Source organism: Macrobrachium nipponense, chromosome 2, assembly GCF_015104395.2.
Source record: "Macrobrachium nipponense isolate FS-2020 chromosome 2, ASM1510439v2, whole genome shotgun sequence".
Classification (NCBI taxonomy): Eukaryota; Metazoa; Arthropoda; class Malacostraca; order Decapoda; family Palaemonidae; genus Macrobrachium; species Macrobrachium nipponense.
The window spans coordinates 88,709,311-88,781,399 of NC_087201.1; the positions used below are offsets into that span (position 1 = coordinate 88,709,311).

Consider the following 72,089-nt stretch of genomic DNA (forward strand, 5'->3'; position numbering starts at 1 on the left):
AGGGCCATGTCCTACCTGGCAGGCAGAGGCATCACCCCTCTTAATCTTATGTAAATGGGTATAACCTACCTAACCTAACTTATCCAGTCCTAACATAACTATACTCTGTTTTTTTCCATCTGTCCATCCGCCTTGGGGGTCGCACATGGTAACACTGCGTCCCGGGCTTTAAATAGTTACGCTATGTGTAAGTTTTAGGTAAATAAAAGGATATCTGGGTGTACATCTGCAACTGAAAAGTGTTTTAATAATTTACTGTATGCAAATAACACTGTTAATATTCGAAATAGGATATTATTTAAAGCCCAGGATGCAGTGTTACTATGCATAAACACCACAGGTGGATGGACAGATGGAAAAAAACAGAGTACTATAGTATTAAACATGTACTTCATAACTTGAAGCAACTAAAAATAATACTACTGAAGGACAGTAGGGAGGATGTTAAAGTGATTTGTTTTCAGTTGTAGTTGTTTATGTGGATTGGATCATTTAATGTTTCATGTGTTGGTAGTTCTAGGCAATAACTCCGCACGGACTGCAAGGAACGTTCCCTAGGGATTGGGGTGTCCAATGTATTTTGTCGTGTTTAGTACTAGCCCCTGAGGGTTAATTTCAGTCTATTCCCAAAAAATAACGGTAAATTCTTATCGAGGTGTAGCGTGAAGGGCAACATAATGCTCATGGTATATGGATGTTTTGAATGAGTACTGTAATATCTGGGCTGTCCTAGAATCTTAGGCTCTGATAGCATGCACAGGTGTATAGTTGGTAATGTTTTCCACCAGTTGAATCTTCAAAAGTTTTTGCGGTAGAGTCCCCAGACACTTTGTGACTTCCTATTGTTTGCTTGGAGATATGTTTGCTGTGAAAATGGCAGTCATCAATGTAATAAAACTGAAGACGTAAGCTTTGTAAACTTACCAATGAAGTTTCATTTGTTTCAATTCATAATTATGGATATAAGCCGAGATTGTTTTAATGGTTGACATATAACGTCGATGGACATAAAATCCATTGCTATTATTTTTAAAGTTACTTTTTAGCTTATGCAGTATGAATTTAAAATATTTACTTTTATCTGGTTTGGACAAATGTGAAATGCATTTCCTATGCAATTACTTGACTGTGAATGTGGCAATGAGTAAGAAGATGGAGTTCAACCTGCAATAGAGTATACTTAGGAAAGCCAGGCCCAGAATACCCCAATTCAAATGGCAAAAAGTGTCATCAATCATAGGGCGAAATTTAAGGATTAATCCTAATCTAACGTAACCTAAATCATGGTATAATATCCCACCTGACTTGGAAGGGAACTTACCTCAAACTTTCATCCCTGGAGTACCCCAGGCTACTTTAACTAAGGCTTACATACCTTAATTATTTTTAATCGTTTTCTTCACCATCCTCAAAGGTAATGAAGAGTCCCTAGACCTCTCACTAATTTAACCTGACCAAAACGTAAGGTTCCCACAATGGTTCTGCTTTTATTGTTAGACATTTGGGGGTATTCTAATCGGTCGGCCAAATATTTGTCTTGAAAATAATTGGCAAATTCATCTGAATTATATAAACCTTGAGAAACCCATGGATTAAAATCACTTCAAGTAATTACTATCCTGCATGCACAGACTTTTACATTGAGGACATACTAATAGCATAGACACAGACACCATGTAACAGATTCTTATGGAATGGAGATTAGCTATGGATAAAGGAGTCTAAAATTCTGTTAAAATTAAGACTAAATTTTGGATGAAAATTAAAAATCAAACTGATGGATAGTAAATTTGTCTGAGAAAAGTTATGGCCCAGTAAGAGACCACATTTTCATTTGTCACACTTTGTCACAGTAGTAAATTGGGTTAAAGGTAATGCAGCATTAGAGTAGTCGGCATTAGCTAGACATCCTAGATTCTATGAAAAAAGTAATGGCTGAAGCAGAAGAACAAGCAATGTATTTAAACATTTCTAAGGAATAATCTGTAGACATACAGAATTTCTAAGGAATAATATATCGATACGGAAGGTATTTCATTGTTACTATACTTAGAACTGCAATTTATGCCAAAGCTAAGCAGAAGCTAAATCAGGGACATACATTTGAATTCGGACCTATATCTCAAATGAATAACTATTCTTCGTCATCAGTCATCACTTTCCTCTGCTTCACCTTCAGTGTCACTTGCCTCCTCATTAATTTCTCTAATTTGATCACTAAGACAGTCGGGACATGGGACCTGTGAACCAATTCAGCATGTAGTACTTTCCCTTTTCCTAAGCCCATCCATTACCTTGTGGCTCAAGCTGATTAGTTGTTTTCATCTGATGACTTCCACTTGTTGGGAATGAAGTTTGCACGAAGGACATGCTGCTTGAGGGTTGCTTGGCATGGAGGAAGCATAGATGGTTCCATATTCCTTTTATATTTTTTCAAAGGAGTGTTAGTCTTTGGACTGGGACTCCACATTGAAGATGTTGAAGCGAGTGATGTTAAAGTCTTTAACTTTGTTTTGTTTATACAAAACACCAACTCTTCCAGCACAAGGTATGTGTATTCAGCCATTATTGAAGAGCCAAGTTCTCCAAATGCTCTTCTGAATCTTGGTGAATTCTCCATAATATGCAATGGACATATTTTCCCTTGGCCCTTAAATGAAGGATAGTCATCGCAGCCAGTGAAGGCATGCATACCTGGTAATGTTTCATTTTCTCAGCTGAGTGAAAGTGGACCACAGTACCATGGATACATCATGTAGCATGAGCATTAATGATGCTATTCGGAATGCATATGTACTTGGGTCATCCAATGTAATCAAAGAATTAGGATGCAGCTAAATGGTGTCATTAACAAAAGCTTTAAAATGTGCTTGATTTGGAATGCAATGCAAAGATACCAACAGAGCTAGCCTGAGGCAAATGTTATGGATTCTAGCCAGGATGAATGGCCAGTCCACACAGAAGCTAATTCCTGGTATCACAGGTTTCCTCTCCAAGACTGGGAAGACACCGGACAGCTTGACATCCATTGATTACTACCCAGTCATTGCAAGTCCCATCACAGAATACAGAACTGTACAGGAATGCCTATGATATGCTGAAAGTGCAACAAAGATTCACCATCACCATATTCGACATGGGAGTTCCCACACTATGAATGAAGTTTGAACGAGACATGCTGCTTGAGGGTTGCTTGAGACGAAGCATATCTTGTTCCATTCCTTTGATATTTTTCTAAGGAGTGTTAGTCTTTGGAATGGTACTTCACATTGAAGATATTGAAGCGAGCAATGCTAACGTCTTTAACATTGTTTTGTCCATACAAAACACAAACTTCCAGCACAAGATATGTGTATTCAGCCATTGTTGAAGAGCCAAGTTCTCCAAATGCTCTTCTGAATCTCTGAGAATTAAGTGAAGGAGAGTAGTCGCAGCCAGTGAAGGCAAGCATACCTGGTAATGCTTCACAAAGTTCTTTCCCCAGTATGTCTGCCAACTATTGTTGTTGGAATTTCCTACACCCATATATATTGTGAGGGAATTATTCAAACTGGCATGATACAGCAGAATAACCAACACATCAGTGTCATTTGCTCTTTCAATGATGATGTGGTTGGGGTTGAGGATGTGAATGTGTCACATGCTGCATCATCCTTGTATCAGCCTCAGTGTGGGAACTTGCAAGTGGCTTATGTATACTCTTTCTGTATCATATGTCCATCCTCAACAGAATACAGGAAGCACTTGTCATCAACAGCATAAAGTAGTTTCTTATTGTCCAGTACATCATAGTATGATCATCACACACTGATTAGCTAGGAAGCATTGAAGTTCCTTGGCTTAGTCTGCTTGCCACCGGTGATGTTGAAACCAGTCAATGAACCCAAATCACTGAAGCCTCTGGCACTTGTCTTGCTCTAGCCCCTTAATACTTGTTCCTGTGTATGTCACTGACAAGATGAACGTCTGTTGCAGATGTTCTACACACATTAGTCAATATACATGTGGATCTTTGAATTTAACAGGCTGGTTGTTCAAACATCTGATAACAACATGACATCAATCACGAAGATATCTACAGATTTAGGTGCTGTACTTTCAACCTTTCCTTCCAGTTTTTTCAGAAGTGTAGACTTTGCAGCAGAACTCATTGAACCATGGACATTCCCAAGGCACAAATGGACAGGAGTGGAGGGGTATTTGAAGACAGTTGGTAACGTAGTATAAGTTGTAACAGCAAGAAAAAGTAGTCGCCAAAACAAGTCAGTCTCGTGTCCCTCTCACTTCTAGTATTTTCTTTCTTTCTGTTTCACTATCTTTGTTTTTACAGCATCATGGGAGAAGTTTTTTGACTACTTTCCTAGGGACTGATGACTCAAACCTGAGCTTGAGGTCAAGCAATGTCTTGAACTCAGTGTAAATCTTTTTGCCAATCCTCTGCACTTGCAAAAGCTCACTTGTAACTTCCTCAGGTGCAGCTTTTCCCACTTCCAATTGGATACAAAACAGAATTCTCAACAGGATCTGCAAATGGATTCATAGTTCGGTACATAATACCGAGGATATTTTTCACATCTGATGTATCTAAATTGACTCTTGATGGTTTCAGTTCTTGAGCTGGTTCAAGTTGAACTAGAATCCTGCTTTCACTATCAAGCTTCCAACAACAGCACTTTTTGTAGCTCTAAGGACATTCCACCTCTTCCGTGCATCAAAATTCTGTCATGCTATCCCTGTCAGCCTTGATCCAACATCTGCATTTATGGTCTGTTCCAATGTGAGATTGGCATCACTTCGACCAAATGCTTTTGATGTCGGTCTGATGCTGAAAGACCCATTTTGCAACTGATTTTTCAAATCAGGGTGAGTTTCCTAATGTTTAACAGCTTCATTACTTACAAGGTCATCATCTGGCATAGTTGTGGTGATCAGTTGCAAAAAACAGGGGAATCATCTCGTTCAGGGATTAAGTGAACAAATCCAAATTACTGATCCTCACAGCTCTTGTGAACATTTGGTAGAGTTCCACCAACTTGCAATACTACACCCAAAACTGAGCTATAGCTCAATGTTTACCATTCAGTGTATCATTTGTAAATTTCTCATAAGCTGAGAGAAAGCTTATGTACTCTTCATTACTCTCAGTTTCATTCATCAGGCCAGGTGAAGGGTTGTTGTGAAGAAGCTGAAGAAGTTTCATCACTGGAACAATGGATATGTCAGCTTCAAGGAGAAACTTCTCCAGATGCTTTATTCTGAAAGCAACTGCAAGTAAGGGATGAAGACACTTTGCTCGATTATAAAATGTTCCTTTCAAAAGACCATTTAGCAAGCCTAATGCAAGTACTCTGCTTTCCACGAGAATGTGGTCACCACCTGAACCAGACAGAATGTATCCTAAGCACTTGAAGTATACTAACTTACTGTGAAAGTCTCCAAACCATACAAATAGTCTGTCATACATTGGTGATTTACAGGACTGAATGTGTAATGCCGGCTTTGCAATTGCTAAGTCATAGGTCACAGGTATGTAGGAATCATGGCCTTCATCAGCAACTCTAATTGCAGTATCCACTGTGTGCTGCACAACATCAAGCCTTGTTGGTGGCTTTCCATCTGGCTCCATGTATGTCAGTGTTTGACTTGGCAAGTCATTTTTAGTAACCAAAGAATCCCACCCATGCCACATTCTAGTGTTTTCACCAAAGGCAAAAGATATCATCCGTGCATTGTACCTTCTTTCATACTGCTTAAGGCAAGATGGCACCACAGTCTCAGTAACGTGAAACTGAAACTGGTTGATTTAGGTTTGAATCCGATGTATGGTGGAAAATCAGAATCTTGAACATCTCGAGTTCTAAGGTTCAGTCCAGCTTTGGAAGTTGATGGTGTCCCACTTTGTTTAACAGCTGATGATTTTGTCACTTTTTGTCTCTACTGGAGATTGATAATAAAGATCTGTGTCCACAGAGTTGCATGCAGATTTGGTTACAGATACATCTTCATCCTCAGCTGTGTAACATATTCTGTATTGTCAGATGGCTTTCTGTCTGTCACTGTCTCAGTTGTTTCTGTGGAAACATTTTGATAAATTATACTGACTATGTTGTGAAGAGAGTTGCTTCCATCCAAAGTTTCTGTCAATTCATCATCATTGTCGAAAGCTAGTCTGGTTGATAAATTTGCTATCGTGAGTAGTCCATCAGGTGCAGCAGAATTCCTATTTGCAATATTTAAGGCCAATTCAGTTTCTATTTCTTCTGCTGTTGTAAAGCTTATGCAGTGTCCTAATCTGTGAAGTATGTTGAGTACTTTCTTACTGCCAGTCATGGATTTCACACCCAGGCCAAAGAAACGTGTTTTTGAGGTTGAACTGGCCCCCTGGTCACTGTCATCTGAAAGGGATTGTATCTGGCACTCCTGTTTCTCACCTGCTATTGCTGAATCCCCTTTTAGTACTATTCTCAAAAAATTAAGTAGAATGCTGGCCGATATATATTGTCATAAGATAATATGTCTGCGGCAATGAGGTTATGTGGTGATTTCAGTTCATGGCTGACACTATTTCATTTCTGATGTAATGAGCAATTCTGGAAATATTCTCCATCTCACTGGATTGTGCTGGTTTTCAGAATATATCCTGCCTTTCTGCTGCTGATAACAGAGACTAGTGTGTCCTTAATGTAATCTTGAAGTTTTTCCATCAGGCTCCATGCTGGGTATGAAGAGTCTGATCCAGTAGATTCACTGAAAATGTTCATGTACTTCTTGTATAGTACAGTTGGGACACAGGTTTCCCTGGTACACCGTCTTGCGAGACTTCGAAAAATTACATGGTAACAGTGTTTACTGCGGGAGATGGGGGGGAGAACCCCTTCTCTGTTAACAAGAGTTCCACCAATAAGTTCTGGAGTTCGTTTGGTGGGCGGAGTTATTAGGTATGGTTGGAGAAACACACCACACCACAACATACACACACACACCACACACACACACACGGAGTAAAAAAAAAATCTGAGCAGTTTATATCGTTGTAATGAAGATTGTTGTCTCACTTGTAACATAAGTTTGTTTATTAAGGTTCCAATTATCTTTCGGTCAAGACATTATCTTACATCCGTGTCTATTATTATATATCGGTCATATTCATTACACAATACTTAAAATTGATCAACATTTTAAAGTTATTTTGGTATTGCCGAAAATCACGAACATCATAACAGGATATTTTAACCTTATCACGTAAGCCAAGTTTACAGCATCGGTTGCAGTGCGTTTCCTACCAATTCTACAATAGGAAGCTCTAAAGAGAAGCGCAGCAGCAAATGATTGAATATACCCAAAAATTCAATTTATTTGTTGAGTCTCCGACACTTAGCTCCTCTCTCTCTCTCTCTCTCTCTTATACTAGCTAACTTATATATATATCTCTCAGCTATACTAGTTAACTTAGTGACAAGAAAAACCCCTGCGCTCAGTATGCAGTTCTAATATGTCATTAGTGTATTCGAGAGAGGATCAGTGACCCAATAATATCGAAGATTGCCCTTCCTGACCATACCCATAAGCATAACCAAAGCAAAGAAATTTCTCATCTCTGATACTTTAATGTCATAAACTCTTGTTCCCTTGAGTGTTCGCTTGCTATATTACCCCATTTCATTACATGAAATTAACGATTGGATCTCTCTACAGTTAGTTCCATTATAGAATCATTAAAAATAGAATAAATAAACTTTATTCCTGATATACTATCATCAAAATCGAAGGTGTGCGGCAAAAAAATATCGCCACCAATCCTTTGCCACACAGGATTAACTGGTTTGACGTTTCTGACAACCTCCTAGGCCACCCTTACCTCCCCTCCCCCGCGCAGTTCATACAAATGGAAGACGAACAGTGCAAACGGCCAGCAAGACCTCTAATAAGGAACTAAGTAGTACAGAACCAATACCGATACAATAAGCTATGAAGGCGCACAAAATTAAAAACTTAAAAAAACGTCACATGACGTAAACAACATGTGTGGGACGACTTCTGCAACACGTCATATGACGTGGTTGACCTTTTAAGGGTTAACTGTTGTTTTTTTTTTTTCTAAAATCATGTATGCACTGATATATTATAGACTATATATTTCGTTGACCTCAGGTGATAGGTGAAGTCATTTGGGCTTTCCTTATAGTGGCTGACATAAAGAGAGTATCATCTATTGAATTGACAATTACCTTTTAAAATGTCCCACAGAGCATATGACCTCTGTACTCAGAAACGACAACGATGGCCAAAAAATATGCCACATTTTACTCTTGTTCATATAACTTAGGTTTTAACCAAAGATACATTGAAAATATCAGTGGGATATAAAGCATTACATTTCAAATAATGGAAATTATTTTAAGACTCCAAGAAGCTAATAAGCGAAAATAAGTGGCGAATTATATCTGTATCGGCCACACCACAGTGAACAAAGTATATAGGTAAGGCAATTTGCCAATATTTTTACCGACCTCACTGTATGAAAACAGTGCTCAGAGAGTCATTCAGTTCTATAATTCAATGCTGTTAACAAGAAACGGTGATTAGGAAGACATCAAAAACATGTGGGGCCAGAGTAAGTATGAAAGTTTACTGCAATACTCTCAATATTGTATGGAGGCATTATGCCATTTTTTTATTTTTTACAGATACTTCGAATATTATATGAAGAATATCATGGTTATAATAAAACTTGTTGTGAATTATATTTATTAAAACATATAATCAATAACTAGTGAGAACAAAATGAGAACATGTTATGTCCTATTATAAAAAATACAACATTTATATTATACAATCTAATACCTTGACCATCCACCCTCTCTGTCACTTCCCTCAATCTGTCGGGCATCGAATGAACAAGGTTGAAAATTTGCTGCGGTCTCCGTCTACAAATTTCCCACAGAGTTGATGTGAGCCATGAGTTGCTGTGTTGTTCTCTCATGTTCCATTTTCCATGTGTTCACCATCTGCGCCCACACGTGTTCAATCACATTCATATTTGCTCCTTTGCTCAGCCATTCATGAAGAAGCAGGTTATCCTGTCTGGCAAACCACTCTTGAATAACGTGAGCAGTGTGAACAGGATGGGCCCTGGTGAAGGGAAAATTCCTTTCTCGTAAACGAAGGCAAAAAAGGAGGTTTGCAGCAGCTCAACATACTTAGCTGCTGTAAATCGTCCCTCGACACAGAACACATCACCCATACCATGCAGACACACCCAGCCCCATACGTTGCAGGTGACATGGCCGGATCGAACCACCTCAACAATGTTACGGGGTTCATATCTGAATGAGAGAAAAAAATAGGGGTGTATAATATAAATCATATATATATATTATATATATATATATATATATATATATATATATATATATATATATATATATATACCTTTGGAGAATTTAAATTCTCAGTGATGAACAACACTGAAAGAATTCTATCGTGTAATTATTTATTTAATATATTATATTTGAGGAAAAAGAGCAAATGATGCCACTGTCCCTTACCTAATATTTATCTCAGAAATAGAACTCATATTTATGTTTACTCCTTTTATATATTTTGACAGTCCACTTCCGTGGAAGAAAATCTGAATATTAATAATTAATATAAAGAAGAATGCAATTGATAATTGATGCAAATAATGATTTTGCTTATCATACCGGGTTCTATTTGTTTGCCAACAATGCAGCTTCCCATGCGATGTGGACGAGAAGCACTTCTCGTCAGTAAAGATGACCCTGCCCCAAAAGTCCAAACCCTTATCAGCATGACGTTGGGCAAAATCAAGCCTTCCCGCCTTATGTCGCTCCGTCAAGAGCTCCTTCGTCGCTGGAGTCCCGTGATGAATCACAGCAGCGTGGAGTCTGCTTCGTACTGTCATCGATGACACCTAATCCAAGGTCTTCATGAATGGCCTCGGCGTTGGTTAGGGTTGCTCCCGAGCCGCCCTGATAATGGCGTCATCCTCAGCTGGGGTGGTTTTTCATGGACCCCCTGGCCTAGCTAAGCGAACATATCTTAAATGTTTAACTTATAATTTATATAACATCGCAATCAATTATAGATTCTTCGAATTTTGTACTCGATGGATTGATCATAGTTTAGTAAACATGGCCGTATATTTTTGGTTTCAAAAGCATATCAAATAGAACGAGGTTACATATATCCATAATATTCTCAATTTGGTTGGTGGTTATTAAAACTGTAAATCATTGCTGAGCCATCACTGAAATGACATTTAATAAATAAACTATAGATATCATAAGACACACAATGACTGTGATGGGGTGGGCAAAAATAAAATGCTCTTATAGGCTTAATTTTATCGAGACAACTCAATCGACTATCTAACTTTGTTGGTCGGCAAGGGCCAACCACCCACCGGTGTGGAATTATGGAGGTGCACCTGAAATATTACTGTGGTGTTGGAATGGTTGTGGATATCTGTTGTCTAACCCAAATTATAATAGCGAGACGAAATACATTTAATTAAGAAAGAAACTTTCATATTAAATAAGCAAGATTAAATAACCATGAATAATGTAACATATCCACCAATCATTCAGCATAAACAACTTACGCAAGTCGTTCAAGTTCCCACTCTCCTCCCACCTTCTTATCCACAACTGTACCGTGGTGGGGGACACACCAACATCACGTGCAATGGCTCGTATCGAGAAGCCATTGTCGCGTAAAGTGACAATTCGTCCTCGCAGCGCCAGATTTGTGTCCCTTTGATTCATGGTGAGTGGTTATGAAGCCTGACCCATTTAAAAATCCTGCTGACGACCTCAACTCCGTTGGGATTCAGACTCTGTTTCGAGTCGAGTAAAACAATACCATGCTTCATATATCATTATATCGTTCCTTGATTGCAAGATTAGCCAATAGGGATCATAATCACCATGGTATGAAATAAAGATACTACTGTTAAATATAATATGCTCATGTAATTATTGTTCGTTAATAATTACATTGAGAACTGAATACTCGTTGAGCACTGCTTAGTAAAATGAGCTCAGTAAAAATGTTCGCGAATTCTCAAACCTATTTATCTGTAACTAAGATTCGTTTAAGTATGAGATTTTGCTATAGTGTATTACACCAGTACTGTAATTTATAAGTGTGTCATGAATCACAAATAATAAAGAATAGACACTTGTCCTGTACGAAGAGGCAAAAGGCTCGATTACCCAGAAATGGATATGAACACAACAGTATAAAAAAAAAAAAAAAAAACTTCGCCTGCCCTCTCCCTCCACCCCTACTTCCACCCCCTTCCTCTTCCTTCCCTCACCTCTCCTCCCCCTCCCTTCTCTCTCTCACTCTCTCTCTCTCTCTCTGAATGTTACTTCAGTTTAATTATATTTTGTACGATTTTATTTTATCTATCCATCTATCTAATCTAAAAATAATAATTTACAATGTTGTTTATATCTAACGATTCACTCAGTTGTTACCTGCCAGCAAGGCTGGCATTACAGTACGGTACGGCACGGTTGATATTTAGCCTGTGTGTACGGTACGGAATAACGCAATGACAATTTTACCAGAGTACGGTACGGTATAGTTCAGGTACGGAAAAAATGTGCAAATTCCGTACTGTACTACCTTACCTTAGGCATGGATATATTACTGTTTTGGTCCTACGTTGAAAAAACAAGGGAACAATATTAAGCAGTAGTAGTAGCTATTACTATTTTTATCTTAAGGTCAATTTTTTTTTCTTTCTTTAGTGACTATTGACTTAGGTTATGAGTAAATGATTATAATTATTAGAGTGAGAGATATCTGCATGTATGGTGGAGTAGTAGAACGATAGACACTGTGATTGATGGTAAAGCTACTCTTATACTTGTGTTTGGTTACCGCCTTCGCAATCTTCATTTGGACTCAGGGCATCAGCCATATGCTTGTATTACGAAGTCGAAGAAGAAGATGGCCGCCTAGGAATATAACTGTCGGCATGGTAGCAGAAATCCGTTTGTCACGCAACTTTTCAACTTTTTTTTTTTTTTTTTTAGCAAAGAGAGAGCCGCCAATTGCCTACAGATAGGTTTGAATAGGTAACTGGTTATAGTTGCTGTGTGTTACAAATAAAAATTTAGCATTTTTACCGGACATTCATTAGTTAAAAGCCTTGATTATACCGAAAAATTATAGCAAAATCTCGTACTGATACCAGTCTTCATTACAGTGTTATTGACCAAAAACGTGACTGCACTGTCTGTGAAACTCACAGTAATAGGTTTACCAATTACAAATAAACATTACCTTTTATTCAGGCTTGGAGTAATTGTCATTTATCTGAAATGTTTTTAATAACGTGTTTTGAAGTTAACTGTAATTGCGTTTGTTTTTTTTATTTATACTTAATGGTAATTGTAATTGTAATTGTAATTGTAACTGAAAAGTTCAAATAATGAAGTACTTTATTTGAAATTGTTATCCTAGAGCAGCCCTCTTACTTTTCGAGAACTCATCTTAACCAAATGCAATAGAGATGTTTTGAGTCGCCACCCAATTTATTTATTATATTATTAAGGGAGAATCTTAACAAGCCAGCTACCAATTCTAAAAAAAATTTTATTCCATTTATTTCCTTTTTTTGTGCAAAAAGTTTTGTGAAAAATTTTTCCCATATTTGAGTTTTGTATTTTAGTATTATTTTCTTATAATCAGCATAATAATTTTCAACACAATAAACATACTAACAATTTACCTAGGCAAATCATAGGATGTTAACGATAATTTCTGCAGGTCTAAAATATTTTAGATATGTTTGTTTTGTATTTGTACTAAAGGTATTATAAGTTACAACTTACAATTGTTGCAGAAATTGACTGTAAAAGGACACCAAACTCAAGTATAAAGTCTTTGCAACTATCTGCATTTTTTTAAAGGAAATAGGTGTGCGAAATGTAATTGAGTAATAAATTTTATATATGTATCTGTAGCTGTGATTACAATTTTGAAATATTAAAATTATGAAATTATACTAATGATTGTATTTGATATTGTTCCCCATCTTGTAATTGAAGTTGTAATTGTAATTCGATAACAGGTCAGGTAATTATGATTCTAATTGTAATTGACATAAAGCAAACGTAATTACCCCTAACCTGCTTATATTACATAAGATTTGCGACAGTAGCTACTTCATACGAAATGGATGAGCATAAAAATAATGGGAACAAAATTAAAAAACAAATTATGTATACATGGGAGAAAACTGATTAGCAATTCAGTGATCTATGGGGTTCATGTCTGCACCCTTATTTGGCCAGTCAACCAATTCAAATCCTCTCGACCTTGAACCATTCCTGGACTACTCTGGCCCTATAGATGGGACAGCCGTCATGAATGAAAATGACAGGACTAGGTGGAAAGGGGATAATTCCGCTGGTGAAGTGAAGGGAGGAAGAAATCCTGAAGAATTTTAACCTATTTTTCATTGGTGAAACCCTTCAGTCTTGGGGATATCACATATACCATGTAAGGAAATCCAGGCCCACACGTTTACAGTTACAAGCCACTCCTGGCCACTTCGTAAATGTTTCCTCGGTGGTATCTGAAGGAAAACAATCTGAATTTTTTTACAACTTACTCGTTGCTTTCCATAACAGGGAAAATAATGTTATTTCGTTTCTTGGGAAATGTAATGCTAAGCTGATTAGTGGAATTCACGTTAAGAGAGGAACAGCACCACCTTTAGTAAACAGCGTTTCAAACAAATAATTAACAATTTATCATTATGAAGACATACATTATTTTAAACGTTATCAATGACAGTAATGACCTGAGATGTTGCAATGCCAGTAACAGCCAATCAATCAATCAGTCCCAGTAATCGTGTGATTTAATATATCACTTTGTTCAGTGATAACGATATCACTGCTACAGCACCCCTATTACACGCTAACAAGTTTGTCACCCAATCATGGCTCGACTGAGGTGTTGCATAAATTTTGATAGGTTATCTGTCCTCTGCTAGTAGTATTCGTTATAGTCTCCAAATGAACAGCAACATATAGTTCTCCGGGCGCAGATCGTCGCTCTACGAGAAAGTGGGCTTTCAATACGTGCTGTTGCACAGCGTCTTGGCGTCTCCCCTACAACTTAGACTGGGAAATTGACCGACTTTGGATAGCATTTATTTATTTCATTTATTTATTATTTTTTTAAACTATAAACCTTATAAACCCGTGAAATTATGAAACCTAAATTACAGTTGCCTTGGTCCTGTTGAACTCTAATAGTGATTCTTTCTCTTTACTTCCCAGAATACCAAATAGCGTTCCCATAAGTAAACAGGCTACAATTAATCTTGATTATCTAGGTATTTGCATGTTAATTACGTATTTCAGTTCGAAGACCTCCACCACGAATGACCACCCATTAGGATAACGACGACATTCGACAAGCAGCAGAAGATCCTTTTACCAATACTATTGCTATTCGTGAACGTCTGGCATTTTCGGCTATGACGGTGCGAAGACGTCTGCATGAGGCAGGAATACCTCATAGAATTCCTGCCAAGAAGGATTTTCTCGCCGAACGGCAACGTGCTGATAGGCTTGCCTTTCTTCAACAGTTTGTGGGGGAGGATATGGAATTTTGGTCTCGAGTCGTATGCAGTGACGAAAGGTCTTTTACTTGCAGAAGTCACGGCAGAATACATAACTGAAGACCGAGTAATATAAGGTGATTTCCTATAATTAATAATAACAGTCAGACTATAATAATTATAAGCAAGGGTAATATTATAATCAAAAGATAATAATTCTGTCAATAACCATGTATTTTCCACTAATTGAATTATTATATTGCCACGAGAAGTGTGAAAATAAAAATTCTTCATTGAAAACCCCCCATTAGTTCTACTATTGCCAGCTTTCAGGCATTAAGCAAATGCATTATTAATGTTATGAATAATCACGTAGGCAAACTTATCATATAGAGTACAGCCTGTTTACTGAATTAAAGAATATCGTATCATAACGGACCGTTGCAAATCAAACTTAATGCTATTATAAGTATTAATCCTTGTAGATGAATAAACATTCTTAACTTAATGCAAGGGTTGTTACTTAGCATTTTATTTCCCCAAACGATATAGCATTATTTTTCCCTATTACGAAAAGCAAAGCGTAAATTGTTAAAAATTAAATTTTTTCCCTTCAGATACTACAGAAGAAATATTTACGAGGTGACCAGGTGACCAGAAATGGGCATGTCACAGTGAACGTGGGGGGCTGGATCTTCTTACATTGTATGGATGATATCACCAGGACTGAGTGGAGGTTCACTGGTGAAAAATACATTGAAATTTTTCTGGAATTCTAACTTCTTTTACTTCAACAGCGGAATTATTCCTCCCCACCTGCTCCTGTCATTTTCATTCACAACCGCTGCTCCATCCATACGGCCAGAATAGTCCAGGAATGGTTTCAAGGTCGAGAGGATCTGGAGTTGCTTGACTGGCCAAGTAAGGATACAGACATGAACCTCACTGAGAATATTTAGGCTAATTTGGTAAAATGTTGGGAGCCTGTGAGGGAGAGGAGACCAGATCAACTTATGGACCACTGGGAACAGATCGTCAGAAACCATGAATCTTCTATGCCTAACAGATTGCAAGAGGTGATCTAAAAGGAAGGTGGCTGGACTTCTCACTAATATTAAAAATAAATGTAAAAATTGAGTGTGTATATTTGGATTACCCAATGGCTTCCGCTGAACTTCCATGTCGTATGATGTAAAAAAAAAAAAAAATTGTAAACACACCTGTGCACATCGTTTAACTCCAGGTTAAATTATTATAATTTATTTATTAGAAGGGTGAATTTGATATCTTAAAGGAGTTTCAAAATCTAAAGCGAATTTCGCCATCCTGATTTTTTCTTTAAAAATTACTTAAAAAGAGAACCCTAGGACAGTATCATCAAACTACATTTCTCCAAATAGCTCTTTCCACAATGGACAGGTAAATGACTGAAGGGGCTGTTTAACAATAGAGACGTCTGTCTCTTATCCTCACACGAATGATGATAAGAGCGAAAGGAATTTCTGTCCGTAGGACGTTAAAACATGTATCACAATTAATATATTAGAAAATATAAGCCAAGTAGATATGTTTATCCATATCATGTAATAATTATTGTAATGAACGGTGTGTAGCGAATAACCTCTTCAGTATATTCAAGAGGGAATACAAACCCAACCATGAATACTTGAAACCTCTGAATATCAACAATTGTTTATCATTGGCAAACGAATTAAGTTTACCATATGGGAATGGTTAAAAGTTTGCACCGAGTTTGGGAGTACTTCTTCACTTTCTATTACACGTTGTGGAATTTTCTGTCCCTAGTAGATTCATTTTGATTCCTCAGTAACGTCTAGTCTCTCTCTCTCTCTCTCTCTCTCTCTCTCTCTCTCTCTCTCTCTCTCTCTCTCTCTCTCTCTCTCTCCTTTTCATTCTATATGTATTTCAAGAGAGTGAGTTTAACCCAATCCTTCTTCTTGTAAATGTTTTTGTATTCAGAAAATCTACAGTACTGTAATAATCTTAGGAAAAACACGCAGGCATTAAAGATAAACAAGAAAATATTTAAAGTGGAGCTTTTCGTTAGCCATACACACTATCCACGAGCATATCTAGTACTTCGTCCACTCATCGGAGTCGCAACAGGCCCACCTTACCCCTAGTCCCCCATCCATTTCAGTTGTAGCAAAGCTGAGGGCATCGGTACAGCAAAAGCAAGAAGCTTGTCAGTTTGAATTACATTTCAGAATTCCAAAACCTGTAAGACTGCTTAACAACAAGAACTTAATCCCCGACACCACTCCCCCCGCCCCCGAAAAAATATATATGCATATATTAGTTTAGTCAAGATTAGAGGGTGTTAATGACATATCAAAACAGCATACTTAGCGCAGTGGTATTTCTAGATGACATGTCACTTTAAATTAGCTAATATGGGAGAGAGAGAGAGAGAGAGGAGCTAAGGTGTCGGACATTTTCAACACATTTACCGAGTGTTTGGGTATGATCAATGAAGTGTTGCTGCGCTTCTCTTTAGAGCTTCCTATAGTAGAATTTGTAGGAAACGCACTGCAACCGATACTATAAACTTGGCTTACGTGATAAGTTTAAATATCCTGTTATGATGTTCGTGATTCTCTCCAATACCAATAACTAAAATTTTGATCAATTTTAAGTATTGTGTAATGAATATCACCGATAAATAATAACAGACATGGTGGTAAGATAACGCCTTAGACGAAAGTTAAATGGAATCTTAATAAACAAACTTATATTAAAAGTGAGACAGTAATCTTAGTTACAGCGATATAACCTGCTCAGATTTCTTTCCTTTTTCTTTTACTTGTTGCGTGTTTGTGTGGTTGTGTTTGTTGGTGTGGTGTGTGTGTGTGTGTGTGTGTTGTGTGTGTCTTTCTCCAACCTTACCTAATGACTCCTCCCACTGAAAGAATTCCAGAGCTTATTGGTGGAACTCTTGCTAAGAGAGGAAGAGTCCTCCCCCCAATCCCCCTCAGTAAACACTGTTACCATATAATTTTTCGAAGTTGCTCAAGAAGGTGTACCAGGGAAACCTGTGTCCAACTGTACCTTTACAAGAATCTTTTCTCTACCTGCAATGAACATAATGTATGATTTTGCAGAAAGTTTCATGGTGTACCTGTCTGATCTTTCCATAATCTGTGGACTCTCTCCTCCTCCTGTCTTTTGGCTTTCTTTATGTATGCATTTTTGCATGAGCTGTGATCCTTCACTTCCTTAGCCACGAAGTCCACACCAGCTATCAGCACTTCCATCTCTTAGTCTTCCAACACACATGCAGTTTCTGTGATGTTATTTTCTGCACGGAGAGTCTCACAACTGGCAAGATATTCATATGAGGAACCTGAAAGTTTTGAATGTCTTTTTCCCAACCTTCTTGCAAAATATACTACATTCCTTCTTGAAAATTCCTGAAGTAGACTCTGCTGATGCTAGGCTGTCAGTGCTAGATCTGAGGAGCAAAGCACCATGCCCACTGGTACTGCTACATGGTTCACCAGGTAGATCTGGCAGGTTTCTATATGCTGTAAAATTCTTGTAGCACTGTTTTTCATAGAGAAATTAACTGGAAAATGTTTCTGCTAGTCTATTACAGACAGCCAATTATTTTGACCGCTTCTGTGAACTTCGCCCATTTTTTGCACTTACCACCTGGCTCCAATGGTCCTTGTCAAATTTAATCAGCCCTCCTTCTGTGGCACTATTTCTCCCAGACAGCTCTTCTGAGGAATTTTCTCCATGCTTGTGGATTCTAGGATTACTTCATTCTTCCCTCTGAAATAAGGGGAAAAATCTTCAATTTCAGTGTCATAATAGTAATGATTATTCATAGCATACATAATAAAAAAATTAATTCAGGAGTTTGACTTTTTTTATTAGGCCTACATGAAAAAAAAAAAAAAACATAAGCTAAATAAAAATTTAATTTTGAAGCTCTGTGGAGTCTCACCGAGTGTTAATCATGTCACAATGTAACAAGCATTTTTCTTGATAAGAGTAGAAAACAGGTTTATACAGAAAAAACGGTGAGGCTGGTGCAAGTAAGGAGTTGACTTGAAATGTATGGATGGATGGATTATGGAATTTAGGGCATAGCCCAAGCACTGGGACCTATAAGATCATTCAGCACTGAAATGAAAGTATGGCTAGATGGAAAAATGAGAAATGAAATGAAAATGATAAACTGATGACAATCCTGCACTTGAACAGGACTGTACATCAGCAAAGGCCATTTTACTCTCCCCCCAGCATTCCGATCATCCAAAATTTCAGTTTAGAAACACTCCTCAAACCTTACTAACTCAGACAGCCAATAAATGGACCTGGCTCTTGCTCTATTTATCTGGACATTTAAAAGCTGTCTCCAAAATAGTTGGTGGTAATTACCACAGTTTTTTTCTTTTTCTTTTTATTTGCCACAAAGTAAATTTTCTTGCTGGCCCTTGGAGTCAGGCTACAACGTCTCGAGAAGACGAGCGAGTGTTCTCAACAAAGGGCAACCAGACAGATTTCTTCGTCCTTTTAAGAAAATAGCACAGACTAAAAGTACATCCACACGGTCAAACAATGCCCAACGGACAAACACACTGTTACCAATTAACAATGGGAAGCGGAATGGATCGCTTATGACGAGGTGTACCGGACACTGCCCATGTTCGTAGTATCGGAACTAAAGACACTCTGAGAGACGATTTGTATACGATGGTATGGTAGGAAGATAATTACATCTGTCTGTGTGTTCAAAGTTACATGCAAATAAACTCAGAGTCATTTGAATTAAAGCTGCGCAAGAAATAACAGTCATATGGTCTTTAGCCCAGGTTTATAAACAATATTCATGAATATGGTTTCGTTTTTAGCCGACTGGCCACCCCTCAAGTTGAGTGATGTCCGAGCTGCCAAACTCCAAGTAGTGTCTTTTCAGATACAGATGACACGAACTAACATTAATCTCATGTCTATGTGCTCAATAGTAGGCCTGTCCTTGACATTATGCATGTCATTCTTATTACTTTCACAGTGAGCATGTCATTTTTATTACCTTTACATTATGCATGTCATTCTTATTACCTTCACAGTATACATGTCATTTTCATTACCTTTATGTTATGCATGTCATTTTTATTACCTTTACATTATGCATGTTATATTTATTACCTTCACATTATGAATGTATTTTTACCACCTGTCACAAACAAGCGTTGCTTACCTTTAAGTAGAGATCCTTAAGTACATCATAAGTGGTTTGGCACATATCAGGAGTGATTGCAGACAGAAAATGTTTTGATATTCTTGTCCTGCCTGAATTGAAGGGAACTGTAGGAGCACCTGGTGGAAAGGTAGATCAACGCTCCCTCTAGACGTGCTTCAGGTGAAATGCTCTCTCTCTTACAGGTGTCCTGCTTCTTTATTAAAGGTTTTACCTTCTCCAACAAGTCTTAGAAGGTATTTGGGTCCATCCGCATGTAGTTTGTGAAGTCTAGATTCATAACCAATCAGCAATTCATGTTAAATGGTTGCATGGCTTCCCCTTTCACTTTGTTTTCTGCAACTAGTCCTTTCACCATTCTCTTCTTGTCCTCACATTGTACAGCAATTATCATGCTGTTTAGTGCAATCGTCTTGGTTTTGTTTTTTATTTTTTGTGCACCATAGTAGTGATACCACACTAGACGCTAGCAACAACCACCCTGTCGCCCAGGTCCACACACCGATTTGAATACCTGTGGCCAGCAGACATCACCCTTGAACATTTCTGACAGTCTTTGATTTGTGAGCAGAGTAAAAACAGTGGTATATAACCTCATCTGGTATCACTGATTATTACCAGATCTGCTTCCATCTTTTCAACGCTTATGATGTCACCCTTCTTCGCCGATGATATGGTAACAATGTTTGTCCGTCGCACATTGTTCGACCGTGTGGGCGCACCCAAGGTGGGTTAATCAGAATAGTCTGGAGCATATATTTGCTTGTATTAGGCAGATGAGAAGACCACATGATCATCCCAATGCGGTAAATTTCAAGCACGGACTGAAAACATATTTGTAAGGGAAAGTAGCCCTGGTCAGTGAATAAGGTAATGGTATTAAATGCATGAAAATCAAGACTGACTGCCTAACAAATTATTGTGTAAGAGTTCGTCTACACGGGAAAACTGCAGACAAAGAGCGAGAAATTGCTTTAGAAGAATGATTTTACCATATATATGAATAATTATCACATCACTGTTATTCATAAATTATTAGATTATGCTGGGGTCACACATTCACGTATCACGACGGCGTATGCCCACGTATGTGGATCGTGGGCATCATCGCGGTGAAATGACCTTGAACAGCTGGTAAACAGGACATGGGCTAACGGACGTAAAGTCAGCACCGTAAATTGCGCCGCAAATGTATGCGCAAAGAAAGCAAGGTCGAACGTCTACCTGGAACTTCCGCCAATAGTGTAATGTTCTATGTACGTCACCTTCACGTCGTGACCACGCCCACTGTTGTGGGGCTGTAGGGTACAAAATGGCCGGCCTGTAAACAGAGCAGACTGTAAAGTGGTGGAACATGTATGAGAGAATGTAAAAATATTGCATTATGAAAATCCAGGTTGTAAACTCACTTTGGTAGAATTCTGCATGTACTGTAAAATATTGTATATTTTCAACAAATAACAATAATTTAAGTCAGACATTATATATACATACCATTAGCAGTCCCAACACCTTGGGCTTCTTCTGACGGACGATGTGTGGCTTGAGAAGTAGAATATGTTCAATATCCACTTCTCCCTGTCCGTCAGTCGTCCTCCGTGTCGCTGTCATCACTCTGTATCTCATCCAACTCAAGACTCCTGTAGGTGGAAGATGACATTTCCTCGACCTGAGTGTCTGCAGGAGTGGCTGTAGGAGTCTTCTCCGGGTCGAAAGAAGGTCCTGCAAGATGTGACGTTGATGGTCCCTTCCTTGGTCGTTTTAGGAGGTTCGGTATCTTGAAGAGCGTTGTGGAGAGTACTTGGAGGAAACTGCTTTTCTCGGGAGACAGAAACAACAGCTGACCTGAGGGTGGTTGTTGTTGTTGTATTGAGCGCCGACCTGACCTTTTATACCACGCTGCAGCGTTGCCATGTCGTACAGGGTTGTAAATGTGCGAATCAGTTTCCCCGTAGGCTACAGCGCAATTAGGAAGCCCACGTCCTTCGCGGCGGAAAAGAAAAATAACTACGGCGAACAATCCAGGTGACCCTAGCGCTTACCTTGCAGTTAGTCACCGTGGGGTCCCACGTTGCCAATGGCCTGGAGGCTACGTTAAAGGGTTGACAATTTTGGCGTGACCACGCACGACTTGTTTTGAATATTTCAAAACTGGAGCGGGCTACGGCGCCCTAGTGGGCGGAGCTTAGAGCCCGGATGACCCGTCACCGTACATCTACGATTTTACGTATGTTTTATGTTACATTTACGGTTTACTGACGTAAGCTGTTGCCAACTACCAATTTGTTTCCGCTCATGGCGTGGGGCGTTGCGTGCATTGATACGTGAATGTGTGACCTTAGCGTATGTAGATCTTGGACGCACCTACCGGCCCCGTTCACATGGGCGAGTGTAATGCCGGAGGCGCTGATCCAGCAATAAAAGTTTCATGACCTTTCCCTCGCTGCCTGACGTCACATCGAACACAGTTCGATTGTGTGAGTTGAATATAGAATTTAGGCCAAGCACTGGGACCTATGAGGTCATTCAGTGCTGTAATGGAAATTGACAGTAAAAGGTTGGAAAGGTGTAACATAAGAAAAACCTCGCGATTGCACTATGAATCAAGTTAGGAGAGGGGGGAAAAGTAAGAACGAGAACATTCTGAAAGGAGGTACAGTTAAAGGAACGAAAGTGGTTCCAGCTAGGGGCCGAAAGCACGCTGCAAAGAACCGTAAGTAATGGTGCACCGAATGAGGTCCACTGCGGGGAGCTCGACCGTTTGGGCGGGTCTTTCATCATGAAGGCCCAAGTTACAGCCTAAATTCTTCAGAGAAGGAAGGACTCGCTCTTTCGTTTTCCTCCCAAATATTTGAGGAGTTTGTCCTGACAGAGCTTAGACTTGGACCCATTATCAACTTCTTGTATTCAAGGAGGGAACTTTCTTTCGAGCTTAAATTAATTAGTTACCCAGCAAACTTAAGGTGCTGCCAGCGGTCGCTCTGATTCTGAATTTTGTGTTTTTATCCAAGACCAGGGTACGTTAGTCTACCACTTGAAAATTGATTCAAATCTGTATGTTGACATTAACAAATCGGAATCCGTTGAATCACGGGTAAAAATAACGATTATCTCTAGCATCAGATTCAGAAAAAAAGCGCTGTGAAATATTTACGCTCTGGAGATGATAGGCAACTTACATTAATTACACATCTGGATTAATATTTTTCTTCATTTTAGTCCTCCATATTACAGAAAACGTTGAATTCGTAGATTCCGCAATTTTACTCTTTAATAAGCATTTTTCGGTTGGCTAGAAAGTAATCTCAAATCGCTAGTTTTTAGCATCATAAAGTAAAGAGAATATGAACTTGATGCTTTCCAATTCGCTAATATCTTGAGAAAGTTTAGTAGCGAAAGATGGGCTACATACCATCAGCCATGGGTAATAAAATACAGCAGTTGCTCATATATTCATAATATGATCAGATTTATCGAAAGATAGTTCACCAAAATTATTACTATTGGCTTTTTAGGAAAGATTGATACACGGGTTACAATCAAACTGAAAAAAACGGTAAAGGGTCATCCACAAAACTATTAGAAATGCACTCGAATTATTTTAGTTTTAAAATGGATTAATCTAGAAATCCACAACTGTTTATAGTACAATTATTTGCAAATGACCCGTACAGCCAACCTCAAAAGCCAAAATTTGCCACGATTGCCCTTTCATTCCGTGTGAATGATTGAGTCAGGTCAGAGAGATGCACAGCGGATGTTCTCATCTCTGTTTCTCCCGCCACCGAGATAATCAAACGTCCCGAGGTGGTTGCCTTCTACTGCACGTGGACCATAATATATGTAAGAAACTCCCCAAGTTGCATTCTATTTACTATGACGAGACTTAGTCATACTGTTGACATGACCGCCCCAGTTCACCTGTAGCTGCGTCATAATCTTGTATTAAAACTTACAAGTTATTTTATGTTAGGTTGTTGCTCCATTCTTTACACATTGTATATAAAAATTCTTTATGTTGAAACTATGAAAATATCACAAATTTTGAAGTAAATTGTATTTTTCCTAGCTATACAAACCTGAGGTCCTTTTACGATAGTTATTACTTCAGGCTAAGCCTTAAGTAATTCCTATCGCGCAGGGACAATCATTTTTCAGATCCAGCGTTCAACAAGGAGGGAATTTCTCACAGTCACTTTATATTCTTTGTTCGCTTACTTTGGTTTTATGTACTATAGCCCTACACTGGGAGGATTTCCTCTCTGGCGGGCCCTTGTAAGTTTTCAAAATAAGTAGCTTTTTATATTTTATAACTGTCTTTTAGTAGCTCCTGCAGAATAGTGTCCATATTTTTTTTTTATTTGCTTTCTTCTTGTACGACCTTCACTCGACTACAAAGGACTGTCATTTTAATTCACATTTCTATTACCTAATGAGTGCAAGTAAGGGTTTTGCCTTACTACATTAACGAAACTAATTATTACCATGACAGTAAGTTTACGAGTAACGACCGACAATATGAATCCTCCTTCATAAGCAGCACTGTCTAGGGATTTTAATTCGATAACTACTTCAGGGTTGTGTAAGTAAATAACTACATCACAATATTGCAGGGTTTACTTTTTAAATGAGAGCGCGCATTTACCAGACCAAATGAAATTCAGTGTACAGTTGTGAAAGCTATTTATTGATATAGATTAGCTCAAGAATATTTTGGACCCAAGATTAAAAGTTCTTACTTGAAATGTAAAACTGCAAGTTCTTTCTATACTTCAAGTACAAAGTTATGAACAAAGAAAGGATCCAATTTGTGGACATGAACTCCATTACGCAAGATTTTTCGTTCGCTTAAAATTTATTGGTCCAGTAAATTTTTTTTTTTTTTGACGAGTTCTCGTGTATATTTATTTATTTATTTATTATATACACAAAGACGACAGTTACTTGATGAAATAAAAAGTAATTGGTTCAAAAGGTTCGTTTTCTAATGATCCAGAAGCTTATTTTAATTCATAAGGAATATATCTAAGATTAAGACTGGCTGAAACTGACTATATTTGGGCACCATTCTATATAACCTAAGAATTTAACTTTATATTAAATAATGGACTCTTAAATATTGTGACTTTAAAACTTAGTTAAAATTCTGTCAATAATACCGATGATTAACTATACGAGACTGGATTTTAAATACTATTTACATTAAACAACCGCAGATTCAGCTTAATAGATTTAATGAAAAGACTGATCTGTGATAAAAGTATGCTCGATCTCCAAACAATTGTAAAAAAGTAATTTAGCTACAAAAATCGCTGTTTTTGCACAAGAGTATCCTCGGAAAGAAAACGGGATACAGAAAGAAAACTCGATACGGAAAGAAAACCATAGCACTACAAGCAAGTTGAACCACATTTGTGATCACCACGACTATGCTGCATTATCTACCAAGCAACAACCTAGGCCTTCCTATAACCCCGTATCGTATATTTCTATTACGTCGTACTCAACGCCATAAATAGACAGTATTAAAAATCCATTTTGAATTTTATTAGAACTTTATAATTTCAGCCGAATCATACTTAGCATAAATTGAATAGATTTATGCTCACCAAGAAAATTCTTAGTAACCTCTTTTCACCAGTGGAAGCATAAGGGATATAGCATGTTTTTCTAGGTAATTTCATATCCAGAGCAACAAGAGGAAACTAGTAAGTCAATTTACTTTATAGAAAATCGTACGTCAAAGTTAGTCATGTCCCTAGTTTGTACGACATAACTGAATTTGATTCACTTATATTAATCAAAGGAAGAGCATCATTAAGCATAAGATACTGGTGGAAAACATTCTCATTCAAGTAAAAAGGAACAAGTACATAGAATAAAGTTAATAAAATAAATAGCTAAGCAATAAGTATTAAGTTAGGGCCAAGAAAAAGTGGTTCTTTCAATACTCATGTGCAAAATGTCCTCAATCAGAGAGAGAGAGACTTACTAGGAGCAGTCTTCGTCTTCTAAAAACACTCGCTAATTCCCGTAACTGAGATTTTTATAGCCTTCAATTATTTCCACCTAATAAATTAACTCAACTCAATGAAATATCTAAATTAAGCAACCACTGTCAACCCACACTTTACTTTCACAAGATGCATCAGCTCTAGGGCAAAATTCAATCCAAACTTTAATAATGTCCTTTAGAGTTGAAAACAGTTTTCCTCGGCTTAATCATGAAAAATATTCACTTCCATATTTGTCCTGAGTTTAACTATATATAGAAAATGACCGTTATAAAGTTTTACTAGGAGCAGAGAGTTTACACTCCTTAACCATCTTTGAAAACCCCAAATTTAAGGGAATGTACTGTTAATCAAAATATCTACGAGAATATTTATACTATCAATTAGATAAAGTTGCTGGTTTGCAAATCAGATGCTTATATTTGAAAAAAAAAATATACCTTTCGACACAAACCAATTACGCAGACCTATCGAGTAACTGTTGGGAAATTTGTTTGGAAATTATCTTACTGAACGCAAAAGGAAATAGAAATTCCTTACTTTACCAAAAAAATAAAAGTTTAATTTTGCTAAGGAATTTTATTTTGCACAACCACTTATTTTTATTTAATTGTAATAAATCAACTGATAACGACTGAAGAAATTTAATAAACGTATCCAAATTGTAAATATACTTGTAAGAAAAATATTGATTTTACTAAACCTATCGGAAGATATTTTTGCAAACAAGAAAGTCAGTTTTTCATATTGCTGACGTTTTTAAACTCGGTAGACTCAAAAATAAAAATCACTGCCTAACTTATTTATGGAGAACAATTGCTATTCCTGTTAGTTTAACTTACTTTTGGTCTTTTGTATTACCAACCAAACAGGATGAAAATTCTGATACAATACTGTGCACTACCAAACTATTTTCAGGTGGACCACGCACCAAGAATTGCAACTAAATGTACCAAATAACCATGATATTCAACGAAGACTTCAATTATGATCGATTTTCATAGTAAAAATTAGGATATGGCACGATTTTATTTTTTAAACTTGGCAACAGTGTAATTTCAACAGCTGAATAAATGACCAGAACAGCGATTGACAAAAAAGATATTTTTTCAAGTAATTTTACTTTTGCGGACTCTGTCGGAATAAGATAAAAAAAATTCTCAAGATTCAGATAACAGTGGGAACCAAAGTCGACAGAGTAAGTCCAATGACCTAAAATATGCATATTACAACCCAAATAAATCCCTTTAGCTGGACAAAAGTATGTCATGAAAAAAAAAATAATCAAATAAAAATTTGCAAAAATGTAGCTATGTAAAAAATACAAGAAATCACGATTCCGCGACTGATGGTAATACTTAAGAGTGGAATGTTAATGGAAAACGGCAGAATTGACTACAAAAACCTAAATTACTATAGATTTCCGTTCTACTTCTCATTTAGTCCTTTTAGAGAAACTCGCGATGGCTCATTGAGGAAAGTAAAATACGATGAGAAATATTATGCCAATTGACTTTTATATAGCAGTAGACTAACTCCCAATATTCGAGCCAGCAGATCGAAGTTGTGTTAAATACTTTATGAGATCAGAGTAAACTTGTCCAGGACAAAAATGAAAATCTATTAGTTCTTGAGTTATAAAAGACGACGAAAGAGAATAAATGATAAAATAAAGAGACGAATGGCTATTTGGGCTTTAAGAGTATTTTAAGTCTATTATTGGTATCGATGGCACTTTTAAGTTTCATGGAGCTCTCGTCAGTTACGTCAATCAGCAGAGCATTTCGTCACTAATAGTTGAAGTGCGATTTCTTAACATACATACCGCATAACTTGAAAGGAAACGCGCCAATAAAAGTTTTATTAAATAAAGAAATGTTACCTTCAAGGTGAAGTAGTTCAACTGGGATTTTAAGTCGCTCCTGAACCTATTTTACTCTCTACTAAGGCTTTTGGCTGAGCGAGATTAAATTACTAGACGAAAATACGTTTCAGGAGCTCTGTAATTTAAGCACCCCGGCAGCCTTTGGTTGAAGCTTCGAAAATCTCTGGACACCAATTTAACACAAGTTTGTGTTTAAAACCCTATAAATAAATGTGATCACAACCGAGATATCCTTTTCAGATCGCACTTTTAACTGGTTAGACTAATTTGGAATCTATTATGTTTACCCTTTATCGTGAGAGTTACGAGCCAGCTGAAAAATCAAGACTATCTGGAACAGAATTATATGTCAAGAGCTCCATCACATGACGTAGTTACTAATTCATTTAGCCACTGAGCAGATGTGGAGGATTTCTCACCGGTTTTGGGAAAGCAAGGTATTCTCATAATGGCATAATGAGAGTTGCTTGTCAAAGTATGTACAAATGGCGAGCAAGTACAAAAGTTCTATTATCGAAAGACAATACTTATTCAAAAATAAACAATTAAAACCTTACCACATAAAAACAAGATTTTACAAATTTAAGCTATCGCAGAAAAAAAAATTACAATGAAATAAAAAAGAACTAAATAAATTTTCAGTATGCGAATCCAATGGTAGTTGAAATTTACAAGTGAATTGTCGTTGAACAAAATATGACTGAGTAATGTATATGCGCATAATTCAAGGTACTGCAGCTTCAGAAAAATGTAAGTTACAAATTACAAAAATGTAAAGGCCAAGCAGCTTCAGAAAAATGTAGCTTAAAAATTACAAATGTGATGGCCCAACACTTCAGAGAACCATTTTTCAAAAAACCTAAAAAGTCCTCCAGATAAATTTTCCATGGAAGGAACCTAACTTTTAATTGGTACCATCACAATCTATCAAAGAAAAAAATCCACGTTGGCCAACAACTAAATATAGATTTTTGACGCAAGCTTTTTATTTGGTCCTAACTGAAATGAAGCGTGCTCATGACAATTATTAATAATTATTATGTATTATTAATAATTATTATGTATTATTAATAATTATTATACATTATTAATAATTATGTATTAATAATGATCATTTATTATTGGTAATAATTATTATTTACTATTATTTATAATTATATTATCTATTATTTATTAATAAATGTATTATTATTAATAAAAGATTGTTATTTATTAATAAATTATTATAGTTACACTTTTTACTTTTTACTAGTTACTCTTTTTTACTTTTTACTAGTTACTCTTTTTACTTTTACTTTGTGGATGATGATGATGATGATGATGATGATGATGATTATTATTATTTCGGGTGCCTATGAAAAGATCAACTGGAAATAAGTTATGAACCGTTCAAAACTGTAATTTATTGCCTCAAGGGTTAAGTACTCTCAAAGTTACATTGTCCACTTACTTGCAGCAATTTTATTACGAAGTTCCAAGACAAATCGGTCTACAATTCCCATGACTATAAATTTTAAACTGCAAAATCAATTTTCACAATCACCTTGAAGCTGTAGACAGGAACGAAAGTACGCTCAATTAAGTAACCTATAACGATTGAAGAATCAAGATAAAGTTAAGAGTTTTTACGACAGCTGAAATCCATTGCTGACGTATGCCAATATCTAAAAATTTCTTATGACAGTTTAGAGCGTGTCAGAAGTAAAATTCCACAATTGCTTAGAAATGTCAACATCCAATCCCTTTTAGGGCTGTACAAATTTTGGAAAACGCTATACCAACTACTCCAGTCATCTCCAAATTCTTAATTTTTGCAACAGTACCTTGCACTATGCATAAGTAAATGGTAGTATTTCTTAACATTAATATTCCATATGAAATCCCGATTGTATGGGCCTCAATAAAATAATTCAAATGTGATTAGTACAATTTTAAGAGTGTAAACGACCTGGTGAGAAAATTTGAGCGTACCCAGGTTCAATTTGAAAATTTTTTAGTAGGTGGCCACGAGTATCAGAACTAAAACGAAAGAGGGGTTAGAACAAAAGTCAAGATCTCTGTAAAATTTTAGAAGCTTAATGAACAGTGTGATACTCTTACGGTAGTTTGACAAATGATTACATTCTTCGCGGGTACCTTTACTGTTCTTTACTTTTTTTATCAACCTTAAAGCCATTGAACATCATAATGTTCATTATGGAAGTCTGCCAGATCAACATGATCGTCATTCTATAAAACCCAGAAGTTGAAAGCTTATAAAATTATATGCTTTATTCCTACCTCAAACTGTCAAGAGCGAAGGAGGATATTACTATCATTGCGAATGATAATCTCTGACCAAATTACTTGAAAACCTGTATATATTTGAAACAAAACTTATATCAGCTGAATACGAAGAGCAACAGAGAACTTGAACGACCAACACGATTTATGGTACGAATTGCTACAGTAATCCTTATTCTAGTTTTTAATCACATTACATACGAACTTGATTTGTGTAATCGAAAAGACGTGATGGACAATGGTAGTAATCTTATACTTTAACGTGTAAAGGCGGCTTTTAGGAAACGTTTATAGTAGCAAGAAAAAAAAAAGAACCTTTAGCCTGAAAGAAATAGGAACTGACTAATTTCATAGTTTTCACACCAGGTTAAATAGGTTCATACAACAGACTTTTTAAGTTCAGGCCCATCAGTCACATATATGATTGACAAGTGACAATTTTCTCAGGTTTACAATCTTTGTCCCATACATGGATGGTGTCAGTCACCTCCCTCATGTCTTATGTACTGCATGAGAGAGAGAGAGAGAGAGAGAGAGAGAGAGAGAGAGAGAGAGAGAGAGAGAGAGAGAGAGAGAGAGAGAGAGAGAGACTTATGGCTGGAAGAGTAAAAATCCCCACGTGATGAAAGGATTTGTTAAGAACAAAAACTTGGTTACAAAACAGTTATCACAAGACCATCTATTAGACATCTGCCTGTTCAGTTTAGGCGATAAGCCAAGATCCTGAACGTCCCAGTGTTAATGTATACTTACATTAGGGATTCTACAGAGTCAGGAACCATGGCTCTGGTTAACTCAGGTTCGTTCATAGCAAGACAAAACCAATTTATTGTAAGCCCACTGGAAAGACATCAGTGCCCTTATTATCCTCTTTAGTCAATTGCACCACTTCCGCATAATACACACTCCATTGCTGGCCTGAACTCCACGAGGTCAAAAACCTATCAGGAGCAGCATATGCCCTAACACCCACCTCTCACCTCCTTAGCTTAATCCTGTTTTTTTACCATGTGGTAAAACTATCTAGAATTCCAGAGAGACTGACCCACCTTAAAAACACACACTTCATTATTAGTAATAACAGGTCAGGCGACTACCCATGGCAATTCTCATAAGCAGTGACAGATAGATATACCTGGATGCAACACCTGTTGACTTTGAGGCCTTGACAAGTAACTAAAGGTATGACGAAACGCACTGAATGGAATTCACAAAACACTAGCAAAGCATAATCACACTTGGTGAAAACACATGAAATTATAAATACCATGAAATTATAAGACTTCAAAGCCCAATTAATTAGTCAGCAGTAACGCTAAACTTTCAAAACCTCCACTAAAGAGAGACCTGTAAAATTTTCAATTATCCACTAACACTGAAAGACCGGAATGAAGCCAGCATAGCAAAAGAGCTAAATCCCCATTATGAAATAGAAGTTAATTACTCGGATACATGTACTTTATAGAGCCAAGAATCGTTACTGGTGACTGGCCAGCATCGATGACCAGTTAAATGAATAAACTTGTTCACTTCATGATCAACAATCACTTCATGATCAATAATTTAAAAAAAGGATTGAAAGAGATGATTAAAAACAGAAAAGGGCTTATTTGCATATTGATTCTGCAGTGAAGCAGAAATAGTGAACATGGCTGTTAACTCCTAGCACAAGTTTACAAAATGTTAGAGAAAGGGAGGCACAACTGAAGACTACCATCACCTGGAACATTAGGGAAACGAAGGATTAAGTATATACTATATGATTAATATGGTGGTGATGAAACAAATATATACTAAGTCTAATAATTCTCTAGTCAACCCTTTTCACTTACTCCCTACCAATTGGTTCATTTTTGCAGTACATTATTAAGATGCAAACTCACAAAGTTCAAACGGTGACATGCAGAGGATATACGACATAACTATGCTCTTAGAAAATTGAGATCATGAGGATTAATCAACCCTTAATTGCATGAATACCTAACTTTTAAGTATAAGTTCTGAATATATTGTATAAACCCAACTATCTGAATATGTAAATCTAATACCAACAAATCTGAGACATCTTTAATTACTAAACCTAGGGTTTGCAAAGTGATTCTTGTTCTGATATGCGCGGTCATTATAGATATCATACCATCCAAACAACTAACTGATCCAAAGGACTTTAATACTGAAATTGATCTGGTGGCATTTAGCTCCGTGGATTTGATTAAGTATTCAAGGTCACATTTTACTATGCAATAAACAGAGAAACTGACAACTGCAGGAGGCCATGAAAGGTTCTTCCTAAGAAACCTTCGTTATAGAATTTCAAAAATTAGACTGAAATTGTGAACTCTTGAATAGATTCCTTTTTCTAAAGCTGGAGGGGGTCATAGTATAACTACAGTTCAGGTATTTTACAACGTTTGACAAGTGCTACTTACAAGAAGCAATAATGAATGATAATGAATGATATGGACGCTAGATATGAAGCGGGAATATGGTGGTAATGTCGTAGTGGCAGTCAGTGTTGAGTGGTAAGAATTTAAAGTCATAGTCCTGTGGCAGAATGGAATTTTTGGTTCTAGACCCTACTTATCATAAAACAACTGGGTGCAGGAGCAGCACCCTTGGGGAAAAATTTTTATTGCCATTATTTAAAATGGCCACCATTGCATATCAGGGAATATTAGTTTTCAACCAAATCTTAATTTCTGTTTAACACAGAAAATTGAATTTTGACAAAATTAATGTTTTTGTTTAAAGAAGTGTAAAAAGTGTACTATCAGATGTTGTAATGCTCTGTTTGTTTATATTCTGGGCTTTTCTCAGGAAAAATCATTAGCCCTTTGGTTGCTGGCGTTGAGATATCTCGACCCGCAATACCAGTATCGAAGTCGCGAAGGTCAACATATACTTCCACCACTGTGAAAAATAAAAGTTAACCCTGCAAATGATGAATTCATTTTCTTTCCTTTACATCGTGTGGAAATAAAAACAATATCTCACCATATAGTGGTGGAACAACTAAACGTGAATGTCAACCAACACACATGGATTCTCACCTGGTCTACTGCCTACGCACCATGTGTCATTATTATTCAACGTTTACATACTTGTAGAATAATGTATTGCTGGTGTTGCACCTGCTATATGGCCTCCATATAGTAGGTGCAAAGCTAAAGAAAGGAGTTATGTCGTTATATGATATAGATATGCACCAAACAGTTACAACAGACAAGGAGGGTGCATCAAAAGATTCAGAATAACCCGGTCACCTGCATGCCTTGTCGGTGGCCGGAAATAGAGCCACAGGAAAACAAGTCACAATTTTGTCTAGGAAAGAAAGTCATAGGAGGAAAAAATCACGTTAATTAATAGTGGCCTGTAATAAAGTCATAGGGAAAAATTGGGAATATTTCTTGGGGAGCCATCATCTTTTATGATATTTAGTCTTTTGTTTGTTTTTATGGTAATCCCAACGAGCTTGTACTAAACACGCCGTAAAGGTGGTTACATAGTGTGCTAAAAAAAAATCCCCAATGGGCTTGTGCTAAACATACCTCACAGGTGGATACTTGGATACATACCGGGTTAAACCCTTGAGGGTCACTATCTAGGAAAGATTAAGGTGACTGTTCATACCTGTGATTTTTTTTTTTTTACCTGGCTCCTTGCCAACATTGTCACTGGAAGGATATCACCTAAATCTGTTAATGTTGATAAGTCTGTCCAACTGGGAGAAGAGTTGATGAGGAGTTATGAAGAAGGTTGGCCTAAAAATCCCTCACAAAAAGAGTGGTAACCATGTCTGTATCTAGGAAGAAGATCGGTGTTGATGTTAAAGTATGTGACACATCACTGATCTACTCCAGGGTACTATGTTTACAGAAAGTTCGAGAAACTGATATGGAGGATAGTCTGGGACATGAACTTCCCAGTGTTCAGCATCAATGTTTGATGAATCTGGCAAGATGTGTCTCACAAAATCTAATTCTATTTTGAAGACAAAACTTCAAGTTAAGGTTAAGTTCACAAATCGTAAATCTGTTCCTCCAGATGCTATAGTTCTAGATGGATGTGCTGTTCTGTGGATAGTCCACTGGCCTTCCCATGGACTTGTTCATGACTATAAAAATGATGGTAGAGCACATTATGTAGTCACCTTCAGAATGTCGATATATATTTAATCTTTGATAAATACTATGCTAACAGCATGAAGGAAACTACTCAAGACATCACGAGCTAGAAATAGAGCCAGCCGACAACAAAAGCTGACCATGGTAACAACACTCCCATCTCAAAAGGTTTGTCTCACTGTTACAGAGAAGCAGCAGCTTCAGTTAATCAGTCCTATCTGTGAATATTTTTGAGAGATGAATGGCCTATTAAATCAAAGCAGAAGACTGATGGTAGGTACTGTATCTGAACCAACCCCAACTGTACCTAACTCATTCCAACAGAGATCTGCAATGCGTAAGGAAGAGACCTTATCTTCGTTCAACACAGATGTGGTCATCATCCAGCAGGTCATTCATCGGGCTAGTTCTGGTAAACACAGTATATGTGTCATTGCTGATGACAGTGATGCGTTTGTTTTGCTACTTCATTACTACAAAACTTAACTCGCATTCAATCTGGTTATGACTGATTCAAGTTCAGGAAGAAAATGTGTAGACAATGGCCACAGTTGAGAAACACAACAATATCTTAGATATAGCTGCTCATGTGCTTTCAGGATGTGACAGTGTCTTGTTTGTGGGGAATTGGGAAAGAAACAGTTCTAAAGGTCAAGTCTCAATGTACAGCATCCATAGCATCATGTTACGGATTTCCAAATAAATCTGATATAACATCTCTTCGATACATGGTTTGGAGAAACTAGATGGCCAATCACAAGCGCAATTCTGCTCCAATCTGAGGGTACCTACTGCCTCCTACTAAAGAAGCTTTTGAGCAGCATTTGTATAGAGCCCACCTGCAAGAATTGGAGATGTGCCTTTGAAGCTAACCCACCTGTACTTAATCCTGTCCATTATGGCTTGCCTTCAGACGGATCACCTGTTACTCTATCAGTATTAAAATGATTAAATGTGTATGCGCATCATTACACTGTTGTTCCACTGCATGCTGTGGCTACTCCAGTACTTGTATTTCATGTTCTAACTTGTGTCCCTGCCACGCAGTGGGGGAATGTAAAAATCCTCGCTCAATTTCTGCCTCCAGGGAAGAAAAATATGACGAATATGTTTAAGGCGGTGCTGCTGATACAGGCAGAGTTGAGGTGGATTCATTCGAAAGTGAATGGACATAAAATTGTAAAATTATTCTTGTATATTCATAGTACTTTATCGTATCTTAAATTTAATATATGAACAGTTGTATAATATAATGTTATGGATCTTTGACCTCATATGAGATTTTGAAAAATATTGGCTTTATACTTGACAAAGATTTGTGATATTTGACCTCATTAATTATAATATAATCTAAAAGTAATGAAAATATGATAATTTGGATTCCACTATTGTATTCCTTATCTACCAAAACATACTTTTTGTTGCCAAATTCAAGTCTCTATATCAGGTAGAAGCACGAGGCTAGTTAAATTTAGGTTTTCTCATAGCCACCAGCCGCCGTTTTGAATTTTCTTAATAAAAATTTTTCCCCAAAGGTGCAAGTATTGCACCCGGTTGTTATATCTAAGTAGGTTTGAATCTACCAGAAAAAAAAAAAAAAAAACTGTTATGTGACAAAACAAGGTTTAGTGATTTTCCACTGGACTATCATGGTTTCTTCTCTTTTAACGAGTTTAGTTCCCATCCTGAAAAGGATAAATAACCTATCTAAAGTTCAAACGAGTAAAACTTGAGTAACACATTTAGCAAAACCTAAGTTCAATTTACCAATATTCAAAGCGTGGCTCAACTTTCGTGACTGGCTATCTGCAACGTTTTTCTTGAAAATTGATTTTAACTTCTAGCCAGGGATACTTTTACAACTAGTTTGTGTCAGTTGAAAATCAGAAAAATTTATTCTAAACATTTCTTGAATTATATGGGTGGTGAAGTATCACCCTGTAAATTTTACATACAGACTCTCTACTGTTCGGTCTTAAAACCCTCTAGTTTTAAAAGTATTTCTTTGGCAAGAACCATCAAATTCGACATTTAAGGGCCACTGTAGTTCTTGGATAATCTTCATCATCAAAAAACCGCCAATGGCCCCAAATTGAAAATATCTGCGACTGATTTATCAGCAGATGTTCGTCATTGTGAACCTAGAAAATAAAGCACGTATTCCCAAAGACTTTAAAGTTTTGTATAAGCTGTTAAGGCTAAATTTACAAAATTTAAAAAATTTAGTAGAATCAAAATGTTAAAATGGGCCAAGATTTATGTAGCCGCATTTTCAAGAAGAAACAGAAGCATCTTTAAATAACAGGTATGAGAAATATTAGTTATTCACACAAACTAATCACGTACAATCAGATGCACTAAGATCAAATGATAGCAGAAGGACCTCACAAATAAACCTAGTTAGTTAACAGGTAAACATTTCCATTCTAAAGATTAAAGTAAAGCCACTGATAATCAAGAATACTAAAGCTCCATTGAAAAGTCACTTATAACAAATTTGACTGCCTATTTCTAAATCAGAATTAAGACTTACCTTAGCTAATTTCACAAGAAATGCAGCATCATTGTAGCTCCTTGTGTTTGATCTCCCATCAGAAATTCAGGTAAACCTGAAAATACAAATTTTTAAACCTCTTCATACTTGCAGTCTAAATCTTATATGTAAATATTTCATTGCTTGTTTTACAGTTAACCTGTTACTAGTTTGTTGGAACATAAAGGACAACTTTCGTATGGTTTTGATAAGGTACAATATTAGTATTTGCTGTTGAGTGACTTGGTAATAAAGTTCAAAAAAAAAATATTGTTGGCTGGTCCCTGGCACTCCTGATAATCGTTATATCAATCAGCTTTCACTAGTAGCAGTCTATAGTTATAGACTGTTATTGTCCCACTTGCTGATTAAAGTTCCACGTTGGCCGAGTGCATTTCGCGCTCGGCTACCAATCCGGTGGTCCGAAGTTCGACTCTCGGCTCGGCCAACGCGGAACCAGAGAATATTTCTGGTGATAGAAATTCATTTCTCGATACAATGTAGTTCGGATCCCACAAGAAGTTGTAGGTCCCGTTGCTAAGTAACCAATTGGTTCCCAGTCACGTAAAAATATCTAATCCTTCAGGCCAGCCCTAGGAGAGCTGTTAATCAGTTGAGTGGTCTGGTAAAACTAAGATATACTTAACTTTCTAACTAGCTGATTAAGACATATGTGACGAATTGATTCTTATAACTTTTAGTTCATCAGTTGGAAACTGTTTGAGAGTTAATTATGATCAGGAAGTCACCAGATGCAATATCAACATTTACGCTTTCATATTTTCAAGGGCAAAAAGTTAAAAGCGTCAAATTGATCTAAAAAAAAATGTTAACGGTAAATAAGACCTATTGCCTGCTGCAGACTTACGTAGTCATTACTGAGGTTAAGGTATGCCGTACAATGTAATTGTGGTCTGCATACTCAAGTCGAGTTCTTGAATAACCCTGGTTTGTTTTCTAAATCACACTTCTTGCTCAAATTTATCATTTCCCAAATTAAACTTATCATTTCCCAAATTAAACAAGGTAGTCTTAGCAAATATACTTCCTTACTGGTACATTTCACCCATACCTTACTTGTGGGAAAGCCAAGGTCATTACGTGTGAAGTTTCTATCAGATTTCACAACTGCAATACATAAGGGCCTCTGAAGTTCCAGTTTATTTAACCACCATAGTCGACATGATCACGTTTTCAAGTTTCGCTCAAGTTATTCCGGATACTGTATTATATACACGTGTCTAAAACTTAAGAGGGTTTCTATTCAAAATAGTATTGCAATTATATTTTTATTGTTTGTTTGTATGGTGTTTTTATTTTGCATGGAACCAGCGGTTATTCAGCAACGGGACCAACGGCTTTACGTGACTTCCGAACCACGTCGAGAGTGAACTTCTATCACCAGAAATACACATTTCTCACTCCTCAATGGAATGGCCGAGAATCGAACCGGCGACCACCGAGGTGGGGATATTTTTATTCTCAAAATAAAATTGGCAGAAAAACAAGGAATGTCTCTAGGGGATGAAGAATAAGAATAAGGACCATTCCATTATCGGCGATAACCTATTTCCTTTCCAGTATATTTTTTCTACGATTTAGTTCATCATATTCAATTTTGAATGAGTCATTTGATTCTCGAGCCTAATCAAAGATATCGAGCAAATTGTTTAAGTTTGTCTGTTCACTGCTCATCAGAAGTCTTACTCGCTTGAAGGTCATTTGCTAGTCTTTTCCCCAAAAATACGAAGCTTAGCTCCGCTTCGGTATCACTCTCGTAACTGGCAACATTTCAGTCAACCTTTTTCCCCTTTGTGTGTTGCGTTCAAAAGAGGAACAATTTAAATCCAAAGGTTACTTTACTCAGTTTTGAAAAAATCTGGGTTGCTGTGACCTAGTTTCTAATATAGGATAGCTTTCTAAAAATGTCACACGACGATAGCTTCATAAAGAGGAAAGATTGTTTCACAGTAGTTAATTACACAAGACATATCTAAACGCAGAACAGCAGAAAAATCTAAGGTTTCATTTCTAGTCTTTTCTCACAAGAATATCTCTTTGGCAAATTCTTGGTTGCAAAGAATCTTAAATGGACAAATTCTTGGTTGCAAAGCTCAAAGAGAATACAATTGAAAAAGGGTTATTAACTTTCCATTTAAAACGCAAGAATTAAGTACACACAAAACCTGTCCCTAACTTTATTACTACGAATCTAATCCGCTAATTTACTGAAATGTTTCAAGAAACACATCCTAATATTTCGCTCTCACTGTTTAGCATTGCTATTAGGTTTGTCATTCAAATTACAAATAGTTTGAAACGATTGTTTGCAATTTACAAGAAAGTTTTGTGAAGATACCTATTTTCTCTGTAATCTAATGTATTTATCCATACTGAAATAAATTAAGCACAGCCGTTGATGAAGTCTAAAACAACTGGTCCTCAGCTGCCATTTCATTGGTCCTATATGGAGTTTTCTTCAAGTCCTTTGCACTAACTTTAGCTGTTCGTGAGATAATTCTCAGGATAATCAGAATGTTTTGCCTTGGTTGTTCAATAACAATCGGAACGCGGTATGATATATAATGAACTTCGTTATTGTGCACAGTATTTAGACCCATCTCGGCTTATTTAGTCCCAGGAACTACACAGTAGGAATCCCTACTTTCGTGCAAGCAGTCATTTTTAAATCAATACAAAGTTCTTTGCCTTTTTTTTTCACTTGATGCTCCACATTGTACAAGGCACGTTTCTAAACTATAACTTTTGAAAGTACATTTAATTAGGGATTTACAGACGTATTTGTTAACCTGTGAATTATTTACAAATTCTTATACGTCGCAAGCCTTCCTCAATCATCATGCGAGTATTGTATTGTCACAGAGGGTAACCTTCATTTTTAATATTTGCAAGGCACTTTCCCTACTTATTAAATAACTCCGTTTCTTTAATGACTTATTTCCCCTTGGTATTCCAACATCGCCCAGCCTCTTATCATAGCGTCATTGATAATTAAATGCAGCCCAAGTTCTCGTTAATTGGTTTCGTAGGAAAATCTACAATAAATCGGTTAAAAAAATCTAGTCCAACTCCGACCTCCGTGTGCCTCCTGTGTGCGTGTGTGTGTGCGTGTGTGTGTGTGTTTGTTTGTTGTGGGCGGGTGACCTGAAGTGTGCGGCAACTTGCATTGAGAAGAAATGTTACGAACCTCTTTATATGTAAGTTATCGTAATCTGATTAAGAAATCGGACATTTCAGTTCAGTAAACGCAGTAGTTAACTGCAAAACCTTCGTTCGATAAACGGAAAATTTAAAAATAAAAAGCATGAATAAAATTTGCAAAATACTCAATAAAAGTCGTCGCAATTTCCTCAGGAGTTATTTTCGAAAAAGCATACATCTAGCCTTCATAAACATAAGCACATGGAATACACAAATGTACGCAAAATTTTATAATTTTTAGAGCTATCTATGTTTGGAAAATATCACACGTCAGTTCTGGCCTTTAGGCCAACTAATTCAGTTAAAAGTTCGCCAACCCATTCGCGAAGGGGAATAAGCAAACTCTTCCCTGAAAGTAGACGAGTCCAGTAGTTTTGAGTTAACCTGTACTACCAATCATTTTTTCAAGCCGGTTGTCGCAGAGGTTTTTTGGAATAATTTTTCATATATCAGCTGTTTCTTCTTGATATCTTGGCACAGCATGTTTTACACCCTCCGGTAATTTTGGGTAATATAATGAAGTACCAGAATTTATTAAGGCAATTACCTCTTGAGCTTCATCAATTTCCACAACACTCGTAGATATCCGAACACCTGTCTTTGGCTTAACTACAGTTAGGAAAAAAGCCCCGCCCACTCGCTTCTCTGTCTCAAACTTATGAATGGAAGAGTACTACGATATGGCTTTTAAGATTTGAATTACCGACAACCATTTTCTATTCAGTATCTTTCATAGAGGCATTTGTATGTTTTTGATATATCACGTACGTTTTTTATTTATTACCATGAGAATTTGGGTGGTAGTGGGCCATTTTTTATTATACGATATTGCAGATGTGGGGCAATGACTATCCTCTATTCGCATTGTATGGTATGTCGCATTTATTACCAGGGCCGATGTAGCTCGGGAACCGACGGTAAATGTAGCAATGTCACAGCCGTCGGAAGAAGAATTGGCCGCGGCGAAACAAAAAGAACTCACCAAATCTTTCTGTCGAGCCAGGAGCAACCACTACGAAGCATTCCCTTTCTCCCGGCGGCACCTAACGCGTCGGCTATATGCATCACTAGTGGTGGGCCGAGTACTGTTTACAGTCTCCCCACTCCATGCTGCGAGTCATCCTTGTGGTAAACCACGTCTCATTCAGGTAAATCACCTGCCTAAAATATTCAGTGTCGTTTGAGGACCCGGAGGGCGATCATCCGGCAGCACATTATGTCCAGGAATTCCTTCTTCATATACATTCTCCTCTTGAGGTCTTGTATCGTTATCCCATGTCGTGGATGAGTTGCTACACCCGACGTCTGCGAGGCTTCTTCCGGGATGATGCTCGCCATCCTCAAATTCTTCGTGAGGGTGCCGATTGTGAAGATCTCCTTACCGCCAAATTTGTCATACAACTTACGACGACTCGCACCGATAGTCAAGTTGTCGAAGACATGGGCTGATGAAGGCGATTTGAGAGTTCTTGGTGGTGTGTGTGTGTGTGTGGCGGAGACCTCACGCTGCGCTGCACCATACGCCGCACCATCATGCTCAAGACATCTGCAACTCATTCATGAGGGCTGTAAAGGAAAAGTGCAAATCTTAAGTTAGTGGCTTGCGAATATATCGATATACTGCTATTATCACTGGTTGCATTGAATATGAACAGTAAACTACAATAACATTCTTGCAAGTGGTAAACGTTACGTTTAGTTAGTGTAACTTGCACACGGTCCAGATAGAACAGGTCAGCCAGACAGCGACCCAATTTTAGGCCTCTTCTGCGCACCTACGTCATCTGAGGGAGCGCGTTGGTGAGAACCATAAATTTAGAACGTAGGTCTAATACACCGTCAAGAATTTTTTTAGAAGAGAATGTTTTTGATAATGTGATCTTTCAAGTGCCAAAAGAATGTAAACAAAAAACAGTTGCATTTTGAAAATATTTTATTAAGTTACAACTTTATCCTTTTTCTTAGTGCCTCCCTGCATGGTTGCCCTTGACGTTTACGGATATCTTTACATAAAAAGCTATAACATCGTCAGGAACGTCAATATTAGACTTTTTCAATTCAAAGCAAAGCTTTTTAAAACCATGTTTACCCTCTATGAGTGCTTTCCCGTGTACAGCAGATCTCCCGCATTATTACTAACTGTGAAAAAAAAAATGACTAGAAGGTACATGCAACTCCCCCTACTTACACAGTCTATCCAAGTATCACTCCTTGGTACTTTTTTATTCTTATTTCTTAACTCAGGGTATTTCACGCAAAATATTTTGACAATATATCCCCCAATGTATTTAAGAGCCTCCTCCTCAATTACTCCCTCGATATCTTTTTTTTATTTCTAAACATCTGTGTTGTTAGACATATTTCTAATGCTAACTCCCTTTCTTTTGTTACATACTCACCTTCATTGGGAGATTCAAGGGATTTTTCAACTGAGGTGATATTACACTTTTCACTTATTACCTTCATTTCCTTCCCTAACAACAATTTTTTTATGCCTGAATTTAAACTTCACTGCATTTGGATGATCATGGTGACCATCCATGGCCTTATACACCCAAAGAAATGTTCAAGGCAATATTGATTTAATCTTTGTGTCAGCAGGTAGCCATATTATGAAAGGCTTTTTAACATTTTATGAAGCCATGGTGGATTTACATAAAAAAAGAAAAAAATTATTCCTTTCTCCAGAAGGAATATATATATTTTTTTGCATTAGGACTTTTAACTCATAATACTCATTAACTCGATGACCTTGAGCAATTTAATTTACCTGTTTGTTTTTCTACATCAATACCAAAAGCAGTGCTTTTACCACTCTCCATACATGCTTGGAGAATTCATGGTGTCGAGCCAATCATATGTTAATGAAAGAATAAAATCGGACGTTTCACTCCAGTTTTGACACTTTAACAGTCTCCTTTCGCCTAAATATTTTTCTGAATTGGCACACGATGTATACACCAGTTGCACTGCTAATTTAACGCGCTGTCCTTGTTGACCCGTTACATTTAAATGCATTTCATTGATCTTATATACAAGCCCATAGTCTGTTTTGGTTTTACTAAGTATTTGTCGTATGTTAGAAGCTGAAATACACTCTTCATTATTAAGGAAAAAAGTCAATAAACTATTTCTTACTAATTTGATTAAATGGGGAACATCAGAGAACACGACGTTAATTCTGTCAGCATGACAACAGGCATGCACCCACTGGTCTTTGTATGGCTTTTCTTTTGGAAAACGATGGTATTTCATATTGGAGTTTTTCGTTTTTCACGTGTATTAGAACAGCCAAATACTGCGCAGTTACTTGGCATTATCAATGGTAGAATGAATGAATGAATAAAAAGATATATGGGCACACAGCAAGTCCTATAGTCTACCTTACGACTATGGGTAGCATATAGTTTTGGTTAACCGCGGGAGAGACCAGGGCGCGTGACGTCACAGTATTGGGGATTCATACCCAAAGCTGACCTGTTGTATCTAGACCGTGAACTTGCAATGCCATCAAGACATTGAACATCGATTCTACTTTGGAAATACCCCATCAGAAAGCTATGGGTGACTTCAGATTTCTGAGCTATCGGACGACAAAATTAATCACACCTAAAAACCAATCAATACTGCCAACATAAAAAGCCATATCGTAGCGCACACTTCCATTCATAAGTTTGAGACAGAGAAACTAGTGAGAAGGACTTCTTTCCTTACTCTTCAGCAAAGCCAAGGACAGGTGTTCCGATACGTATGACGTATGTTTGGGAAATTGAAAGGGTTCAAGAGTAAGTAAATTGCCTTAATCAATGAATTCTGGTATTTCATTATATTGCCCAAGAGTACCGGAGGGCCTAAAACATGCTGTGCCAAAATATCAAGAAGATACAGCTGATATATAAAAAGATATTCAAGGAACCTATGTGACAACGGGCTTGGAACGGTTAGTAGAAGGCATACATGAAGAAGCGTGTAAATGAACGGTAAAGAAAGGGAAGAGGGCAGGGGTGGACGGGGGTGGGGGGCGTGAATGGAGAAAGTTAGGGAAGAAAGGAAGGATTCAATTAAATTGAAGGAAAATACTTCAGTATGATAAGCCCGAGATTAACAATTCAACATACCTAACCCACAGCGATGTCAGTGGAGATAGATAAATTATGCCCTGAAAGGTTCGATTCTAGATCATGAAACCTAACTTTTTGTTTTGCGTAGTTTCATGGCGAAACTACGCCTTATCCATATCGGTCGGTGTTCAGTTCCAGACAAGACGTTAGTAACAACGAGAATATTAAAATTGCTATATTAAGTCTTAAAATATATAATGCTACCTACCGAACCTTCAACTCAATACAAGCAATAAAGTTAACTACCGAAAATCGACAAAACTGAAGATTTCCTTTAACCTAGATATTTTACAGAAGGATGCAATTCACCCAAGTCGTTCCTATAAAATCGGAAACTAGGTAAATTTCCGATAACAGGCCAGTAACAATTCCCCTAAGATTTCTCAAACCTCACTTTTTTAAGTAGTTCAGTGCATTGTACCAGCCTCTTAGGTTTTAATAAGACGCACTTCAACAGGACGCTATCTAGCAAGTAGCAACAGTTATAAGAACCAAGGCGAGTGCTATATTCTAAAAATTGACAGGTATTGCACTGACACAACTGGTAACAAATTAATGTGTTATAAGTATAGTTTGTCTAAAATTCCACAAACTGAATTCTTACCTTGATAAACTCATTAACTGAATCCACGGAAAGCAATTTCAAAGGATTCCAATTTCAGGTCAAAACCTACAAGTTAACATTTTCCTTCCTTCCCGACACCTCTGCTCGGTCTAAGGAATTATCGTGGACTCGTTTTCGCTTAGAAAGTTTTACAAAGAGCAACCTTTGCTTAGGGCGAGTCCAGACCGTCGAACCGTGTTCGTCGGACAAACAGACTTAACAGATAACAATAAGAAAAGTAGCCTAAAGGCGTGCAGAAGACATCAGAAGCGATCACCACGGACGTACAGGCCAAGAAATACGGTATTCTTTAGACCTTGGTACAGGCATAGCGCCGGATATCTAATGCATAAATTCACCGTTGCAAAGAAAAAATTTGAAGACCACAACACTAAAATGTTCGGCTCGATAAACTATGGTACATATCATCAATACTTGGTAGCACTGTTTCCTACCAGGTCAGTTCTCGAATATGAGCTTATGACGTCACCATACTACAGTACGATATAGTAAGTTTTGTTCGACCGTGTGTACGCACCCTTACGAGAGTAGTGAAATCAAGGATAAATTGACTCGGACATCGCTGTAAATAAATCTACGACACTAATACTTTCTGACGTCTTGTCAAAGTGAACAATAAACTAATCAATATGCCCAATAAATATGCTTCCAGGTTACATAAGTCTCACTGTCCAACATTTGGTTGCTGTCCAAATATTCCCTGCTGGTAATCTGTATTAGAATTTAGTGTCCCATCAAGGCCATTAAATGGAACACTGCACTGCTTTTAGTTCACAGATTATCGTCAACAATGGGGAAAATACATTGGGTGCTATATACAGGATATTCAGTAAAAAAAAATATCCGAGCATTAATCGTACCTCAATTATTACCCATCACTGTCTCCCTGAAACTGAGTTTTACATTTCTTTTTACAATCGATTCCACTGACAGACAAGCTTTTCTTGCAACTCTTAATTCGAAAATTCAATGAGCGACTTAAAAATCTAAATTTCTTTAGTACTTACGATATACAAGTGTAAGAAATTTAACGCACTGTAGGCCACAGTACGTACTTGCTTATATACCTGACTTTGCATAGCACTAGCTTCGTTTTGAGGCTTTATGTAGTACTAGCATTAACAAGAGTAGGGAGCATGTAACATTTATTCTTTAACCAGAGAGGAGGGAGGGTGTTCATTATTGGACAAATGGTTCGAGTAAGCTTGAGCTAACAGAAGTAAGCAAACATTTCGTGATCTAACGTAAATGAATATCACGGGGACTTAGTAGAATGGCTCATGTGCACACAACTAAAGGTAAACATTAAATCTGGTAAACGCATTTTTGACTTCAATGTTTTCTAAAATTTTCTGATGGGTACTCAAGTCATTTAAAGTTTAAGTACATATGGATTACTAGTATCTGTATAACTATAATTAAAGTAGTTATGGCGAACATATAAGTCTGGCTACTGCACTTTTTAAAAGTAATTATGCACTTTTTAAAAGTAATTAGAATTATTATAAATTTCATTCACCAGCATCCAAAAGCTTTCTGTATGGAACATCTGAATTATGACAGTGCCACTGACGAAATTTATGGCCAGAATTACGTGAAACTAAAATTCCTTAAGCTACGATGTGTCAAAGTCAAATATTCAAAATCTAACATTCGTGACTATATTCGTGCAGCTCATATCATGTGACAAATAGAAAAAACACTACAACAGCATCTCGTTTTCATACCATACTGATGCTTTAGATTGCATCAGTGTCAATTTGAAAACTAAACATAGCCTTATGTTTTTATTTAACCTTATTTAACCTTCTCGCCTAAATTAATAAAGACGTGGATGCCTTGACTCAAAAACTAATAATATCTCCGAAGGTTCATTTCTTAGTCCCTCTATATAGCAAGATTTAAAATTAAAATTAACTTCGCTTTTCCAAACATGGGAAGTTTTCCATTTAACGTATCGGTCAACGAAAGTTTCCTTTGAATTTTTCGCTAAAAAGGCTGGGATTTGGGAGAGAATATGTACTTTGATACATCTCAACTTACGCAGTGCTGAATTATTTCAAATTGTCGTTATAAACCGCCATGAAAAAAGTAGTTATAGTCTACACTAACCTGTCATTTTGGAGACAGCTAAGCCTAGGTGGCGGGAGAGTTCAAAGTCAAATTTAACAAGCACAAACATTATATGAATCACATGTTTCATCAGTGCAGTAAGGTAACGCCAACAGCTGATTATTATTTTATATTTACGAATTTTCATAAACATCCTCATTAGCAAGGTATGTCAATCTATAATCATTAGCAAGGTATGTCAATCTATAAGAGCTGTAAACATTTCTGAGTCCACGTACTATTATATGGTAGAATATTCAAGATCATTTTATTCCAGAAACATTAAGAACATAAGTCATCTAAGACAAACGATGTAAAAACCACTTTCGCACAACTCTAACATTTACAGTTAAAGAATTTCTACAATTAACTCCGGTATAAGTGTAAGATCGTCGCAAAACACTTGCTACTTCGGTATTTACCTTATAACAACATGTGTCAGCAAGAACCTAACTTGCATTTCCCCAGCGTCTGAAATACAAATGAAGAAACATTTACAGAAGTTTCAGCTTTACTCAAACGAATGGAATAAACTGCATCGGTATGGTTAACGGTCAAAAGTAGTACGTCAGGGTAGAGAAGTCCGTTGACTCAAGAGCAACGTGTATCGTACGTTTCTCGTCAATAGCAACATTGTTACTAAGGACGGCATACAAAAATAACATGATCAAGTTGAAAAAAAACAGGTCGGTGTATTTACTACTTATCAATAACTGATAAAACATTATGACAAAACCAATGACTGGGTTAAGTATACTTAATTTGCCGGTCACTAATTTATGCACAATTCGAATAGCCATTTAACGGTTATTTGAACAAATACAGTTTCTTTTTGATTAAGCAAATACTTAAAAGCCACCAAAATCGTGTTACACCAGCTTTGCCACAAAATTTTGAAAAGTAAATTGATATTCACGTGCATTTTCAAACTACATGTATCTAGTTTGAAAATGCACTTTAATATCAAATGTACTTTTCACACTTAAATTTTTGGCAATGTTGGTGTAACAGGCGATCCGTCGATTCATGCAAGCACAACGACTTTCACGATTTTGGTGGCTGCTTCAAAATAAAAAAAACCGTAGATTTGTTCAAATAACCGTTAATTGGCTATTAATTATGCATAAATTTGTGGCCGACATTTTGACAACCATAAAAAGGACAAAAATCTCCACACTTGTGGAAAAGTAATTTAAACACCTAGTTAAGATTACGCGTTTTACCCTGTTAAAATATATTTTAATTAACTCCAAACAATGGTTTCATCAGAATGTTTCTTGGAGAACGAAGTCATTGATCAGTCAATTTTTTTCGACTTTCTCTGTTTACTTTTGTATGCCGTCCTTTGTAAACTCTTAATGAATGTTGCTATTGACATGAAAATTACAAAACATGATACTCTTGATTCTATATTGACTGTACGGCCTTGAAGTTCTCTTTTTGGCTGTTTATAATATCGATACAGTTTATTTAATTCGTTTTGAGTGAGGATGAAACTTTTTGTAAGTTTTGTATTTATACTCCATTCGCTGGAGAAGTACATGAAAGGTTCTGCTTGAATCACGTTATAAGGTAAATTACGAAATAGCAACTATTATGCAACGATCTTTCTTGTAGAAATTCCCTATCTGCAAACGTAAAACCTATGCAAAAGCCATGGATGACTTGTGTATTTATTGATTTTGGAATAAAATGATCCTGAATATTCTAGCAATATAGTACGTGGACTCTGAAATCCTTACAGCTCCAATGGATTGATATACTTAACTAATGGTGATTATATAAATTCGTAAATATATAATCAAATGTTGACGTTACCTTGCTGCAGTGATGAAACATGTGGCTCGCGTTGAAGTAGGTGTAATGGACAGCCTAAATTACATTTAGTTTGAATAAGCATAAGCTTATTGTACAGTTTTAGAACCTAGGACTATTGTAAGTCCTTAGTGGTCCATGATTTACATATACAAAATAGTGTATTTAACACGTGCTGCATTTAAAGGTAAAGTACCTGTAGGTACTGCATTTGATAAGAACTACAATCCTTGTACTTTCCACAGCCCAGCGAGAGCGCCAACGAAGTTTGAAAAAACTGCATGAAAATTTTGGTTTATGTCTAAGACAACCAGCGTAATTGTATCGAAAATCATAGACTACATATGAATCATCTGAACATTTTTTTCCTTGCTGCAAATGCCATTTCAATGCTGAGTATATGATGTTGGGGCACAACTTACGTGAGCTTTAAAAATAAACCTGAGAGGTTAATGATGAAAATACATCCACTCATAATTTTTAATACGTAAAAATTATGTAAAATTATATCAAAGCCATTCAGCAACATAAGATTAAAATTATTTGGAGATTTGTTAAACAAGATTTACACATTACGATTTACCTCACACAACGAGAAATTTATTTAAATCTTAAACAAGATTTATGTGACCTACGTCACTAAATAGAACGGGGATTTTTTTCCAACAGTTAACGTTCACTCCAAAGTTCAGTTATTAATTGCCCAATGACACCTAATCTGACGAACTTATCACTCGCCAGATACGTACTATATAAAAGTTTCCAGGTAATTTAACATAGCCTTTGAAATTCCAACAATCATTTCTACGGCAACAGTGTCAAGTACTTTTGCAGCATAAAAGGTGGCCGAGGGACATTTCACGCGTCAAACGTATGTGTATAACGCAGTTTGCCAAGAAAACGACGATTTACATTACTTTGAAATTCTTATGGTCTCACTACCACGGCACCCCTAATTTCAGCGGACAACATACTTACTTCCTAATAACTACCTTTTGCCTCTAATGAAATTACATTGTTGTGGTCAAAATATTACTTCCCATGAACCCTGTAGCCTTGAAGAAAAATAGTTAAAACATCTTAACGTTCAATCACTTTCTTAAAACCCCATAAACGTTGTTAAACAATTGAGAAAAACAGCCGCAGACAAATTATAGTACGTAATATGACATGACACCAGTGAAAAACAAGCGTCGCCACCCCCTTACTGGCAAGTCTTTACCTAAAATAACAAAAAAATCCAGGACAAGTAACTAACTTATCGAACTCACCAGTACCCTCACATTCAGGCCAACGAAGAATTCCAATTTTCACTCATTAATCAACGAACTTCCAGTACTATCTACTGCTACTAGTCAAAAACCTCGTGAAGATTAGGCGTGTCTATATTTCTACTTAAAAAAAGAATGACAAGGACTGAAAATACAAGTAGTCACATCTTCAGACCCTTTTAAGCCATTTCACCATCCTTGGAAAAATAATGGCGACATCTACACTGCTTCCCGTTTTCTTTTATATAATTAGGAAAACTATTTTCCATGGAATACTGGAACACTGAACTCGCAAGATTATGAAGCATAAGATACTTGTATATAAGTTTTCGGGGAAGCATATTTTCCTATAAAGATATATAAGAATATTTGTTTGTTTCCAAAGATGAACAACAGCTCATTTGAAAACATGAATTTTATCTGGACGATTTTCTTTTCTGGTACAAATTTCACTAAGAAGAAGGTATGAACTTTTTCATGGTCACTTGCACACTAATAACAGTACTACCTTTAGCGGCACAGTTTTAAAAGCCATCGTGAGCAGTAACAACAGTCTTCCCAAAATATATTTATAGTAGCTCTGGATCATAGTGAGAAGTAAATGGTTAATGAATAGGCATCATGAGTTTTTCCATCAACAGGATAACTTTCAAAAATTCAGGAAACTGATGCCTGACTTTTTCATGTTTCAAGCTATTTACTAATCATATAATACCTCATAGTGCCTTAGTGCCTGGGTTTTAAACCAAACATTTTTTTTATATATAAACAATTCAGGGAATGGAAATCAATTTCATTTACACAAGGAAAGTCTCTCCTGCACTTTACTCTAATTGCAATAAAAGGGCCTAAAACCTCAAAGATAATATTGCTCGTTTTACTGAAGATTTTTTTAATGGAGTTTAGGCTTTCAAACCTACTAACATAAATATCAGCGAGTCGTTTACATAGAAACATATACAAGGCAGGCATATCAATAAAATATCTGAAATTTTTTTATAGTTTCACTGTCCATTTAAATCATTTGCAGCTCGTAATACAGTTCAAAGATATTTACAGATGTAACATTTTTTAAAAATCAAAAGGAAATGCATCGAATAATCATCGGCATTTACCAGTTAAAGAATGCCTAAAACCATTACTAACAATCGCATTGAATATTTAGAACACACTGGCTTGCGAAATATCTCTCTACGTCACAAGCTTCAGCTAAACCCGGCCGGTGTATTTTAATTTCCATCTTAATCAAACTTTGTTTTGGTTAGAATTACATTATCCTCTCTAGTGTACCACTGTCGTGCATGTAAAAATCAATATCAATTTATAACTTTTATCTGACAAATATCTCCTGAGAAGTCCGCGATCCGCTCCCAAAATGGTTAAACACAAGTATAAGATACGCAAAAATACACATGTAGATGATCTTTTATATCCGTGCATTTGTTATAATATTTGTCTCCTCTGACTTTCAATATCAAGCATTTCTTTCGGAGCTAAATACCCACACCAAAGTTTAACATTAAACTCTCTTACATAAACAAACAAATTTGCTAATGGGATTACTCCATTTATTTGTCCAGTCAATCGGTGGATATCTTTTCATTACAATAGGATTAGCGTCATGCACCGACGACCAAATAATTTTTGGTTTTTACTTTTGGGAAGCTTGGTATTCATTCTCAGCAATTTCCTTCAGCTATCAGGACGTGATTATGGAAAGTAGTAATATAGTTTTAAATATATAAATATATATTATACTATTTTAAATATTTAAAATATATATAAATAATAATATTATAGATAATACATATATATATAATTATATATATATATATATATATAGATATATATATATATATATATATATATATAATATATATATATATATATATATATATTATATATATATATATATATATAGATATATATATATATATATATATATATATATATAATATATATATAATATATTATATATATAAATAATATATATAAAATATATATATATATATATATATAAATATAGTATATATATATATATATATATATATATATATATATATATATATATATATATATATATATATACATATATATATGTCTCAGTAGAAACACGACTTCTCTGTTTTCTGGCACCAGTATATGATGTAAGGATTACGTTCCATCTAAAATATGGTTCTCTCTTAATTGGGAAATTAGACCTACACCGAAAGTACCAGGAATTTCTGTACAAATCTTTTCTAATTTCGTCCTGAACTTTGAAAACAAATGCAACACGAACCATACTTCACTTAAACTAGCGAACTGAGAGCAACGGATTCTTGAGGCATATGAGCCGGTTTTAAAGCGTAATTTTTTACTTGAATTTTGCTAATTACATCGTACCAGATTTTACCAATTATCTCTTTATTCTAGAAAGAATGAATTTTTAAAATCTGTTTCAATGATTCTGTTGGTCATGTACCTTATTTTCTGGGTTCTTAATTCCAAGACACCGTTAGCCCGTATATCATATATTCAGTGACTTGGAAAACGTCCTTATACTCTTATTTCTGTCTTTTCAAAACAATGAACTATCACCCACTAACCCTACAAAAGAAGAGTTGACTCAGGATATCTGGATAAAATACTACTTTCTTTTACAATTTAAAAAAAAACAAGGCGGGGGCGGCTCTTGAAGCAAATCATGTGATATTGATTTTGGTAACCCTGCTGAACAGATCTCCCAACACTTTGATTTCCGCAATGTGACATCTTGATTTCCATTATCTCGTCGTCTTTGAAATCAATACGAAGAAATGTCTTTAGATTAATATTCCAAATATTTCAAAGTGCGTTATATAGTACAATATCTCTGAGTGTCATAATACATTTTAGTACTTTCTTTTCCTATCATAGAGCTTAACTACGTCGTCAGACATATCCTTAGGACGAATATCCTTAGGATGAATAATTGCTTATAAACATTTTACATAATGGGCCTAACGGTGTCCATCCTCTCCTCTTTTTTTTGTTTTTTTTTTATCTATATTCATCATCAAAACCCTTAATGCTTCTTCAGTGGTTACATTTATAAAGATCGAAGGCCAAGCACTGGAACGTATGAATTCATTCAGCGCTGAAACGGAAATTGACAGTAAAAAGGTTTGAAAGTTGGAACAGGAGGAAAACCTCGCAGTTACATTATGAAACTATTGATAGGAGAAGGTGGAAAGGTGGAAGAAAGATAATATGTACTGAGGTACACTCGGCAAGAAAAGTTAAGATAGTTTTTTTTTAAATCTTCGGACATATATTGTTCAATAATGCCACACCTGGCAACTCTAGAAAGAGGGCGGAGCTTCAAAATCATAGCGTTTGTTGCTTTCTAGATTTCCATTAACTTTACACCATAAAGATTCTGTAGAGGTCCTATAATTATTTATACTTGAATGTAGAAACAGGCTCTATATTATTTGTTAATGTTGGTTTGGTAATGTCAGTTCAGGGTAGAATATTGATCGTCCTTTTTTAAAACCTACTGTGAAACCTTATTTATAAGTAATGTTTGACACTAAAATGACGTAAAATTCATACGTAATTGAAGACGGATCTTAGAAAATGAGCGAAAGTGTTTTAAAATTTGGGCAGTACTTGTGGGAATTGTGAGGTAAAATACAGTAAAGAATGAAATATGACGATAGAGAGAGAGCGCAAAAGCATAGGCCTATCGATAGAGATACTTAATTCATTGTATTTACTTTGAGATATTAATGTTGGCATATTGTGATTTGTATTGATCATATTTTTGTTTTTACATTGCACTCGCTGCTTGTATGTTGAGTTTTCTGAAGTATTTAGTCTTTCTCGCTGGCGAGTTGTGGCGCCACCTGTATGTAAACAAAGTGGCACATTCGGCGTCACCACTTCCCTCTTTCAGTCTGAATAAAAAACTACCGATGACGACACTAGTGTAGTGTATCAATCAGCCCCTTCCTGGAACTCTGTTAATAAGAAACTAATCCTAGAAAGCCTAGAACTTAGTAAAGGTTAACAGGTTATGGGCCCAGAACACATCGGGACTGATTGAAAAGTGTGATATCGTCCAGACTGAAGAAAGTGTTAGCCTATAGCTAAGCTTCCCTTAAAGCGTTTCATCAAGAAGTAAGTTCAAGATGGCCGAATATGAAGAAAGGGAAGAGACCTCCAAGAAGATCATTCTACAGTGTTATGGGGCAAACTACTACCCGTGGTCGAAGAGGATCGAAGCAAGACTGACTGACAAGAACTGTTGGAATGCCATTGAACCTGGGTTTGGGAATGACGTCCACGATAATGAGAATGAATAAGAGGCTTTGGCAGAGCTCAACCAAGAACCAGCCAGAGTCAATCGCCGAGCTCGGGGAGTCATCATTGAGGCGCTGCACAGCTCTACTCTCTACGATGTTGGTGAGTTTAAATTTGCAAAGAAAGTGTGGGACACACTTAAGGAAATGTACGGTGAATTTGGGATTGTTCACACTGCTGTTTTTCAAGGAAATGGCTAGGTTGGATAAAGTGCCATCAATGCCAATGGCAGATTACATTTCCAAGATGCATGAGTTGATTCAGAAGGTGAGAATGGGTGGCATTCCAATAAATGACACTTGCTTTGCTGCTTTCTTGCTACTTGGGCTACCACTCAGGGAGTGTGATGCTTTTGTGAGATCCTTCGAGGGTGATCTGGATAGGTTCACATCAAGAAATGTAAAGAGCAAGCTTGTGATGGAAGAAAGGCGATTAGCATTGCACAACAGGGCGACATCAAGCAAAGAAGAACCTGTGGCATTAAAAGCCATGGCTAAACAGCACTCTAAGCAGAAGCACAATCAGCAGCCTCAGAAGTAGGACACCTCTGGTGATAGTAAAATAGTGTTACACCTGTAAGGAGCCCGGACACAAGGCAAGGGAATGCCCAATCTGGAAGAAGTTCAAGGAGGAATGCACTAAGAAAGGGGATGCCATGGCTTCTGTAGCTGAATTTGAAGAACTAGAAGCAGTGCTCCTATGTGCTGAAGCAGATGCACACGCCTACATGTCAAAATCATTGGCAGGAAAGTGGTTTCTGGACTCAGGTGCGTCAGATCATATATGCTGTGGCATTAAGAAGTTCAAGGACATCAACCTGCAACAGAAGGGATCTGTGAAAATGGGTGATGGACATAGACTTTCGGTGGAAGGGATTGGGGTAATCATGATTCAAGCCAAATGTAAGATTGTGCTTCAGGAAGTGATGTATGTCCCTAGCCTATACTGTAGTCTGGTGTCTGTACAACAGATCACTGCCAAGGGTGCATCTGTATTATTCGTGGGTGACCTAGGAAAGGCATCCAAGGGTGGCATTGAACTCTTTGTTGCTAGGAAAGAGGGGAAGATGTACATTATGAATCTGGATTGGCCTAGTAAAGATAATGAGGGAGCTACTGTGGCATTGCCCGCTAAGGTATCGATGCAGACTTGGCATCAACGAATGGATCATCTCAACTATGACACTTTGAAGAAAATTCCAGTTCTGGCTAATGTCAAGAAAGAAGATTGTGGAAAATGTGAAGCATGCATTGAGGGGAAGATGACAAGGATACCTTTTCCTGCAAGCACATCAAGAGCATCTAAACCTTTGATGCTAGTGCACACTGATGTTATGGGAACCTTTGATACCCCTTCATTTGGTGGGTCCACTTATGCTATTGTATTCACTGATGATTACTCTAGGTATCTGACTGTAATGCCAATGAAGTCTAAGGATGAAGCATTGTCTAGACTCATTCAATACAAGACCAAGATGGAAAACCTCACGGGCCACACCCTGAAGAAAATCAGATCTGACTTCGGAGGGGAATACTCTGGTAAAGAGCAGTTGGACAACTATCTGGCTGCAAACGAAATAGTGCATGAAAGGAGCGTGTCTTACTGTAAACAGCAGAACCGGAGAGCAGAATGACAAAATCGCATACATATGGAAATGGTGAGGACTATATCATCTGAAGCTGGAGCTGACAAGAGACTGTGGGCTGAAGCTATGTCAACTGCAGCCTACAACAGGAACAGAGCGCTGAGCAGTGCCATCGATTTTAAGATACAGCAGGAACTGGCTACAGGAAAGGAACTCACAAGGAGTGATTATGAACACATGAGACCCTTTGGAGGCAGAGCTCAGGCCATGAGAGAAGTCAGAAGCAAGCTTGATAGCAAGACTGTTAAGTGTATCATGCTTGATTATCAGGAGGATACAAAGAATGGATACAGGCTTTGGAACACAGAGACCGGAAGGTTAATAATCAGGCGGGACGTTGTATTCCATGAAGATGTTTTCCCATGGAAGAAGAAAGAAGATTCCAGTGATCAGGGGAAGCAGAAAACATACCATCTACAACTCTCTGGCAAGTCAGACTCCAGGGAAGAAACAGAGGAAGAATGGGAGCAGAAGGGAGACGATCTGGACAAGGAAGGCGGTAAAGATGGCGGGCATGGAGACGTAAACAATGAGCGGATTCCTGCCTTTGAAGAAATTCCAGTGCTGCCTGAAGATGAAGAAGCTGAAGTTCAAGAAGAAGTCCCAGTCCTGCGGCGGTCTGCAAGAGTGCCTAAACCAAAGAAATGTCAGTGCCAAGAATGTAAAGAGAACCCTGAGTGTTTAGTGGTTAAGCCAGATGAAGAGACCACTATCATCGAACCAAAGAGTGCCAATACTCTTGGGGCCACTCCATCCTTGCTGCAATCCTCTCAAACGATACAAAAAACTCTGCTACATTGTTTTCCTCAAATTTAGGCACAAATTAGAGAGCCTGCGCTAAATTAATAGCAGGCGTTACTGACCTATTTGGGGAAGGGGGAGGGGAAGAAGAAGAACCTGTGTCTCTCATGGCAATCTCATGCTGCCTCTCCTTTTCTCTTTTCTCTGCCTTAAACTTTTCTATTTCAAACTCCATCTGCCTCAGAGCAATTTGCCTATCCAAAATTTCTAGACTCCTTTATCAGGTTTCACTTCTTGTTCCCCACCTGCTTTTACAGTTTTAACATATTCATAAATTTGCAATAGCAATACACCCTTTCTTATGGACACTTCATATTCCAATTCAAAATGCTGCGCTACAATTTCCAAGTCCTCCCTATTCAACTCTGCAAGCCTCTCTTGCCACCCCTCTCCGCTAAGGAGTTCTAATATATTAACAACCATAATGACCACTATTATTCACACAGAATACTGAATTTACACAAGAAAAACACGAGGAGGTGAAAATATGCTGCCTGAAAAATAACCACAAGAATTAACTTTGCACATACACCGGAACGAAAGATCTTGACAAAACGGTCGCCACTTGTGATGGCTGGTTTGACCACCACACAAAACACTAAACTTTTATCAAATAGTATTCACCAAAATACCATACTAAGTCCACAAAAGGTGGAATAGTATCCAACTTCAATAAGAGTGCAAAGTCAATTCAAGGGGACAAAGAAAATACCACAAAAAATACTTAATTTTAATACACAAGTTTCAGACAGAAATAACACCTGAACCTCAACAATACAGTAATTAATGAGAAACACTCACTCATAAACTTCCTGCAAAAGAAAACAATTACACGATTAAAGACAGGTCATCAACACATACATACTAAAAGGGGAGATGGTCCAGAAAGGAGGCGGCAAGCGAAAAGTAAGAATACCCTAACAAATACAAACTAATATCCTTAACAACTTCATAGGTCTCCTCTTGGAAGACAATAACACACTCCACGTCTGGAGGTTTAATCTAGGTGGCAGGGAAAATTGATCCCAAACTATGGTGTTGGAATAGGCTTTCACAATCTACAATAATGGCGTCAGCAGAGGATCAAAGCCGTGATCTAAATAAATATCGGTATAACTCTTATTACCTTGGGACAGAGAGGTCCCCTTGGCTTTTACTGAACCAAGGGCAGTGCACAAATTGAAGAATAAAATATCCTTGCTGCAGAGAAAGGATATCCAATATGCTATACAGCTTCAAGACGTAGCTCTGCAATAGGGCGAGGAATCAATATAGTTTCAACAGCAATAGTCGTGCCCTTCAAGGTTGGAGGCTCAGAAACACACTGAGGCAAACTCCTCCAAGAGTAAATCTCCATCCCTCGGATAACGAAGGAGCGCAGCCACGTAACCAACACAACTTGAAAATATAAAACAGTCGTTAGCCAATAATAAACACCAAGATAACCACCGGCGAGGAGACAAAAAGCTAATAAAGAAAGAATACAACACTTCAATACTTAACATTAAAAATCTAAAAACTTAAATAATCTAGAAATTAATGACAACTAAGTTACAATATATATATATATATATATATATATATTATATATATATATAATATAATATACGTATTTAGGTATAGTATATATATACATGCATGTATATAAATATAGTAATATAATGTATAAATATGTATATAGATATATATATATATATATATATATATATATATATGTATGTATTGTATGTATATGTGTATGTATATTTGTATATATACAAATCTATATGTATATGTATATATATGTATATGTATATAATACATACATACATATATATATATATATGCATGTATCTATATGTATATTATACATGTAAATGTGTATATAAACATTATATATATGCGTGCATATATATGTTCATGTATACATATATATAGATATATATATATATATTATATATATATATATGTATATATATAATAGATATACGTATATCTATCTATCTATCTCTCTCTCTCTCTCTCTTCTCTATCTCTTCTCTCGCTCTCTCCTCTCTCTCTCGCCTCTCTCTCTCTCTATCTCTCTCTCTCATCTCTCTCTCTCTCATCTATATATATATTATATACTATATATATATATATATATATATATATATATATATATATATATATATATATATTAGTAATGTACCTTAAGTACAACCAAATTGATATAAATCGTTCAAATCCCGATGTGCGAAGTTCATGATCATCATATCCTACTAATAGGTGCAGTAAACAAGTAATCGATTACCTCCACAATCTCCTATGGGCATACAGTTTTTATCGCTAGTAGGTAGTACGCTAAACAAGTGCGATGCTCATTTTCAACGAAGGATTTTCAGTGCCAGAATTCTCGCTTTTAATTAATTTGCTGTGTACAAATGTAATGTCCAAAGTTTCAAAAATATATCTTTGGAGCTCACGTTTCATAGACAATGAAACGTATAATATTATATATACCTGCATCACTGCAAAACTCGTAAAGATCAAGTGGCAACCATAAATATGCGGACTAAGTATTCTATCTTCCCAGATCGCCAATCCATTATCATGCCATATGACTTCATTGTTCTATCCCGTTCGATACTTTATAGTGACCATATACAGCAGATGGCCTATAAATGAAGAAAACATGAGTGGCCGCAAATCGCGTGATTATATATCGAATTTTTTCCCCCCATTAAACTGCTATTTTCCAAAGAAGAAACTGAAGTTGAAATTTGTGAAACTCAGGACGACAATGAATTAGTGGATTCATATGATTCACATGATTACATATTAAAAGTCTTTTTTCCTGGAGATTACTCATCTTCAGACGAAGCTGATGATGAAAAAAAAAACAGTGAAAGTGAGCAAGACAATAGTGCTATAATATATGACACACAGCCTCAAAATGTTAATAATGTTGCCAAGGAACAGTGCATAATTATATGGTCAAATAGTGACGAGCACATCGATTCAGATATTACACATATCAGTGACAGACTCGGATGAAACATCGTTCACAATTAGAAAATTGAATAATTTAGATTACCGAGTAAGGTGAGAATTTCGGTTTCTTTGTTTTCGTATAGAAGGCCAAAAGTAAACAAGCATCGCTTGAAAAACGTAACTAAGCGCTTGCGGAAACTTTATGTGGATACAACGGCAGCACTATCCCCCTTCCTTCTTTCAGTCTGAATAAAAATCTACCGACGGCAACACAAGTGTATCAATCAGCCCCTTCCTGGAACTCTGTTAACAAGTGAAACTAATCCTAGAAAGCCTAGAACTTAGTAAAGGTTAACAATTAAGAGATATTTTTTCAAATGTTTCAAAATTCGGGAGAGAGAGAGAGAGAGAGAGAGAGAAGAGAGAGAGAGAGAGAGAGAGAGAGAGAGTGCGCAAGCATACGCCTATCTATAGAGATACTTAATTCATTATATTTACTTTGAGAGATTGAGTGATGATATTTTTTCAAATGTGTTTTAAAAGTGGAGAGAGAGAGAGAGAGAGAGAGAGAGAGAGAGAGAGAGAGAGAGAGAGAGAGAGAGAGAGAGAATTATAGTATTGTGACGGGAGAAACAGGGTGATTATGACTGCCAAGATCGTGCCGCACTATGCTAGATAAAATTTGAAGGATCATAATATTCAAGTTAATTCTCTAAGAAATTCATACCCTAATCTTGATTTCATTCGACAGTTGTAACATTCAAAGATTTCATTCGACAGTTGTAACATTCAAAGATTGTAAGAAAATTTTAGACACAGGTTGCGGTCATTCTTGTTCTCTTGATATAGTCTGTACTTTTGAAAATCGGGTTTCATCCACAAATCATTCACGAAAAAAGCTGTGTTAAGTAAAAATATTTATTACCACACATAACTCAATATGTATTGGACAGACAATTAAAGTTTTATATCGTGCAAAAAATGCTGATTGTGTTGGGAGATCTTTCAGCCTTGCGGCAAAGAAATGCAGTCGCGTAGGGCTGTAGGGTACTGTGAACTGCTTTGTAATGGGAGTATGTAGCCCGAAAATCTTTGAGCTGACATGCTACTTTAACCTTGATAAAGATGTATGTTTAAACATAGTAGCTTTGTAAACAGCAACTAGCATTCGATCCGTGTCAACGGCAAAGTAATCAAAGTGTGAAATCCGTTACGTAAGCCAGTATCTAGTGACCTGTGCTTTTCCGCTCGAAGTTCACATCATAGAAAACGCTCTTGCGGATGCAACTAGATTTGCTCAACCTACCTTAGTCGTCGCAACATTGACTGCCATTGACATCAGCTAACTTTAATCGCTTTGGAATACAAACATGAGCTTGTGAAACTAAAATAATTGCATGCACCACTTACGATGATGCAATATAATCCCTGTTCATGAAGGAAAACGAGTAAGTATTGTCGTCGTGATACATAGTACTACAATCAGAAATTCACATTCTATCTACCAGATCTCTATGAATGAATCCGTCTGAGAAATTCCAATTACATCGGACATATATCGTGTTTTTAAGTCTCTGAACGGTTTTGTTTTGCAGTTTTAACTTATTTGATATGATTTGCAGTGTATTTTCATATTCTAGAGTAAATTTGGCGATATTATGTTTTTTCAGTAAAAACAAATGGGAAATTCGATGAACGAAAGGTAATGAAAACTGTATCTTCACTTTTCTTGTCGAGTGTACAGTACAGCGAATAAAAGGGGTTGCAACCAGGGGCCGTAGGGACGCTGCAAAGAACCTTAAGTAATGCCTGCAGTGCACAACATGAGGTGCAATGACTGAACCATCCCCCTAATGAGGTTACATTTGTAAACGACGCTTCATTAATTTTGCCTTTATAGCGTTTTCTATAGACACTGGAAAAACAGCTTTTAACCTCGAGTGCTTCCTTACCCTTGAAAAGGGTGCCCCAGACGTGATAGACAATGGACTATTTATTACCTAATGTTAAACCCTTCCCAGAGCAAACTCTCTCTCTCACTCTCTCTCTCTCTCTCTCTCTCTCTCTCTCTCTCTCTCATTGTGTTATGGTCTCCCCCAATGTGCCGGGGAAGTCATTTAGGACCATTCTTCCGGTTGTGGCCCGATTCTTTCTTACACCTATGCAAATTTCATCAGTGAATTATATCCTCTCTTTAACGAACTGCTTTTGTTCATAATCAAAATATATTTTTTTGCTAAGACTCCACAGCACTTTAAAAGAACCCCGGTTTAAAATGTAACCAAATGCTCAAAGCATGGTTAGACTGAATGCTACATGGTCAAACCTGATTTAATGAATACACGATCTTCATGTCTTTTTTTCTTCAAGATTTTCCAGTTTCCTATATTACGAACTGACAAAATAAAAGGTCTTGATTTATTGAGCGAATTAGGTACACCAATATCTCTGTGCAGTTTACTACACATTCTGAGACAATGTTTAATAATTACATTTCGATGAATAAAAACCACGAAAATGAGCTAAATTACCAATCTACGTTCGGCTAAGTTAATAAATAAAAAGACTGAGGTTACCTGAATATCACTTCTTTGACTTTTATTTGTGGACCGTTGGCAATTGCTCAGGAGATAGAAAACACGAAAGCAGTCATTGTTATCTTTAAAATTATGAGGTATAAACAATAAATCGATTGCAATTCAGATTACATGATACCACTTCTATATTATAATGGGAAAAAATGTGGACATATATCTGTGAAGACGGAATTCGATATTGAAAATCCTGCGAATCTATAGATAGTATTTTGTACAGTCCTAACAGTGATTTATACCGGAGTAATTGTATTTGTAATTTAAACTTTACATGGGCAATTGTAACTGAAGTTGTAATTGACCTCAACTTGTAAAATTAATCGAGGCCTAGCCTCCATGTATGGACGGACACAAAGCATTTATATACACTCACGTGCAAAGGCTTTGAAACAATCAGTTACATATTGACGAGCCAACCTGCCAGTTTCCCGCCCATAAATCTTCAGAGTACTACAGCAGAAGAGTAATTTTTTTTTGCTACAACGAAAAAAAAATTATATATATAAAATATTATATAATATATATATAATATAATATATATATAATATATATATATATATAATATATACACGTAGACAGATATAGACTACATACATACTACATACATACATATATATATATATATATATATGTGTGTGTTGTGTGTGTGTGTGTGTATGTATGTATGTCTATACCTATATATATATATATATATATATATATAATATATATATATATATATATATATATGTGTGTGTGTGTGTGTGTCTGTGTGTGTGTGTGTATGTATGTATGTCTATCCTATATATTCTATATATATATATATATATATATATATATATATATATATATATATATATATATATATATATATATATATTATATATCTTTGTTCGCTGTAGCAAAACAAAAGTTCTCTATTGCTGTGGTACTCTGAAGATTTATATATATATATATATATATATATATATATATATATATATATATATATATACATATATATATATATATATATATATATATATATATATATATATATATATCATATATATATATATATATATATATATATATATATATATATATGTATGTATGTATATATCCTAGTCGCTGGTTCGTGGATGTAAGGATGGGAATGAATAGGCTTCCCACAAATGACAATGTGGAATGAACAGTAAACAATGAATAACAAATTACCTTGTTTTCACCAAAACAGACAATAGGGAGAGTAATGAAAGTACAATGAATTTTCCAAAAAGTGGACGACAGGGCTTTACATAGAATCATAGGATTTTCGCACAAAAGCATTAAGGTGTCTGTCAAAGAATGATAAGGGTAGTATTTTTTTTTACCGAATTGACTAAATGGAGTGGAAGATAAAAAAAATAACAGATAACGTAAGCCAGATTTGTAAATCATTGTGAAACAACTGAAATAATCATGAATAGAAAGTTTAAATACCATTGGATTTGGAGAGAACGAGAACTATAGACAAAAGCAATCCTTTATAGTAAAAAAAAAATAACAACTTTACTGCCTTTAATAACAATGCAGCACATTTTGACATATTTTTGTTGCTGTTATCAGTAATCCAGCATCACCAGTAGATCCCTTGAGTGAATATTCAAACGCAAGGGATAGATAAATCTACATTAAGTATTCAAAAGATCGTAGGAAAAGTGAGTTGAGTGAGATATATTTTCTATTTGTTTTCTTTATCCCAAAGGAATACAGAAGTCATCAAATGGAATACGGTATTCAGGAAAAGGGAATACTGTGTGCAAAAAAAAGTTTCACTGTCCCACAAAAAGGAATACAGGATTATCCAATGGGGTTGTTTTTTTATAAACAAAACGGAATATAGTGTTTACCGAAAAAGGAAACGGTATAACTTTTAAAGAATCAAGTCGTCTCAAAAGAAAACCGTGACTTCAGAATATCCATTTAACAAATAACTGAAATTGATATTAACACAAAGCCCATCTTTATCAGAATCACCGCCAATCTGTCTGAGTGTAAATCTGATTTCAGTGTTATTGCAAACTTCATACTCTACACACCAGCTGATGGGGAATTCGTGGGCTTTAAATCACTCTTATTGTAGGGTTTGTTTGTTCTCATCGTCAAATGTAAATTAGTTTACAATTTAATCCGTTCTCAATTTCAATTCACGCAATGAAATTAACGCGGTCTCTTTCTAAATGTATAATGACAAAGCAGATCGCCGCCATCGGAGTTTAGAGGAAACACGCTCTCCGCATAAAGCTGGAATTAACTGAAACAAGAAATATATGAAGCTAAAGGAAATGAAAGTCAAGTCAAAGAATAACTGGTAGTTGTGTGTGTGTGTGTGTGTGTGTGTGTGTGTGTGTGAGAGAGAGAGAGAGAGAGAGAGAGAGAGAGAGAGAGAGAGAGCATCATAACCTTACAGAGGTGGATTTAGAAAATATTTAGCTTATCAAGCAAGAAAAATTTCAAAGAAAAACATTTGACATTTGCAATAATTCTTGAATTTAATTAAACGTAATATTTTAAGTACCTTTGGTGGAGGCAAGTAAATGCTCTTTAAATAAGATGTTCTTTAATATACGAAACGATATAGATAGACATCTTCCAAGGAGTGAATCTTGTGAAGGGATAGCGAATAGTAAATAAAGATAGTGCTGTTATATTGGATGTAATGGTCACTCTCTCTGGGTGACTTTTTTAATTGTGATGGATTACACCCGTTTAGGCTGTTCTCAGAGGTGTAAGAACGAGAGATAATGACACCTAATATCACCTTCGATCAGGCGAACAATTTCAAGTAAACCACACTTTACTTCAACGTTAGCTAAGAAACATATGTGAGCTCCTCAGCTGCCATCATATTCCCCTATAAATCTTACAACATGAAATATGTCAACGTTACAAATGTCATTTATATTTGCATTAATCCACGAAACAAACAATTATATTGCATTGCAGTAAATTTCACTTCAATCCCCTTTGTAACTTATACGTAGTTAGATTTGTCTTATCTTTTACCATAAAATCGTTTTCCAAGTCTGAGTACATCATAGAAAAGACGTTTTAAGGTTTCTTATAATTAATAATCCTGCAGATTTGATTACCCTGTTCTATGAATAATTTTTGTACGTCATTTCGTTTACATATATATATATATATATATATATATATATATATATATATATATGTGTGTGTGTGTGTGTGTGTGTGTGTGTGTGTGTGTGTGTGTGTGTGTGTGTGTGTGTGTAATGAAACGTACACTCCCTATCGCCACTGAAAAAATTTTCCTTATTAACAGTATTCAATAATAAACGAAAACTTTAAGCTTCCAAATTTGTATTGTCAACAAAAGCTACTTTCCTTATTAATTGGTAAAGCTGCATAACGGTTAGATGTAGGTCTAAATTAATCGATTTCCCAATCAATTTTATATATGGACCTGACTGTTGCATAAAAAAAAAAATTCAAAGCAGCTAAAGCGGCTCTTGGAGGAACTGATACCAAACTATCTCAATAGGTTGTGGCTTCAGTGTAGCATCTCGTCTGGAGGGAAACAGGCAAAAGAATAATGACACTTGTATGATCGAAGCTAATCAGCGGGAAACCTTCCAGAGCACCTTCATTATGTATAAGCCGAAATCACCAAGGACAGTGACATTAGAGGAGCCTTGAAAGGTTATACCATGTCAGTATTACAAGACTCAGAAATGAAGGCCACGTTATGTAAGAGAAGTACTTGACCTGTACTGTGCTCCTGTTTACGACGAAGAATAATATAAATTCTACATCCCTTCCAGCATATCATTAACCAAGGAGACTAATTTAAGGAAATTGGCATCTCTCTCTCTCTCTCTCTCTCTCTCTCTCTCTCTCTCTCTCTCTCTCTCTCTCTCTCTCTCTCTCCAGAAATGGTGTCTTTATTGTGGATGCTATATACCTCTTGTTATGTATTCTAAAACTATTCATTTTCATTGTCATTTGATTTCAGTGTTAAAAAGATGAAACCACAACGGCAAAGTTACACTGGAATAAGAAGTGAAGAAGAATCGAATAAAAATGAAAACAAAACTCGTAACATAAAATAAAAAAGAATTCTAATTAAATACACACGAGTACCTAAGGCTGAAATTCGTTAATCTGTCAAAAATCGCCTGTTCTACTCAAATGAGGTTATCGTGTTGGTTTCGCCTTCTAGCGCTGTAGCCTCATTAAGACGGGAACTTTGCAACTGAACTACAAGTTCGACGGCGTGATCTGACATTTGATATCTGGGGATGATATTCTGATATTCAGTTTCTGTTAAGTCTGAGCCTTTCAGAAAGGAGCGATGTCTGAAGTCCTTAAACATAATAACGTTTGATTTACTGGTCTTGCTTTCTTGCACGATTGTTAACAGAGAAGTCTAATATTATAAATATATTTGGCGGGGTTTCATTCGAACCACTGCTGACTGGTTTAGAAACAGCGATGATGTGACTGTTTTTTTTTCTTTTTACCACTGAGCCATTAACAGAGGTTTCTAAACGAGGCACGGTTAACCCACTGGCGATCAAGCACCCATTAATTGTAACAAACTTCCAATGTAAGATATTCCAGAGGTATAGTGCACTAGATACTAAGCGGTATTTGAGGCTTAATAGATGTGTTTATATCTATACATACATACATTCATACACACATATATAATATATACATATATTATATATTGTATAGTATGTATGTATATTATGTACATTATTTAACGATATAAAATGACATGGTTCTTACAAGTAAGCACCACATACTATGCTTGTTTTATATTTACTGTTAAGACGCGAACAATAATAATTTATGCTGTAAAACCAAAGACGTCGGGAAAATATAAATCAGAACAAGATATTCGTAAAATATAAAAGTACGGGGGGGGGGGGGGGTTGAAACTCGAGATACCCTCTGCTACAATTGAAAATTTACCCCTGACCTTTAAAATGTAACCAAAAAGAAAAATCGAGCTCTCGGAATTGAATGTATGATGGAATTTTACACAAGTTTTCTCACGTTATCTCGATTTAGTGTTTATTGCTTGCCGTTCAACATTACTCTTGTTCTTGATATTGTACATAATTCCCGGTCGTGATTCAGAGCCACGGAGCCAGTGAGAGCTTCTGAAACTTTCATTCTCCTGCCTATCATACAGAATTATATTTGTAAGTGGACATATTACATTTTACATTCAATCCTTTTTTGGAAAGTAATTTTAGATATTCTTTTTAGATATTACCTTTTTCATCTTCTGATCACTAGTGGCGGGCCACCCTTAGTCAGTTTGTATGTTCCAAAAGGCACTTTGAGAGTAAAGCCAATTCCCCCGGATTTTCCCAGTAAAATCATACACCCCGCCCTGGGCCCCCTGTGACAATAAAAAAAATTACACACGCGCACACACACACACACACACATATATATATACACATACATATGATATATATATATATATATCATATATATATATATATATATATATATATATTTGTGTGTGTGTAATACACGTTCATGTATGCTTACTTCGCAGCTGCAATATTTATGAAATCTTCTCAACTTTTAATATCTAATCCCCACCTCCCGTCTCCTATGTTACCTACACATGCTTGTTCTATTATCTATCTCCACTCTATTCTTTCTGTTTTATATTGCCAACAATATCCACAATATCAACACGCCTTTATATATAGCTTGACCTTTTCACCAAACCCTCGCTGCTAACACTCTTAGACCACGTAAAACAAGGTAATTAATAGACCAAATACTTCAGCTATCAACATCTCTTTCTCTACCTTTAGCAACTCCCAAATCTAATTTCACTAATGTAAGTTCGTTAAAACAGCCCATAGTATAGCACAGAGCACTATTCCTAACCATATCTTCGACCTGTAAATCAGCATACATTTCCTCTTTGCTTTCCCAAGTCTTTTCACCCTTTCATATTTGGATTTACGCTGTAACATTGTCAAGTCTTGATTGCCCGAAAATAGTTGTCACTATACATTTGCTCACCCCATAATAAGAATGCAACATCCTACTTTTACTTACAGTGATAATTCCATTTGATTGAAATGAGTCAGTGTCCAAACACTTAATAATAAAGGAGTCGTTCTAAAGCATTTTAGGTTTCACTGCCTTTTGTAAAAGTACATACACACAAGAACATGAGGAAAAGCACATTCAAAGTTGTGTGGGTGTGCTTGTGTGTGTGGCTAAATTTCCGGCACATGTGTCTAGAGGTACAAACCTCTCATAAAACGAGAGAGAGAGGAGAGAGAGAGAGAGAGAGAGAGAGAAATGCTAAATCTAGCGATCTGACAGATGCAAATGAGATGAAATGTGGTCATACACAGTCAGCAATAATAGGATACTTAGGAAAACCATAAATGAGAGTTACCGACGTGGAGTTGTAGAGATATGTATGATGTTCCCATAAAAGCTTCCTGGTTGAGTTATATTATAATATATATGACTAGGATTTAAATATCCGTATAATATTCCAAATCGTGAGCTGTATTCGTAAAACTCTTCATTATATTTTCAATGTATTCATGAGCATAAGAGAGTTTCTTGTAACACGCTAACCATCTCAAAATATGATCATTATTAATATATATATATATATATATATATATATATATATATATATATATATATATATATATATATATGGAGAGAGAAATAGAGAGAAAAAGCCACTAATAGGACAGAGAAGAAGTAACATTTTATATATATATATGTATATATATATATATATATATATATATATATATATATATATATGTGTGTGTGTGTGTGTGTGTGTGTGTGTGTGTAAGAGAGAAGAGAGAGAGAGAGAGAGAGAGATGACGAATTCATCACATATGAAGCGTTTATAGCAAGTGTATTTCACAGATTACAGTGTCTGTGTGAAAGATAAAATTGATGTACGAGAAATATACCGAGAGCAGATGATGATGATGCAAGAAATAAAAGAAAAAACATAAGAAGCTTACGGATACAGAAAATATCTAAGAAAATGAAAGAAGAATGATACCGTTCCGGGAGAGTGAATCAAAAATAGAAAATGAGAGAAAAAAGCGAAAGGAAGTATGAGACTGGAAGTGGTGAAACAACCAAGAACTGAAAAACTGTATCGTCTTTTTAACTATAATGGAATGCAAGTATCGTAAATACAATACTCGTATAGAACTGGGAAAATATCTTGACACTGCCATATAATGTAAATCTTTCTTTTATTCAGAAATTACTGAAAACTTTCAAGATAAATGTGGTATACAAAAATTCAGGAACACTTCAAAATATCATTGTGCGTAATTCTCTAAAACAAACTAGTGGTTGTATTTACACGATTCCTTGTGCTGGCTGTAATTACAAATACCTTGGTCAAACTGGTAATGAACTAGATTACCGTCTAAAACAACACCGTTACTCAGAACAAGTCAATCGACAAGTGCTTTATTTGTTCACATGAATGATTTTAACCATAGTATAGACTGGAAAAATGCACCTGAGGTAATATTTTGTAACCATATTGTAAAAAGAAACATAATTGAATCTGCCTTTATTAAGCATTTTAACGATCAACTTATGAATCTGAGTTCAGGTCTTTTTAAATTAGATAGTTACCTTGTTTATAAAATTGTAGGGAAATACAATGTCACCTTTTAGCAACAGCCTGTTATACTAACTTCAGTTTCAGTTCTTAAGCAATTTTAAACTATTCTTACTTGTTTGGTAGTGACAATTTGTAACGATAATTTGCTTGTTGATGGCTTTCATCTTTGTTCTGTGAAATTTCCTTGTTTAATGTTTCTATTTATTTATTTTACTTTGTACCCCGAAGAAGTGTACGCAATACACGAAAACGCTTGGTACCTGGTCTTTAACTTTTCACCTTTCATGTGGCTACTTACGTACATATTTGTCACGTGCTGTTGGTGACTGATTGCTGACATATTATATATATATATATATATATATATATATATATATAATATATATATATAAATATATATATATATATATAATATATATATAGATAATATATATATATATATTAAAACGGAAATGAAAAATTATAAACAGTAAAAAACTCTTCCGTTCAACACTCAAAAGAAAAACAATTATAAATCGAAGTAACAGGAAAAAAAATAGTTCTTTTCAGAAAGTTTCGAATGAACTCATTATAAGCCGAGTGAAACATTGCCTTTAATCCGAACAAAGAATTTTGTTAATACTGACCAGTAAATATTAAACTTATAACCCGACGCGCCGAGATATTTACCCTCCTGGACGCATCTGTCAGGCAAAACAGAACCTAATGGGCCTTTCGAACGTAATTAAAAGTAAGTGAACTGGGGATGGACGATAACGTAGATTTTGCTCAGCTACGTAATTGATGACCTCAATTTGAATGTAGGAAAGAATTATTTTTGGAAAATAGTTTCACTCCTACGCTTGGAAGGTCAGTCAGAAATCTCTCTCTCTCTCTCTCTCTCTCTCTCTCTTTCTCTCTTTATATATATATATATATATATATATATATATATATATATATATATATATATATATATATATATATATATATCATATCACGTTGTTCAAATAAGATCGCTCGCCTCTCTCTCTCTCTCTCTCTCTCTCTCTCTCTCTCTCTCTCTCTCTCTCTCTCTTATATCATATATATATATATATATATATATATAATATATATATATACTATATATATATATATAATATATATATATCACATTGTTCAAATAAAATAAGATCGATCGCCTCGCTCTCTCTCTCTCTCTCTCTCTCTATCTCTCTCTCTCTCTCTCTCTCTCATTGGTTTTTTATTAAAAATGTTTTCATTCAGATAATAATTTTGGAGGTCATATTTCTCTGAAGTTATTACGTGTTTAAAAAAATCTTCGAAGGTAAATATGCGTTTTTGTTATGTTTTTTTTATGCATATAATGATGAGGTTGTTGCCTAAATTAAGAAAAAAATTCACGTTTAACCATATTCCATAATTAGCAGCACAAGACAGAGGTTATGAAGTATAGTTTCTGTAGTCACGTCTTTTTCTCATTCTATATATAACAATATATTCCCTTAGAAATTGAGTCACTTCAGAAAGGAAAGTCGTGACTGATCATTCCTGAAGATGAAAAAGTAATTTTTCACAAATTTGCAACTCATTTTGGACATTAGTAAAAAAAAAAAAAAAAAAAACATTACCTATTAGAAAATCCTTTATCTTCGTTATTTATGGGTCCCACGAAATGACAAAAATATAATTGCTAAAAAAGATAAATTTTCACTTCTTTTCGTATAAAGTCATTAGAATTGGCAAATCATTCTCGTTATCAAGCTCAAGTTTAAAGGAATGTCAGTAATAGCCAATAAAAAGATAGCTTAATCTCGAAAAACTCAAAATGGATACACCCCGAATTAATTCAGCTAAATAAAGTTTTAAAAGAAAAATGTTTATATCCTAACTCAGGAAAAGGTGACAGTTACCCCTTTTGAAATAAAAGGAGAGTGAAGCAGAAATAGAAAGCAGAATAATTAAGAGAATTCCATAGTAATGAAATGAAGAAACAATCGCAATTGCACTTGGGATGAGAGAGAGAGAGAGAGAGAGAGAGAGAGAGAGAGAGAGAGAGAGAGAGAGAGAGAGAGAGAGAAGATTGGAACAGTTGCTGACGGGATGAATTCTCTTCAGTTTCAATCCCGTCAAGGACCTAACGAAATGAAACCCCTTCCCAAATGAGAGTAGTATTTCAACAAAGGTCGATAAGATTACCAAATTGCGCTAAGAAAAAGAATTTGTATTAGAGCAAACTCCTCATTTTTTTCCTTGCACACACAGATATTGTATCCTCAGATGCATGAGATCTATGGAGAAGTTTGAAGACAATTT

General features: G+C 36.1%; 1 long non-coding RNA gene across 1 annotated transcript; it reads right to left on the bottom strand.

The window, feature by feature from the left end:
- Positions 1-17,682: 17,682 nt before the first annotated feature.
- Positions 17,683-49,930, bottom strand: LOC135221480 (uncharacterized). The gene is made up of 3 exons (XR_010315975.1): positions 49,847-49,930; positions 36,681-36,756; positions 17,683-18,406 (listed from the first exon to the last, which is right to left on the bottom strand). It is a non-coding gene; the product is annotated as an uncharacterized LOC135221480 (long non-coding RNA).
- Between the last annotated feature and the right edge of the window lie 22,159 nt (positions 49,931-72,089).